The sequence below is a fragment of the Rhinolophus ferrumequinum genome, chromosome X (assembly GCF_004115265.2).
Source record: "Rhinolophus ferrumequinum isolate MPI-CBG mRhiFer1 chromosome X, mRhiFer1_v1.p, whole genome shotgun sequence".
NCBI classification, from domain to species: domain Eukaryota; kingdom Metazoa; phylum Chordata; class Mammalia; order Chiroptera; family Rhinolophidae; genus Rhinolophus; species Rhinolophus ferrumequinum.
In genome coordinates, this window is record NC_046284.1 from 29,323,442 (window position 1) to 29,395,530 (window position 72,089).

The 72,089-nt window shown below is 37.3% G+C and overlaps 1 pseudogene; it reads left to right on the top strand.

Moving 5' to 3' along the window:
- Nucleotides 1-1,693: 1,693 nt before the first annotated feature.
- Nucleotides 1,694-47,111, top strand: LOC117034533 (elongation factor 1-alpha 1-like; annotated as a pseudogene).
- The last annotated feature ends 24,978 nt before the right edge of the window (nt 47,112-72,089 follow it).

Here is a 72,089-nt window from a genome sequence, read left to right on the forward strand (position 1 = left end):
CTGTGAGCCGCTGTTGTTCCAGCACGGTACCCTGAGAGGCCCTGGCTGAGTCCAGGAAGTCTGGCTGTGCCCAGAGAGAGTGGCAGTGCCCTGAGAGCCCTGGCTGTGTCCAGGAAGTCTGGCTGAGCCCAGAGAGAGTGGCAGTGCCCTGAGAGCCTTGGCTGTGTCCAGGAAGTCTGGCTGTGCCCAGAGAGAGTGGCAGTGCCCTGAGAGGCCCTCGCTGTGTCCGGGGAGACTAGTGGTACCCTAAGAAGTCCAGGAAGTCTGACTGTGCCCAGAAGTACTGGTGGTGCCCTGAGAAACCCTCGTGTGCCCGGGGAGACTGGTGGTACCCTAAGAAGTCCAGGAAGTCTGGCTGTGCCCAGAAGGGCTGGTGGTGCCCTGAGAAACCCTGGCTGTGACCAGAGAGCTTGGCTGTGTCCAGGAAATAGCATTCACCTCCAGGCTCCTCGCACAGGGCCCCTCGCGGAAGACGCTTGTCACGTAGATTGTGAGGCGAGAGCCTGTAGGGGTGGAGTGTGGGGACAGAGCCCCAAAAAGCAGTTTCCAGGCTCTCGGCCTCACATAGAAAGGTGCTGGCTCAGGTAGTAAATGGCCGCCGACTGTGATCAAATGGCCATCAACTGTGGCTAGTTGGCCGTCAGCTGTAACCAGTGAGCCATTGGCCATGAATATAACTGCTGTGGCTACGCTAGCAGAAAGGGGGGGAGCTAGCAAGAAGATGGTGGCTGAGCCTGCAAGCGGCGCAGTGAGGGTTGAGAATTGTGTTGCTCCTGTTTCCTGTTTCTCCAACCCAGCCGCCAGCGAGAGTATAGAGATATGACTCCCCTACCTATGGCTCCGTGGGTGTTCCTTTTTGGCCCAGCCATATCCTGCGTTCTTGTGTGGGGAGCAGGACCAGAGACCCTGCCTGACACCCCGCATGACACTTGGCATAGTCGGCAGGATCCCCTGCACTACAGCATGTCAGTGGGTTGGATTGACTCTCAGGCTGATTGGCTGTGGTGTTTGACCACATACATAGCTTATGGGCTGCTGTGCAGGGGGCTTACCTCACTGAATGGGATTTTCCCAAGCAAGCTCTGGTTGAGACCACCCTTTGTGTATGACACCCTTGGGGCTAATTGGACAGCACTCTGCTGTGATCTGAAGCCAACTTCCAAGTATGTTGGTTTTTGGGTGTGATGGTAGGGGCTCTGGTGCAGGTCCAGTTCACACACTGCCTGAGACTGGCTGGGGAATACCTGGTAGGAGCTACAAAGCATTCTTCAACTGTTTGCTGGCTGTGCTAAAGCTGGAGTCATGTGGGAGATACCACACTATGAATTGAGGATGTCGGTCTCCAGTACTCAGCCTGGCATAGCTCCACAAAAAGCCAGGGCACCACAAGACCTGCTGCCATCTGCTGGCTGCCTTAAGTTTCAGCCACTGATACAGCCTTGTGCAGAACAAGTTGGGTGAGGCAGGGTCTCAGGGAATCATTAGAGTGGGAAGAGTTGTGGTCACCAAGTTAATGTAAATTCTGGTTTGGTGCCAGTGCTGAGCCTGGAGCTATTCAGCAAAAGTCTCAGAGCACACCAAGGACAGTAGCCACCTGCCTGGGGCCTGCTGGATTCTGATAGTTTTCTAAGGAAGAGTGCAATACAGGAGGGGCTGGCTGCTCAAAAAGAAATTACCTCCCTTGTACGCGGAGATGGGTGGGGCCGAGTCCCAGGCAGTAAGCAGGGTGGGACAATGTAGCTCTCCAGAACATTGGTGCCCACTTGCTGGATGCATGGGAGAAAGATACCTCTCTGTGTAATTGGTATCTGTCCTCCAGCCCTCACTTTAAAGCCACAGACCTCAGTCTGTCCCCCATATGCCTCTGACACCCCCTGAGTCACCGTCCCTCCACCAGAGCCCAGGGTGAGTGCCTGTGAGCGAGTAATTCTGTGTGTGGGCCTTTTAAGCAGATGTCTGCGTTTTCCACAGCCTCCCCCCCCACTTGTATGGTTGGAATTCTCACTGTTTTTCACAGCCAGATGTTGTTGGGGCTCCTCTTTCAAGCACCAATACTCTGGGCTGGGGAGCCTGGTGTGGGGCTATTGTTCCTCACTCCTCTGGAGGGAACCTCCATGGCAGATTCTGAACTGCCACAGGGAGTTTGGGGGCCTGTTCCACATCTTTGCTCCTCCTACCAGTCTGGACATGGCTTCTTCTTTATATTTTCAGTTATAAGACTTCTGTTCAGATAGACTTCAGATGGTTTTCCAGGTTGATTGTACCATAATTCAATTGGGATTTTAATGTGTTCCTGGAAGGATGCGGTCACAGCATTTATCTACTCTGCCATCTTGGATCCTCTCTCCAAAGTCAGTAAGGACATTTTAACAATGTTAGTTTCTCCTATTCATGAGTAACACATATGCTTTCATTTATTTATGTCTTCTTAAATTCCTTTCTTCAGTGTCTTATAGTTTTTTGAGTATAGGTCGTTTACCTCCTCGGTTAAATTTATGCCTTGGTGTTTTACTTCTTGATACAATTGTAAATGAGATTGTTTTCTTAATTTCTCTTTCTGAAGGTTTGTGATTGGTGTATAAAAATGCAACTTACTTCTGAGTACTAACTTTGAATCCTGTTACTTTACTGAACTCATTTATCAGTTATAATAGTTTTTTTGAAGGAATCTTTCAGATTTTCTATGTATAGTATCATGTCATCTGCTTATAATGACAGTTTTACTTCTTCATTTCCAATGTGGAAGCCTTTTATTTATTTTACTTGTCTGATTGCCGTGGCTAGGACTTTCTATATTATGTTGAATAATAAGTTGAAAGTGGGCATTCTTCAACTGTCCATTTTTAAGAAACAGCAGATGTTTACAACGCTTTTTCTGGTTACTACTCATAAGTGACTACCCCCAATCCCCGACATCTTTTGTCTTTATCTGGATATGTTATTTAAGATGATGGCTTGGGCTATTTTGGGGATTTGCTTGGTTTTCTTGGGTATCTCCCATGTATACAGGAGGTATATTTGTTATTAAACTTCTGTTTGTTTTTCTCCTATTAATCTGTCTTTCATTACAGGGTGGGGTCAGCCAAGAACTTACAAGGGTAGAGGGAAATTTAATTTTCTTCCCCCCTGGTAGTAAATCTCCATTCTTTGTAGCTACTAGAAGGACTCATCTGAATTGCTCTAGTTATGAATTATGGAATATTTTTAGAGGAATAGTTTTTAAACTTTCAAGGTTATAAGACTTTCATATATACTGTTAGTAGCCAAATTTTAAAAATGCTTTTATAAAATGTTAGTCTTTAATTGCTCTTACTCTCATATAAATTAGGTAATGTAATATACTTATTTATTTTTAAATATAAACTCTTAAAATCTCAGAGAAACTAATAACTTCCTGAAGATCTCAAAGGCAAATCATGGAAAAACAAGACCTGGAGTGATTTTATTCACTCCAAACTCCTTTTATTTTTCATTGCACAAGCTTTTTCTGAAAATAATGTTCTAGCTATTGCTTGACAGTAGAACATTTTGAGTTAAGGATTATTTTCATTTTTGTTTGTTGTTGCTAAAATAGTGAGGATGTTTATTGCAGCTTTACTTATGGTGGTCAAGACATGGAAACAACCAAAGTGTCCTTCAATAGATGATTGGATAAAGAAGATGTGCTATATATACACAATGGAATACTATTATGCAATATGAAAAGATGAAATAGTGCTATTTGTGACAACACGGATGGATCTTGAGATTATTATGCTAAGTGAAATAAGTCAGACAGAAAAAGTAGAGAACCATAAGATTTTACTGATATGTGGTAAATAAAGCTGAAAACTACAAAGGAAGAACACAAACAAGTGGAGAAACAAAAACACATAGAAACAAACAATAGTTTAGTGGTTACCAGAGGGTAAGATGGGAGGGGGGTCGTAGATGAGAGTAAAAGGGATCAAATATATGGTGACGGAAGGAGAACTGACTCTGGGTGTTGAACACGCAATGGATATATAGATGATGTATTACAGAACTGTACACCTGAAACCTATGTAACTTTACTAACAATTGTCTCCACAATAACTTTAATTTAAAAAAATAAAAAATACAAACATGCACACACACAATACACATACACACACACAAAGTAATGAGGATGATGAAACTGCATACTGCTTTGCTGATTGTACGTGACACAACTCCTACTCATATGGACTATGATATAAATGATGCCTCTTTGAACTAGAGGTGTGCAGTGAGGGCACAGATTATCCACATTTATGTAATCACCCATTCACGTTTTCAAGACAACTAAAACATCAAGGTTAAAAATGAGTTTAGAGGCCATCTAGTCCAAGCACTTCACTTTACAGATGAAGAAACAAGTTCACAGATTTTATTTCATATTTATAAGATCAGAAATCAATCTTTTAAATCCCCAATATGTTGCTCTTTACACAATATACACGTTTTAGATAAAGTTTTTAGTAATGGTGGAAACTAATCTACCAAGAAATAAAATGCTTAATAACCTAGGTATTAGTCAAATGGTTAATATAATACTGTAATATAGTACAGTGATATAATATATAATCATTATTTCTGTCTTGGAGAGGAAAACTTCCCCTTACCTCTCTTGATTTCTTGTGGTTGGAGTAATAATAAAATTGACACAAGACAGATTAACAGGAAGGAAAAAAAATTAATTTTGTGCACATGGGAGATCATAAAATTCATGCTCAGAGAATGACCCAAAAGCAGGCAATTTTTATATCTTTTCACACACACAAAAAAAAACAAAATGAATTTGTGAGGATTTTACAGGAAAACAAAAGTTAGGTTTTGGTGCTCATTAGTAAGAAATTTAAGCAAAGTTTGGGCTTGAATAATAAATTTGCAAAAAAAGTAACAAGGTTTCTTTATACAGGCTCCTTTGTGTGGCGTGCCAGCTGCCACAAATCGAACAGTACCTGAATGGGGGAGTGGGAATGAAAAAAGACACTCACACAAAATGATGATGCGGCCGGTCTTCAGTGATCCTGAAGCGCGGAGTTTACTTTCCTTTACCAACATAAACCACCTGTGTACGTGCAGCTTAACAATCACGAGTGAGCATTTCCTCATTGAAAGTAAAATTTGCAACTTTTACATATGAACTACAGACTCACTGAAACTTTCCCAAAGTCATCATCTCAATGACAAAGCCCACCAATTACCCTGATAATCATCAGTGATCTGTGTCCTGGAACTGGCAGTTCCCACCTCATTCCTTAGCAGCTTGCAAGCACCCTCCAGGTGTAAGCAGAGACAATGCCTTAAGAGCTAAAACAAGTTAACCATAAACTGAGCCAGTCTGCAAGGCTACAGAATAACAAGAAATTATGGCTCCCCACATCTCCCCCTTTTTTATTTTATAGGAGCAAAACCCATCCGGCTAGGATGGCGAGGTGACAGCGCCTGACTTAGGTGTCTCAGGACGCCAACTTCAACTTACCCATCCTTGGAACTTATATTTTATAATACAAGCCCTGTCTTAGGTGTTGAAGCGGTGCCTAAGTACAACCCGTCTTTGACTATCCTGTCCCTCTGAATGTTCGGGGAGGAAGGCTCAGGGCATTGTCTTAAGTTTAAGCTGATGGATGTCAGCTCGCAAGTCTAACATCCTGCTGATGAAACATTTGATAAGAATGGGGAGAAGGCACAGAACCAAACAGACACAGATGCCCAATGTAAGAAAAATCATAACAGAATGGGTAATATGAGGCATAGATGGCATAGCATTCCTAAGAACATCAATAAACTCAGAAGCAGCCTGGGCTGCATCAAATTTCAAGGGTTCAGCTTCTCTCATATTTTGAATTTCATCATGAAGCCGAAACATATCTAAAGACACATTAGCATCATGCCAAATTCCTTGAAGATGTAAACGAACCCGATTCCAATCATATTGACTATTATTATACCTTTTAGAAGTAACACATATCCAATGATATTCTGAATGACATTCTAAATAAGATTTAACTTTTATACTCTGAATCACATCTCCCATATACTGAACCGTATCATAGAGGGCATTCACCTTTTGTTCTAATTTCTCATTAATAGCTTCTTGGGTCCCTAAAGCCAAAGTAACATTTTTTGAAAGAGTATTAACATATTGAGCATTTTGAATAGTCTGAGAAAGGGCCACAGCTCCTGCTATGAGAAGTCCAACGAACCGTTTCTGTCTACTCAAAGCAGACTTAATTTCTTTGAAAATCTGCAAACTTCTTTCAGCATACCAAGGTCCAGAGATATTAACAGGAAGCATAACAACAGATGGCTGTTTAAGTATCATAACATTAGTTCCTAACGGTACCCAAGAAATACAATTTGCTAAAGAACAATTACTACAGGATACACTAAATTGATTTCCTGCAAAATGTACATTAATATTTCCAATCAAAAATGCATAAGGGGAAGGAACACAAGCAGATACATTAACAGTCTTAACGACAGTGGTCCAATCTCTAGTCCCATCTTGTAAATCAGTCACCTGGCTGCAGGGAGTGCCTGATTTACAAAACTCAACCATTTGAACAACCTCATCCATTGCTCCCATAAGTCTCCATAAGGAATTTTGCTGATATTGTGTATCAGAGCTCCAAAATCCAGAAATTAATTCTCGGGCCCATCCTGACCGGTTACTCCTCGACCAGTCAACAATATATCTGTCTGTTTCAGGGATGTCATAGCGAACAGGATTATTGCCAGGACAATCTTTCCATGGAACAGTCTCAATGTCCAATTTCAGTTTTTTATTACAAGATGGACGTGATGGAGGGATGGGCAGATTTATTTTGCGTCCTCCGGACCAATACAAATAGGCAAACCTATTCCTATACCATTATAAGTGAAATTCTTTTCCAAATGTTGTTTCATGTGTCCATCAGAAGGCAATCCTAATGCGTGAGTGTCATTGACATAGACTGGAATCTCAGGACCATCCCATAGAGCAGGGTGGAGGATTGGTGGATCAGGAACATAGGCCCAATACGTCTGGTCTTCTTCTGCATTGCTGAGGGTCATCAATGTCATCAGCAGGTAGAGGGTCCACATGTCGCACCAATCATTCTGGCAGCCACCGAGGGCCCTCTGCATCCTGTGGAAAAACACAAACATGCCCTCGGCCCCATATGAGGACTGGATCTGGGCCTTGCCAAGAGCCTGTAAGTGGGTCTTTCCATTTGACCAAAGCCTGAGGGGCAGCATACGGATGCCAAAAGCGCTCTGCAGCACTCTTACCATGGGCATCCAAGGTCAAAAAATTTTGAGTAAAGAGAGAATGAGACAGGTAATTATGGGGCATCAGGGGATACAACTCTCCCTTTTTTATTTTTTGTAAATTGACTTTTAATGTGTCATGAGTGCGTTCAACAATCCCTTGAAAACTATTTTCATTTATTTTAAGCTGTAAAACTGGCTGGCCTATCTCTATTTATTTTCTGAACCCAATAAGCATCAGAAGAACCAAATCCTTGGTCTCCACGTTTCTGATTTTGTCTATTTTTTTCTATTTTTATACGAGGCAAAATGATTAGCTGAGCAATGCGAGTCCCAGCAGGTATGGCTGAAATGTTTAAAGGTGAATGAGTCATAATTTTAATTTCTCCAGTAAAGTCCTCATCAATAACTCCCGGGGAAACATGAATCCCCTTCACAGTAGTGCTACTTCTTCCTAATAATAAACCTACAGTTTTTGGTGGTAATGGCCCAAAGATCCCTGTGGGCAACGCTTGCATTCCCATCTCGGGAGTTAATACGATGTCGGTGGTGGAACACAAGTCCAATCCTGCGCTGCCTGAGGTTGCCCTGAATAAATCTGTGATGTATTTCCTCTCAGGGACTCGTTCCCTTTTTGTCCCTGTATCTGCTCCGGAATTTGTAGTGCCCCATAACATTGTTGATTTGGGGCCTGGGGCTGGCCCCTCACCCAGTTTCCCTGGATGGGTTTTCCATCTTTATCTGTCTTAGACTTGCATTCATTAGTCCAATACTTTCCTCTCCTACATTTAGGGCATATATCTGGCGGCTTTTTTGTGGGAGCTGCTGAATTCTCGGGCTCGGCTTTGCGAGGGCATTGAGCCGCTCGATGTCCCAATTTTCCACAAGTAAAACAAGCCCCAGAACGACTCCCTGCATGGAGTTTTGCCTGTTGATACATTACTTCTTTTATAGATTTTCCTTGTAAAGCTGCAGCTAGGGCTATACCTTGAGAAAAAGATGGTCCCACATCTGAGCACAAACGGATAAAATCAGATAAAGTTCCTTTCTTTCTAAAGGGTCTAATAACCGCTTGACAAGCAGAATTAGCATTTTCATAGGCAAGCTGCGTTATGAAAGACTGAGTAGCAACTGACGGACCGAAAGTCCGTCCTGCAGCTCTGCTGAGGCGAGACACAAATTCCTGGAAAGGCTCATCTGCGCCTTGTCTTATTTGTGAAACATGTTCTTCCTTACGGGAAGTACCAGGCAGCATTCGCCAAGCATCTTTAGCTGCTGTGGCAGTTTGGCCATAAGCGCCTGGTGCAAATCCCATTTGATTTCTTAGGTCAGCATACATGCCTTCTCCTGCTAGCATATCAAAAGTAATAGGGATCTGTCTTAAGGCATTCTCATTGGCCTTCTTTTTACAATTTTCACAAAATTCTGATTTCCATAAGAGATAATCGCCTCCGGAAAGGCAAGCATGCGAAATGTGCTTCCAGTCCTCAGGAGGAATAGCTTCACTGGACAAAGCATCTAAAATTGCCATGGTAAAAGGGGCAATAGGACCGTACTGTGCGCAAGCTTCTTTTAATTCCTTTACGTGCTTCCACTGAAAAGGTCTCCATTCTCTAAACACATTTCCTGCCTGATCAGTTCTTTCAATAAGAGGATATACTCCAAATTTTTCCCTAGACTCCCCCTGCTTGCGAGCCTCCTCACAGGCCATTTGAAGAGGGGAGCGCACAACAGAATCTGAACCTGGCTTAACATAACCTGGCGGAGACTTAGTAAACATGTCCCAAATTGGTGGCTGCGGTGGTGGCAGCGGACGGTCCCACATATGAGGTCCCTCTGGAGGTGGTGTAGAAGGACTAATTATGGGGGGGTCTTTACCCCGAGGATCCCACTGATTTCTTAAAGAAATCTGGGGATCCAGAGGACAATTTTTTTCACCCACAGCAACTTTGAGCTCGACTAATTGTCCCTGGCTAACAGGTTCTTTATTATGCATAGGAGCTTCTTAGGCATAGTCAACCCCCTCCCTTTTTCCCAGCTCTTTATTATGCTTAGCAAGTCCCTCTGCATATCTGACTTCCTCTGCCTCCTCCTTCTCCTCTGGAGAGGCGGCAGATGGAAGAATTTTTTCATTTCCAGCCTGTTTCACTTTTTCTAGTCCACAGCTCTCACGCTTAAAATTTAAGCAATCTCTGATCAGAGTCCATAACCCGAATGTTTCTATAGGGACCCGTGGAGGTCCTTGGATAGTATAATAGCTTTGTAATTGTTCTCCAACCTTTTTTTTAGTTTCCAAGCTGACGATACCTTTATTTGGAAACTTAGGGCAAACTTCCTTTACAAATTCTAAAAATTTATCTAATTGCTCTTTGCTCACCCTGCTGCCACGGGCGGCAAGTAGTTTCTTAAGTCCTCTAACATACAGGTCCTTGCTGCTAGCGTGACCCATTTCCCTTTTCCCTGACTCGGCCCTTCTTTCAAACAAAGAAAAGCAAGCAGATGCCTGTCTGGCCGTGCCCCTCGTGGGACCAAATCTGTCTTAACAAAGGCGTTTATGACAGAACCGGAACCTCAGATTAGGGCCCAAACAAGCTCCGTAACACGAAGTCGTGGAGCTACCATTCACTCACACATTCATTCGACCTAGGGGACGGTGCCTTACTCACCGCGCATCCATGAAATAAGCTCCTCAATATGAGCCGGGCCCTAACCACGCGGTGTTCCTCACTGTTTCCACCCGTATTCAGTCCCTGTTCGGGCGCCAAGTGTGACGTGCCAGCCGCCACAAATCGAACAGTACCTGAATGGGGGAGTGGGAATGAAAAAAGACACTCACACAAAATGATGATGCGGCCGGTCTTCAGTGATCCTGAAGCGTGGAGTTTACTTTCCTATACCAATTTAAACCACCTGTGTACGTGCAGCTTAATAATCACGAGTGAGCATTTCCTCATTGAAAGTAAAATTTGCAACTTTTACATATGAACTACAGACTCACTGAAACTTTCCCAAAGTCATTATCTCAATGACAAAGCCCACCAATTACCCTGATAATCATCAGCGATCTGTGTCCAGGAACTGGCAGTTCCCACCTCATTCCTTAGCAGCTTGTAAGCACCCTCCAGGTGTAAGCAGAGACAATGCCTTAAGATCTAAAACAAGTTAACCATAAACTGAGCCAGTCTGCAAGGCTACAGAATAGACAAGAAATCATGGCTCCCCACACATTGGCCCTGAATCCTGTAACTATAGTGATAAGGGTATCTCTTTCAATCCCCAGATGTAGGGAGGGCACTTTTCACAGGGGATATTTATTTCATGCATTCAGGAAGACAAAGTAGGGTTAAGGTGTTGTTCTTGCATTGGCTGCTTTTCAAGTAACTATGCAAAATAACTAATATGTTAAAGTAATATGCTAATATTTTGGGGTGTTTGCTCTGAACCCCAACATTACTATTATTTATGTCAATGGTTCTTAAACTTTAGCATGTGTCAGAATCACACAGAGGACTTTTTAAAAACATGTGGCTGGACTCTACCCCCCCAAATTTCTGGTATAGCAGGTCTGTAATAGGGACTGGACATTTGTATCAGCAGCCAATGCTGCTGGGTCAGGGGCTACACTTTGAAATCTATTATTGGTTTAAATCAAAGGCTTCAAAGCCAACTTATCTGCCACTTAAAGTTGTGTGATCTGTGGCAGATTAATCTTTGAATCTTACTTTTATTATCTGTAAGTTAATAACATGCACTTTATATGGATTTTATGATAACATGAAGCAATATATGTAAAGAACTATATGGTTGGTGTCTAAGGTACATGATACATGGTTGCTATATTTTTTATCATTATAATAAATATTGATTTTCTAAACATTCAGATTCACCATACACAGATAACTAAGTTCATCAAATATGGCCTACTAAGGCTCCTTTGGGACTATAATAAATGGGAAGAATATTTTTCCCATACAAATACTTGAAATTTTGAGCTAGTGAAAGCATTTGAAATAGTTTCTTTTTTTTTTTTTTTTTTTTTTTTTTTAGTAAAGTATAACGTTTGGCTACCACTCTTTCCCCCATTGAGCTTAATACACTGTCAATTTATTATATGTGATAGAACCTTTCTTTATTTTCAGAAGGTAACTGGTTTGAACTGTCATCAATTTGAGTTACTGAGATCTGCATTAATGTGGTGTTACTGTGTATAATATGTTAAAGTCTGGGTGTCTTTGTTTAGAAAATACAGTTTTTATGGTGGTCAAATATCCTTATTGTTTGACAAAATATCTAAAAATGCAAATGCTTTCTGTCTGGAGGTAAATAATCTCCAAGACATTTCAGGAACACACACACACACACACACACACACAACAACAACAACAACAACAAAAAGAAAACAAAACAAAATTCTTTTCAACACCAAACCCCAAATGTCAGGTGGGTTGTAAAAAAAATTATTTTAAATGTATTCATAGAAGAAAGTAAATTTTTTTCCTTAGCTCTCCTTGCTACTGTGCCACTCTATATTCTCGGGCTTACCTCCTGGCAGATTGTTTCATTATCCAGCGATATCATTAATCTTTTTTATTAGCACCTTAAAAATAAACAAACAATGATTTTGTTATGTTTAACACAAGTAGTGCATTTTAATTTTGTAGGCTTGTATTATTGAATTGAAAAAAAAAAAAACACTGCAGTAATTCACATTAAAATACCACACACAATTCTTAACATATGAAAACACCATTCAATGGCTAGAAATATAATGAAGTCTGTTATGCATATTGAATGAAACAAGCTATTTTTGCATCATCCACATGGTGCTTTGAATTAACTAGAAAAGTTAGTATTAATTACCACTGAAAAATAAAAATGTATCATTCAATTTTGTACTCTCCATGAAAACTCTACGTGAAATGGAGTCAATACATGATGAAATACTCAGAATCGTTTGATGAAGACTACACAAAAGAATGCATATGGATCAGTTAAATGATAAAATGAATTTCAAAGTTAGTATATAAAAATTAGAGATATTTGTTGCCATCACACGATTTTTTTCCAATTTCTTAAGCCTAGATTTTCTTAATATATACACTAGGCATAACTAAAATTCATTAATTGTAACAAAAAAGGTATCACTAAGTAAAGCAAAAACTACCATTAGTTAGATGGCATATTTGCTTTTATTCAAGGTATTCATATCTTTTATCTTACAGATTTATAAGTTACAGATTTATCTGTTTACTCTGATGTAGTGTTTCCTAAATTTGTGTACATATGAGAATCTTCTCAGAGATTTTTTGTGAGTGATTTTTGAGGCTACACTCTAAATCTATTAAATCTCAATCTTCAGGGTTGATGTCCAAGAACCTATATATTTTTTCTTTCCCCACTAGTGGTTCTATTGCAATTAGCAGGTCATCAGGCATTTGAAAAACATTGTTATAATGTACGTTTTTGAGTGTTCTCAAATGACAAAACTAAAACAATTTAATAATGGATTTGATGCCCTTTATTCAAGGAAACACGATCCATGGATTGGGGGGTGAGGTGGTGGAGTACAGTGTCTCACAAGCAGTGGCACACTCTTCCTGAGGGATTTAGGGCAAGAGCAAGTTTTATAGAGTGTTGGAAGAAGCTACACAGAAACATGGCATAATTGGTTAGGAGGTTGGGGATTTTCTTATGGGGCATGCACATTCTATTTTCAGGGAAATGTAACCTAGCTAAAGCTGAGGATTGTGATTAGTGTATGTGAGGTTACCTCAACAAATGTTTGCCCTAAGTGCAAGCTGACTTAGGTTTAGATTTGTGATGTGGGCTGGCCCACTGGGGTGGCCTTCATTTTGTGTGTCCCAATATATAAGCTAACATTATCAGTGTTTTTATTCTAAAGTCTTTATATAGGTATTAAATGTGGATTTTAGCGTTTCAGGAAAATAGAAGAGCAGAAATGCCAGAGACGTGACCTTATTTTTTTCTAGAAATTATAAAAATAAAATCAGCAGCAGTACCTAAAATAAATGACCAAAATCAGATATACTATGCATTCCTATAGAGTATCTTTCATAGTCCAACATTAGCTGACAGACTATCAAAACTTGACTGCAAAAGAATACTTGTTTAGAAGCCAAGTGTCTGGAATGCACACAGAAATACATCTTGGATTCTCCTCCAACTTTGAACAAATTTGTGCCTTAATAAAAGCACACATGTAACCAAACACTAAGTGAGAATAAGAATAAATTCATAAAGTAGTCTGTTAGCAGCCCTCATTTTATAGCAACATTTCACTGACAACAGTATTACTTCCTTCAGTTCTAGGGCTCCTCCCACTTTAGAGCATACCACCCCAAAATATTTATACTAATTTAGGATTCAGATATGAAACTGGGAGGTAAAGCATTTTTCTATAAACCTGGTCTGTAAGGATTAAAAGTCAATTTTAAGTGCACAGGAAAAATTGCTTTAAGTAAAATATTATGAAAAAAAGTTCAGAAAAAACGCAATTAACATGGTACTACAAATTTGTGGTAAATACATTGTTTCATAAATGGTTTTAGAAAAATTGGTTTTCTATATGAAGAAAAACAAATCTATTTATATTATATCCAAAAATAAGCATAAGTAGATTAAAGACCTAAATGAAAAGGTAGAAGAATGAACTAAAAGATTAAATGAGGAGAATAACTTTGTGATCTTGGAGTAAGGAAAGACCTATCAAGCAATGGCAAAGAGGATACACCACTAGACAGAAAAAGATAGATATGAATATATAAAATATCAGGTCCGACAATTAAGTTTGCAAACTTGTTGCAACAATATTGCTAACCTTTTTTGATATCAGAGGGACTGTTCATTATGAATTTGTACCAACGGGACAAATAGTTAACCAAGTTTACTATTTGGCAGTGCTGAAAAGGGGAATGAAAAAGTTAAATGACCTGAAATTTTCACCAACAAGTCATGGCTCTTGTACCATGACAATGCACCAGCTCACATAGTGAGGGAATTTTTAGCCAGTAAACAAAAAAACTGTATTGGAACACCCTCCCTACTCACCTGGTCTGGCCCCCAATGACTTCTTTCTTTACCCAAAGAAAAGAAAATATTGAAAAGAAGGCATTTTGATGACATTAAGGACATCAAATATAATACAACAGTTGTGATAGCCATTCAATGAAAAGGAGTTCGAAAATTGCTCTGAAGGGTGGACTAGGCACTGGCATTGGTACATAGCTTCCCAAGGGGAGTACTTTGAAGGTGACTGTAGTGATATTCAGCAATGAGGTATGTAGCACCCCAACTCGCATGAGTTCACAACTTAATTGTCTGAACTTGCATTATGAATACCAATTATGTATAAACTCTAACTTCCTTAGTTTAGCAAAACAGCCTAATTTTGTCATTTTAGTTTTTAGCTAAACTTCTCTCAGGTGCACCCCTAATTAGGCTTGGATGGAGAAGAAGATAGCATAACTATTCTGCCTAAATGATGAAGTTGAATGCTGGAGTCAGAATGAATGAGCTAGTGATTAGATGGAGGAGATGAACATGGAGAGAGGGAAAGAGAAGAAGAAGAATGAGAAGTTGAAGGAGAAGAAGGAAGAAGGTAGAAGACGAAGAAAAAGAAGAAGGAGAAGGAGAGAATTTTCATATATATGTATATATACATATATATGTGTGTGCATATATATATATATATATATATATATATATATATATATAACTTTCACTTTTAGATTTCCTTCTGCTTGTTACTGATATGCAACAGCCCCATTCACTCCCATCCCCTGTCCCATTACCCTTAAAACATCTGTTTTATAACAATACTACTACATACAATGACTATGTGTAAATACACAAAATCAAGGAAGGAAGCTGATGTTTCACATTTGGGTTTATGCCAGACGGAGAAAGGAAACAGCCCCAATAGCCCAGTAGGATAGAAATCAAATATGCAACAAAAAAAGATATGAGGCTAGATTGACCAAGAGTATCTTAAGTACATTATGACAAGAATATTTGGAAAGATGCAGGGATCGTCACTATATGTGGGATACAGTTTTTTGTTTTTGTTTTTGTTTTTCCTTTCCCTTAACTTTTTTTAAAACTTTTTTTAAAAATTTATTGGGGTGACAATTGTTAGTGAAATTACATAGATTTCAGGTGTACAATTCTGTATTACATCATCTATAAATACCATTGTGTGTTCACCACCAAGAGACAGTTCTCCTTCGATCACCATATATTTGATCCCCCTTACACTCATCTCCCACCCTCCAGCCCCCATACCCTCTGGTAACCACTAAACTATTGTCTGTGTCTATGAGTTCTTGTTTCTCATTTGTTTGTCTTGTTCTTTTGTTGTTTTTGGTTTATATACCACACATCAGTGAAATCATATGGTTCTCTGCTTTTTCTGTCTGACTTATTTCACTTAGCATTATACTCTCAAGATCCATCCATGTTGTAACAAATGTTCCTATATCATCTTTTCTCACTGCCGAATAGTATTCCATTGTGTACATATACCAAAATTTCTTTATCCATTCATCTATCGAAGGACAGTTTGGTTGTTTCCATGTCTTAGCCACCAAAACAAAGCTGCAATGAATATTGGAGAACACGTGTCTTTATGTATAAATGTTTTCCGATTTTTTGGGTAGATACCCAGGAGAGGGATTGTTGGGTCATATGGTAAATCTATTTGTAAATTTTTGAGGAATCTCAACACTACCTTCCTTAACGGCTGCACCAGTCTGCATTCCCACCAACAGTGTATGAGGGTTCCTTTTTCTCTACAGTCTCTCCAACACTTGTTACTATTTGTCTTGTTGATGATAGCCATTCTGATGGGGGTGAGGTGATATCTCATTGTGGTTTTTATTTGCATATCTCTGATGATTAGTGATGTTCAGCATTTTTTCATATATGTATTTGCCATTTGTATATCCTCTTTGAAGAAATATCTCCCCACGTCCTCTGCCCATTTTTCAATTGGGTTGTTTGTTTTTTTTGTAGTTGAGTTTAATGAGTTCCTTGTATATTTTGAATATTAGCCCCTTATCAGAGGCACTGTTTGCAAAAATCGTCTCCCATTCAGTTGGTTGTCTCTTTATTTTGTCGATGGTTTCCTTTGCTGTGCAGAAGCTTTTAAGTTTCATATAGTCCCATTCATTTATTTTAACTTTTATTTCCATTGCCTTTGGAGTCAAATTCATAAAATGCTCCTTGAACCCAAGGTCCATAAGATTAGTACCTACGTTTTCTTCTATGCAGTTTATTGTGTCAGGTTTTATGCTTAAGTCTTTGATCCATTTTGAATTAATTTTGTTACATGGTGACAGATAACAGTCCAGTTTCATTCTTTTGCACGTGGCTATCCAATTCTCCCAGCACCATTTATTGTCTTTCCTCCATTGTATGTTTTTAGCTTCTTTGTTGAAAATTACCTGTCCATATCTATGTGATTTTATTTCTGGGTTCTCAATTCTATTCCATTGGTCTATGTGTCTGTTTTTCTGCCAATACCATGCTGTTTTGATTATTGTAGCCCTGTAGTACAAGCTAAAGTCAGGGAGTGTGATACCTCCAGTATTGTTTTTTTTTCTTAAGATTGCTTTGGCTATTCGGGGTCTTTCGTGGTTCCATACAAATCGGATGATTTTTTGTTCTATTTCTTTAAAAAATGCCATTGGGATTTTGATGGTGATTGCATTAAATCTGTATATTATTTTGGGTAGTATGGCGATTTTAACTATGTTGATACTTCCAATCCATGAGCATGGAATGTCTTTCCATTTATTTGTGTCTTCTTCAATTTCTTCAAAAATGTATTATAGTTTTCAGCATATAGGTCCTTGACATCCTTGGTTAACTTTATTCCTAGGTATTTTATTCTTTTTGCTACAACTTCAAAAGGAAATGTTTTTTGTATTTCCTCTTCTGAGATTTTATTGTTAGCATATAGGAATGCAATAGACTTTTGTACGTTGATTTTGTAGCCAGCAACTTTACTGTATGTTTCTAAGAGCTTTTTGGTGGTGTCTTTAGGGTTTTCTATATATACCATCATGTCATCTACAAAGAGTGATAATTTAACTTCTTCATTCCCAATTTGGATGCCTTTTATTTATTTCTCTTGCCTGATTGCTCTGGCAAGGACTTCCAACACTATGTTGAAAAGCAGAAGTGATAGGGGAGAGCCCTGTCGTGTTCCTGAACGTAGAGCAAAGGGCTTCAGTTTTTCACCATTAATTATGAGATTAGCTGAGGGCTTGTCATATATGGCCTTGATTATGCTAAGGTTTTTTCCTTCTATAACTACTTTAATAAGTGTTTTAATCATAAATGGATGTTGTATCTTGTCAAATGCTTTTACTGCATCAATTGATGTAATTGTATGATTTTTATCCTTTACTTTGTTTATGTGATGTATCACATTGATGGATTTGCGGATGTTGTAACATACTTGTGCCCCAGGGATGAACCCCACTTGGTCGTGATGAATGATCTTTTTAATGCATTGTTGTATTAGATTTGCTAGAATTTTGTTGAGGATTTTTGCATCTGTATTCATCAGAGATATTGGTCTGTAGTATTCTTTCTTTGTGTTGTCCTTACCAGGTTTTGGAATCAGGGTAATGTTGGCCTCATAAAATGAGTTAGGGAGTACTGTCTATACTTCAATATTTTGGAAGAGTTTGAGCAGGATTGGTATTTGATCCTCTTTGAAGGTTGGGTAGAATTCACTCGTAAAGCCATCTGGTCCTGAACTTTTGCTTTTGGAAGATTTTGGATGACTGATTCAATGTAGATATTGGGGATCTGTCTGTTCAGATTTTCCAGTTCTTCTTGGTTCAGCTTTGGAAGGCTATATGTTTCTAAGAACTTGTCCATTTCTCCTAGGTTATTGAATTTGGTGGCATATAGTCCTTCATAGTATTCTTGGATGATCCTTTGTATTTCTGTGGTGTCCGTGATAACTTCTCCTTTTTCATTTCTGATTTTGTTAATTAGTGTCTTCTCTCTTTTTATCTTAGTGAGTCTAGCCAAGGGTTTGTCAATTTTGTTAATCTTTTCAAAGAACCAGCTCTTTGTCACATAATTTTTTCGATTGTCTTTTTGTCTCTATTTCATTTAGTTCTGCTCTGATTTTTGTTATTTCCTTTCTTCTGCTGACCTTGGGTTTCATACGTTCTTCTTTTTCCAGTTCTTTAAGGTGTTACATGAGGTTATTTATTTTGGATTTTTTCTTGTTTCTTGAGATAGGCCTGTAATGATATAAATTTCCCTCTTAAAACTGCTTTCACTGCATCCCAGAAATTTGGTAGGATGTATTTTCATTGTCATTTGTTTCTATGTATCTTTTGATCTCTCCTCTAATTTCTTCTTTGACCCAGTCGTTCTTTAAAAGTATGCTGTTTAATCTCCAAGTATTTGTGTTTTTTCCTGCTTTCTTTTTGCAGTTCATATCCAATTTCAAAGCTTTGTGATCAGAGAATATGCTTGGTATGATTGCAATCTTCTTAAATTTGCTGAGGCTGAATTTATGTCCCTATGTATGGCCTATCCTTAAGAATGTTCCATGTACACTAGAAAAGATTGTATAGTCTGATGTTTTAGGATGAAGTGGTCTATATATGTCAATTATGTCCATTTCATCTAATGTGTCATTTAGGGCTTCTATTTCGTTATTTATTTTCTGTTTGGATGATCTATCCATAGCTGTCAGTGATGTATTTAGTTCCCCTAGTATAATTGTGTTTTGGTCAGTTTCTCCCTTTAGTTCTGTTAGAAGTTGCTTGGTATATTTCGGTGCTCCCTGATTGGGGGCATAAATATTGATGACTGTTATGTCTTCTTGTTGTATAGTCCCCTTTACCATTACAAAATGTCCATCTTTGTCTCTTATTATCTTTTTCACCCTGAAGTCTGTTTCATCAGATATCATTATGGCTACACCTGATTTTCTCTGGGTACCAATTGTTTAGTGTGTCAATTTCCACCCTTTTACTTTGAGTTTATGCTTGTACTTGCAGCTGAGATATGTTTCTTGGAGACAGAATATGGTTGGTTTTAGTTTTTGATCCAGTCTCCTTCTCTGTGCGTTTTTATTGGTGAGTTCAGTCCATTTATATTTAGGATGACTATTGATATGTGAGGATTTCCTGTCATTCTATCTTAGTTGTCTGGTTAAGGCTGTGTCTCCATTGTTTTTCTGTCTTTTTGTTGTTGTCTATTATTTCTGTGTGGTGGTATTCTGTGATGTTTCCCTCTGTTTCTTCTTTTATTACAGTATATATTTCGGTTCTGGAATTTTTTTGAGTGGTTTCCCTTAAGTTTATGTAAAAAAAAAGTTTGATATTTACAGTGTTCCATTTTCTTCAGCAGGCTTATTTTCTCCATTTCCATATTCCGGTTCAGGCCTTACTCTCCTTCTTTTTATGTTTTGGTTGCCACAAATTGTTCCTGTTGATGGTGGTCGAATAGCCTCCTTTAGTATTTCTTGTAGTGCAGGTCGTGTATTAGAAAATTCCCTCACCTTCTGTGTGTCTGGAAAGGTCTTTATTCCTCCTTCATATCTAAAGGATATCTTTGCTGGATACATTATTCTTGGTTCATAATTTCTCTTTTGATCGTTTGAATATTTGTTTCCACTCCCTCCTGGCTTGTAGAGTTTCTGTTGAAAAATCTGATGAGAATCTAATGGGCTTTCCTTTGTAGGTTACCAGATTCTTTTTCCTGGCTGCCTTGAGGATTCTTTCTTTGTTGTTTATTTTAGACAGCTTCAATAAAATGTGCCTTGGAGAAGGCCAGTTGGGATTAAGGTAGTTAGGTGTTCTATTTGCTTCTTGGATTCGAGGATCCAATTCTGTCTAGAAGTTTGGGAAGTTCTCATCAACATTTTGTTTGAATATATTCTCTGTTCCCTTCTCTCTTTATGCTCCTTCTGGTATGCCCATTATTCTTATATTGCTCTTTGTGATGGAGTCAGAAAGTTCTTGTAGAGTTCTTTCATTTCTTTTAAGTCTCAAGTCTCTTTCTTCTTCCATCTGTGTAATTTCCAGGTTTCTATCTTTGATGTCACTGATTCTTTTCTTCATCTGGTGAACTCTACTACCTAAGCTGGTTATTTCATTCTTAATTTCTTCTATTCAGTTCTTAATCTCCAGAAATTCTATTTCGTTCTTTTTTAAAATTTCAATCTCTTTCGTAAAATGCTCATGTTTTTCTTTGATTGTGTTTCTGAGTTCATTAAACTGTCTTTCTGTGTTTTCTTGCTTCTCGTTTTATTTTTTCAGAACTGCAATCTTGAATTCTCTGTCATTTAAGTCACATATTTCCAATTTTTTTAAGTTCCTTTTCTGGAGACTTTTCACTTTCTTTCTGAGCTCTCTTGTTGCCTTGGTTATTCATTGCAATTACTGATTTATTATTTCTCTTCGTAGACATCTACAGGAGTGGCTTCTGCAACAGGTTGATAGGAAGAGGTGTTTCTTTTGTTTCCTGTACTTGTTAGTAGAATGTTTTATTTTCTGTCAGACTGCAGCGGTTTTTTTCTCTTTCCCACGGTAGTGCTATGTTTTCTCTGCACTATTCCAGCTTCTCACACAATGGGGGGATTTCCTGGGAGACGGGTTCTCCTCTTTTAATAGTTCGCCTGGGTCACAGGGCGCAGTGTCGGTGTGGGTATGTGGAGAGCTTTTGAAGTTCCAAAGCTCTTACTGCACCCAATTCAGAGCCCGTATGTTCAGCAGTTCTGTTTACTCCTTCAGGGATACACCCAGATAGCTGGGGTCAGGGGCAGGGTGAGTTTTGAGGGGTTGCCCAGAGCAATGGCGGTGACCACCACCACAGCTGGTCCCTGTTTCCACATCTCCCTCCCATTTGCCAGAACCAGTTGGGCTGCAAATCTGTGTCTGTAGTCCACAGTTCTCAGAACAACAAATATTCTGTTCTTTTGATCTGACACTGCTACTCTTCTGCTTCTAGCACCAGGCAGCTGGGGGCGGGGCGAGCTCTGGAAGGGTAGGGAGGGGGCTGCTAGTCTCAGTGCCTAAGGCTTCTGTTCTCTGCTCGGCAGTGAGGGCTTAAACCATCGTTTTCAGCCTTCTTCCCTCAGTCTTTTCTCCGAGGTCTCTGCCGTGAGCGTTGTGTTCAGCCGTGTTTTATGCTGCCCCCTCAGCCCTGTGAGCCGTAAGCGGAGCCCTAGCAGTGCGAGTTCTTCCCTCTCCAGCATTTGCGGTAGTTACGGGATGCAGTGAGCTCAGAGCACTGAGGTAGGTCTGCGTCCTGTGCCCCGTGCGGCTCCGTCTCCCACTTCTCCCTTCCCTCCTCCCCTGGCTCACGCGATTCGCCCACCTTTAGGTGAATTCAGTAGTGGGCCTCTTCGTCTTGTCTGTTTGCTGTGCAGGGAGTCCTTTGTGGAGTTATTGTTGGTCGATTAGTTGTAAATTGCAAGGAGCTGTATAGAGGCTCACCTCACTCCGCCATTTTGATGACATCTGGGATAAGGTTTTAAGCAAATATAGGTGAATCTTAAATGGACAGGGTCATCCTCAGCTGACAAACTGATATATGTGACACACATTATGCTGATTAAATCCTTTCTCCCTGGATTTGAACCTTGAGAGTGCAGTAACACAAATGTAAATAGTGATTGGTAATTATTAATCTCAACAATTGTTTCTTGATCAAGCTGTCCATTAAATCCTATTCCTTAAATCTCCACATTTACCTCAGTCCTTTTATTTTCCAAGTTTATATTGCAATCAAAAATTTTAATTAATACACCTGTAAAAGCTGCATGACCCATGTACCACAAGATTGTGAGCTGAGAACTACATAATTGTTATTAAAAATATTCCGTTGAAACTGTCACCTCTGTATTCTCACGTGAAAGCATTATTCTGATGTCTGTCATCCAGTTGTATATCTTTTATTTCTCATTGTCTGTGACTTTTCAACAACTTCTGATCACTACTTAATATTCATTAAACATCTTGGTACCTTCTCACACTTCTCTTCTCTACCTCAAGCCCTGCTATCATACTCAGTAAATTCTGTTCATATGTTCTTTAATTACCATTTTTATTTTTCAGGTCGCTTCTGTGATTTACGCCCACATCATGAATCCTGCTATCATTCTTAATGGTTCCATTTAGATATAATCTCCTTTTAATAACTGCTTTTAATTCCTGTTTTCTGTCCCTCTTCCCCACTACATATGCTCCATGTCCTCATTGAGTTTGCTAGTCCCTTGGTACTTCATTTCCTCTCATTTTATTAACCCCTCATTAACTTATTTCCTTTTCCAGCTGATGTGTTCCTCCATGACTTACCATTACATTTTCTTACTATTCACCGTAATTCTTTTGAGCTGTTGTCCTGTTTTTGCACCTGTCCTTCAAAAACTCCAGCCCTGGATTAGTTGAACTTTCTGTTATATTCACTGTTACACCTGAATAGTTGAAAATTGAAAGAAATCTCTGTGGATTAGTACCACAATGAGTTGATGGTATTAAAGCTCACCTTTATTATTATCTTTGATCACTGTACTTGTCTTTGAACTATTCCCAATTATATTTCCCTTTCCTTCACAACTCAAACTCCCACCCAAACCTAACTACCAGGACAGGAGCATACCCAGTTCTTCAGCTTTTCTCTCTATCTCTTTATCTTTAGCCTATAAGTATGGTTGTCTTTTCTCTTACAGAGACCCTCTATATATCCATCTTTCATCTGCTTTTGGCTAAAACTATCTCTCTCTTGTCCACTCCCATAAACTCATATTATTCCCTTATGTTCTTCTTTCTCCAATTCAAAAAAGGCAATCACACATTCTTGCCCATAATGCCTAAAATTGTAATATAACATCTTTGTGTCACAGGAGATCACAATTATTTTAGTTTGCTTTTTCTTTTACTCTCAGGAATCAGTTGAAACCAATTCACCTCTTTTTTTTTTTTTTCTTATTTAGCTTAGTGTGCGTGGTACTGATTTTTTATAAGACAGTGGTTCTTGAGGAAGAATACTGAATCAAAACTTCTGGTGATGATTCCCAAATGTGTGTGTTTTTATAATGTATCACAGGCAATACTGATATGCACCACTGGTTAAGAAGGAACAACTATTTCTTCATTTGTTTGTCTTGTTATTTTGTTGTTTTCAGTTTTTTATATCACGTGTCAGTGAAATCATATGGTTCTCGACTTTTTCCGTCTGGCATATTTCGCTTAGGTAGATGAGAGTAAAAGGGATCAAGTATATGGTTTTGGAAAGAGAACTGACTCTGGGCAGTGAACACACAATATGATATATACGTCATGTATCGCAGAATTTTACACCTGAAACCTATGTAACTTTACTACCAATTGTCACCCCAATAAATTTTAATTCAAAAAAAAAATAAATGTCGTCTTTGGGAATTAAAAAGAAAAAGAAAGAACAAGTATTTTAGATACTCTAAACACAAAGAGTGTGCGTTTTTAAGTTACTAAGCATTTTACAAGAAAACACAAAATTAAACAACTTTTTATTTTGGTAAATCACCCTGGGAGAGAGTAAATAATTGAGTTATGGTTGCTTGTAGTTTGCTTAGCAAAAATGAAGATATCTGAGAAGCACTGAAAGTACCTTATGTCTTGGTATCACCCATTCACTTAAGGTCAAGGGAGGGTGGTATGATCTTTGGATTCAAATGGACCTTGAACACATCGCACTCTAGCAATTTATCTTTGAAAAGGTTACTCAAACAACCTGAGCTGCAGTTTTCTCATTTGTAAAATGAGATAGTAATAACACCTACCTCATTGTGTTATAAAAATTAAATGAAGTAATGTATGCCAAGCACAAAGACCCTAGCACATTGTAAATAGGTATCTATTGTATTGCTCATCATACAAGTCATCTGAAATCTTCATGTTTCTCATATTTGCATTTAGAAAAAAAATACCATTTTTGTAGCAATTTACAGTTTAGTGTTTTAACTTATGTTGTTACATTTCATCCTTACAAAACTCCATAAATTAGTCATATAATACATATTCCACAAGCTAGAAAGAAAAATTAGCCACAATTGGGCAGTTTAGTTTACAAAGGAAACCTAGATATGAGAAAGTATAATGTGTTCAGGGGACTTACAGAGATTAGGAGGAAAGAGTGCAAAAAGATGAGGACTGAAAAATAATTGACTTGTGGTCATAAAAATGGTCGTGTGAGGTGAACCTCTTGAAATCTCCCCTAAAATTTACAACAAATTGAACACTATAATGTCACAAAGAACCCCCTGCACAGCAGACAGGCAAGATTAAGACGCATGAAACTGAAATCACCTAGGGGGACAAATTGGGCAAGTGGGGCAGGAGGGAAGCAGGAAGTGTGGAGATGAGCAAGCCGCACCAGCACAGGACACAGACCAGAGCTCACAGCTCTGAGCTTGCTGCATTCCAGAACTATGGCAGCCATGGGAGAGGGAAGAACTTGGACTGCTAGTGCTCTGCTTATGGCCAACAATCCCACCTGAGGGATCAACATATAACACAGTTGAATCCAACACTCACGGAAGAGACCTTGGAGTGAAGACTCAGGGAAGAAGGGTGAAAACAGTGGTTTAAGCCCTCACTGTCAAGTAGAGAACAGAAGGCCTAGGCACTGAGCCTAGCCACCACTCTCCACCCCAATGCTAGAAGCAGAATTGTAGCAGTATCAGATCAAAATAACAGAACTTGCAGTTCTGAGAACTGTGGCCCACAGCCAAAGACTCACAGCCCAAATAGTTCTGATGAAGGGGAGGGAGCCTTGGGTGCAGGACTGGCTGTCCTGAGGTCTCCACCATTGCTCGGGGCCACCCCTCATAACGAACCTGGCCCCTGTCCCCACCTATCTGGGCAGATCCCTGCAGGATTAAACAGAGCCACTAAAACACAGGCTCTGAATCTGATGCAGGAAGAGCTTTGGAACTTCAGAAGCTCTCCACATCTCCCCACAGAGGTAGTGCCCTGTGACCCAGGAAAACTGTTCACAGAGGAGAAGGCTACCTTCCAGGGAATCCCCACATTGTGTGAGAAGCCAGAACAGTGCAGAAAAAATATAACACTACAGCATGAGAGAGAATAAAAGGCTGCAGTCAGACAGAAAATAAATCATTCTGGAAACGCAGGCCATATCTGTGGCTGTGGAAACACGGTTGCACCTGTGGCTGTGGAAACGCAGCCCGCATCTGTGGCGGTGGAAACGTGGTTGGCATCCGCAGCTGCAGAGATGCAGGGGATCCAAAGACGGAACAGAGAACACAGAACTCCCAAGGATCAGCAGTAAGCTGCAGACGCAGCTCTGGGCTTTCAGCAGCTCAGAAATCTCCCGGCCGCCACACACACACACACACACACACACACACACACACACACCCGGAAGAAGTGCCCTAAGACTCAGGAGAACAGGACACAGGGCTGGTGGTGCTACTCTCACTGCCCATATGTGCAGGCAAGAGCAGAAACTGCACTGACTTTGTAGAAACTACCATCCAGACCCCTCAGCCCCACGCATCTAAATCTGCATTTCCAACATCACTCTGGGCACCAGGTGACCGGCTCTGCCTGCACAATACGCAGAGGACTCCTTCGTACAGCAGAGGACAACCTAGAGCTTACTTGGTAGGCTAAAGCCAAGACTAGCGCTGCTTTTTGTTTTGTTTTGTTTTGTTTTGTTTTGTTTTGTCTTTATATCTTTGATAATTTTGCCTGTGTTGAGTGGGGTTTTCGGTTGTTTTTACATGTGAATGTATTTAATTTTTTCTTTGATGTTGTTGTTGTGCTTGGTGATTTCCATTGTTCTGAAATTGCCCTACCAGGGCCCAGCTTAAGAGGCACAAGATTCAACATACCCAAAGGCCAATTCCAGACCAAACAAGAGTACTACCGGGTTTGACCTACAATTGACACACCCAGAGGGAATTCTCTACAGGCAAAAGAGCCCAAGGAGGCCAAACCACATTTAAGCAGTCAAACCTCATGCAGCAGAACACCCTGCGGTGGGCAGAGGCAAGTCTCACAACTAGTCAGCCTAGGAGTTAACCCCACCAACTCAAAAGTGAAAAGCAATTAAAGATCTTCTTTAACATTACGATATACACAACACAAGAGTCACCTTTGGAGCACACGAAGAGGAGAAGAACGACGTAGTGCAAGTCAAATATAAAGGACACATAGTACATAAGATAACCCAGCAAGAACTAAGAACTCTAGGGGATCTACCTAATACATCGAAGTAAACACAGAGAGTCAGCCACAGTGGTGTAACAAAGAAACATGTCCAAAATAACAGAACAGAAGAAACCTCCAGAAATGGAACCAAATGAAATAGAGGTAACCAAATTTTCAGAGACAGAGTTCAGAACACTGATGGTAAGAATGTTTAAGGAGCTTAGAGACAACATAAAGAAGGATGCAGAAATCATAATGAACAACCAGTTAGAAATAAAACACATTTACCGAAATTAAGAACTCACTTGAAGGAATTACCAGCAGGTTAGATGAAGCAGAGGATCGAATCAGCTACTTAGAAGTGAAGTTAGCAGAGATCACCCAAACAGAACAACAGAAAGAAAAAAAAAATAAAAAACAATTAAGATTGTTTAAGAGACATCTGGGATAACCTCAAGTGCAACAGCATGTGCATCATAGGAATACCAGAAGGTGAAGAGGGAAGCAAGGGATTGAGAACATATCTGAAGTAATAATGTCTGAAAACTTCCCTCACCAGATGAAGGAAACCAACATACAAGCCCAGGAAGTGCAGAGAGTTCCAACCAGGATAAACCCAAACAGGTCCACACCAAGACACATTATAGTTAAAATGGGAAATGTTAAAGACAAAGAGAGAATCCTAAATGCAGCAAGAGAAAGACAGAGGATTACATACAAGGGAACCCCCATAAGACTATCAAATGGCTTTTCTACAGAAACATTGAAGGCCAGGAGGGAGTGGCAGGAGATACTCAAAGTGATGGAAAACAGGCCTACAACCTAGATTGCTTTATCCAGCAATGCTATCATTTAAAGTTGATGGAGAGATAAAGAGCTTCCCAGAAAAGAATAAGCTAAAGGAATTTATTACCACCAAGCCAGCATTGCAAGAAATACTAAAAGGACTTCTCTAAATAGAAGATGAAAACAATCTAACTACAAATTTAAAAGAGGCAATAACTACGTACTTATCAATAATCACTTAAAATGTAAATGAACTAAATGCTCCAATCAAGAGACATAGGGTGACTGAGTGGTTAAGAAAGCAAGAACCATGTATATGCTGTATACAAGAGACTCACCTCAGATCAAAAGACACACACACAGGCTGAAAGTGAAGAGTTGGATTAAGACATTTCATGCAAATGGAAATGAGAAGAAAGCTGGAGTTGCGAAACTTATATCTGAGAAAATAGACTTTAAAAATGAAGAACATATTAAAAGACAAAGATGGGCACTATATAATAATAAAGGGATGGATCCGACAAGAGGACATAACCCTAGTAAACATCTCTGCACCCAAAATAGGAGCACCTAAATGTATAAAACAGATAATGACTGACATAAATACAGAGATCAACAGTACCACTATCATAGTAGGGGACTTCAACACACCTCTGACAACAAGGGACAGGTCTTCCAGACAGAAAATCAATGTGGAAACAACAGCCTTAAATGACACATTGGACCACTTGGATTTAATGAATATTTTCACAGCATTTCACCCCAAAGCTGAAGAAAACACATTCTTCTCAAGCGCACATGGAACATTTTCCAAAATAGACCATATGTTAGGCCGCAAAACAAGTCTTGATAAATTTAAGAAAATTGAAATCATACCAGTTGTCTTCTCTGACCACAGTGCTATGAAATTAGAAATGAACCACAGGAAAAAAACCAGAAGACACACCAATTCATGGATGCTGAATAACATGTTACTAAATAATGAATGCGTCAACCATGATATCAAGGAAGAAAAAAAAGATATCTCAAGACAAACGAAAATGAAAACTTGACGACCCAAAATCTAAGGGATACCACGAAAGCAGTCCTAAGAGGGAAATTCATAGCATTGCAGGCCTACCTAAAGAAACAAGAAAGATCACTAACCAACAGTTTATCTTCATATTTAAGGGATCTGGGGAAAGAACAGCAAAATAAGCCCAAAGGGAGTACAAGGAAGGAGATAATAAAGATCAGAGCGGAAATAAATGAAATAGAAACCAGAAAAACAATACAAAAGATCAATGAATCCAAGAGTCGGTTCTTAGAGAAGATAAACAAAATTGACAAACATTTAACCAGACTCATTAAAAAGAAAGAGAGAGAGGACCCAAATTAATAAAATCAGAAATGAAAGAGGAGAAGTGAAAACAGACACCACAGAAATAGAAAAAAAAAATTAAGAAATTACTATGAGCAACTATATGCCAACAAATTTGACAATCTGGAAGAAATGGACAATTTTCTAGAAGCATACAACCTTCCAAGGCTAACTCAAGAAGAAACAGAAAACCTGAATAGACTGATTACCACCAGGGAAACTGAATCAGTAATCAACAATCTCCCAACAAACAAAAGCCCTGGACCAGATGGCTTTAGAGGTGAATTTTACAAAACATTCAAAAAAGAATTATTACCTATTCTCCTCAAGCTCTTCCAAAAAAATCCAGAAGGAGGGAAGACTCCCAAACACTTTTCACGAAGCCACTATCACCCTGATCCCAAAATCAGACAAAGATACCACAAAAAAAGAAAACTACAGGCCGATATTGCTAATGAACATAGATAGAAAAATCCTCAACAAAATATTAGCGAACAGAATTCAGCAATACATTAAAAAGATCATACACCATGATCAAGTGGGATTCATCCCTGGTATGCAAGGGTAGTTCAACAATCGCAAATCAATTAATGTGATTAACAAAATGAAAAATAAAAATCACATGATCATATCAATAGATGCAGAAAAAGCATTTGATAAAATCCAGCAGCCATTTATGATAAAAATCCTTAAAAAAGTGGTTATGGAGGGATCATATCTCAACATAATAAAGGCCATATATGATAAACCCACAGCTAGCATCATACCCAAAGGGGAAAAGCTAAAACCATTCCCCCTAAGATCAAGAACAAGGCAAGTTTGCCCACTTTGTCCACTTCTATTCAATATAGTGCTGGAAGTTCTAGCCACAGCAATCAGTCAAGAAAAAGAAATAAAAGCATCCAAATCGGTAAGGAGGAAGTAAAATTGTCATTATTTGCAGATGACATGATACTATATATAGAGAACCCTAAAGACTCCACCAAGAAACTATGACAGTTGATAGATGAACTTAGTAAAATTACAAAGGATAGAAAATTAACTTTCAGAAATCACTTGCATTTGTATACCAATAATAAAACATCAGAAGGAGAAACTAAAAAAATAATTCTGTTTACAATTGCTTCAGAGACTATAAAATACCTGGGAATAAAGTTAACCAAAGAAGTAAAAGATCTGTACTCAGAAAATTATAAGACAATGAAGAAAGAAATGAAAGAAGATACAAATAGATGGAAACACATTCCATGTTCATGGATAGGACGAATTAATATAGTTATAATGTCCATACTGCCTAAGGCAATATACAGATTCAACGCAATTCCTATCAAACTACCAACAACATTTTTCACAGAAATAGAATATATAATCCTAAAATTTACGTGCAACCATAAAGGATCCCGGATAGCCTCAGCAATCTTGAGAAATAAGAACAAAGTGGGAGGTATGACAATATCTGACATCAAATTATGCTACAAGGCTACAGTAATCAAAACAGCATGGTATTGGCATAAAAACAGACACATAGATCATTCGAACAGAATAGAGAGTCCAGAAATAAATCCATGCCTATATGGCCATTTAATCTATGAAAATGGAAGCAAGAATATACAGTGGGGTAAAGACAGTCTATTCAATAAATGGTGCTGGGAAACCTGGACAGACAAATGTAAAAAAATGAAGCTGGACCACCTCCTTACACCATATACAAAAATAAATTCAAAATGACTTAAAGACTTAAATGTAAGATCTGAAAGCATAAAGTTCCCAGAAGAAAATATAGGAAGAAACTTCACAGACATTACCTGGAGTAAGATTTTTACTGATATATCCCCTTGCGTGAGGGAAGTAAGAGAAAAAATAAGCACATGGGATTACATCAAACTAAAAAGTTTTTTCACAACAAAGGAAACCATCAATAAAACAAAAAGGGATCCTACTGAATGGGAAGATACTTGCCAATGATGTATCTGATAAGTGGTTAATATCACAAATTTATAAAAAAACTCACTCAACTCAACTCCAAAAAAACAAACGACACAATTAAAAAATGGGCAGAGGACATGAAGAGACATTTTTCTGAAAACGACATACAGATGGTAAACAGTCATATGAAAAATTGCTCAACCTCACTAACCATCAGAAAAATGCAAATAAAAACCACAATGAGATAACACCTCACCCCAGTCAAAATGGCTATCATCAATAAATCAACAAACAAGTGCTGGCATGGATGTGGAGAAAAGGGAGCCCTTGTGCACTGTTGGTGGGATTGCAGATTGGGTCAGCCACTATGGAAAGCAGTGTGAGGGTATCTCAAAAATCTGGAAATGGAACTACATTATGATCCAGCAATTCCACTCTTAGGTATCTATCCAGGGTAATCCAAAACTTTAATCAAAAAACTTTATGCACTCCTATTTTTATTGCAGCACTATACACAATAGCCAAGACATGGAAACAACTGAAATGCCCATCGGTAGATGACTGGATTAAGAAACTGTGGTACATTTATACAATGGAGTATTACACAGCCATAAAGAAGAAAGAAATCTTACCATTTGCAACAACATGGATGGACCTAGAGAACATTATGTTAAGTGAAATAAGTCAGACAGAGAAAGACAAATACCATATGATCTCACTTATATGTGGAATCTAAAGAAAAAAATAAGTGAATGAACTAATCAGAAACAGTTTTGGAGACATAGAGGAAAAACTGAGGGTTGCTAGATGGGCGGGTGTGTGGGGATAAGGCGGAAGGTGAGAGGATTAGAAAACAGTCGGTAACCACAAGATGGCCACGGGGTTTTCAAAATTAATTTGGGGAATATAATCAATAATGTTGTCAAGATTTTATAGGGTATCCGATGGACACTTGTCCCTTTTGGGAGACCACCTCAGGGATGATGTAGATGCCCGATCACTGCACTGTACACCTGAAGCTGAACAATAATTAATGTCTGTTATAATTATATATGTATGTATATATATATATATATATATATATATATATATATATATATATATATATATATATTTACAAGAAGCGGAGTACAGCATTAGAAATAGAGATAGAGGAAATGTAATGGCTCTGTGCGATGTCAGAGGGATAGTGGATGGGGGAGGGGGTTCACACAGTGTGAGGGATATAAACGATAAATGTCTAAGTATTACTTTGTCTCGTGTAACTGAAACTAATAAAACAAGGTTACATAACGTTTTGCTAAACATAAAAGAAAACATTATACGAACACCTATAGGAAAAGAAAAGAAAGACCTCTTCCTATCAACCTGTTGCAGAACCCACTGCTATAGATACCTAGGAAAAGAAATAATAATTCATTAATTTCCATGGATGTCACAAGACAGCCAAGAAAGAAAATGAAAAGTATCCAGAAAAAGATGTAAAAGCATGGAAATATATGATGTAAATGACAGAGAATTCTAGATTGCAGTTCTTAAAAAACTCAATGAGATGCAAGAAAATGCAGACAGTAAGTTTAACAAACTCAGAAACACAATCGGAGAACAAAATGAACATTTTAACAAAGAGATTGAAATTAAAAAACACACACACACCAAATAGAAATTCTGAAGATTAAGGATGTGATAAAAAAAAAAAAAAGAAGAAGAAGAATGAAATAGCCAGCTTAGGTAGTAGAGTTGACCAGATAGAGGAAAGATTCAGTGACATTGAAGGTACAAATCTGGAAATAACACAGACAGAAGAAGAGAGAGACTTGTGACTTAAAAGAAATGAAAGAATTCTACAAGAACTTTCTGACTCCATAAGAAAGAGCAATATAAAAATAATGGGCATACCAGAGTGAGAAGAAAAGGAGAAGGGAACAGAGAGTATGTTCAAACAAATAGTCAATGAGAAATTCCCAAACTTGTGCAAAGAACTGGATCCTCGAATCCAAGAAGCAGATAGAACACCTAATTACCTCAATCCCAACAGGCCTTCTCCAAGGCACATGATATTGAAGGTGCCAAAATTAATGACAAAAAAAGAATCCTCAAGGCAGTCAGGGAAAAGAAGACTAAACTACAATGGGAAACCCATTATATTACTATCAGGTTTTTCAGCAGAAACTCCAGAAGCCAGGAGGGAGTGGAAGCAACTGTTAAAAGTATTGAAAGAGAAAAATGGTGAGCCAAGTATAATATATCCAGCAAACATATTATTTAGATATGAGGGAGGCATAAAGACCTTTCCAGACATACAAAAGCTGAGGGAATTTTCTTACACATGATGTTCGCTACAATAAATACTGAAGTAGGCTGTTTGATCAGCATAAACACAGATAATTTGTGACCAAAAAATCATAAAACAAGGGAGAGTAAATCCCTGATCTGGAATATGGGAATTGAGAAAGTAAGCATGGTGAAGAAAATGTGATACTCTATATTTGCAACTTTCTTTTACATAAACTTAATGGTAACCACTAAAAAAAAAAAAAAAATCCAGAACTGAAATATACAGCATAATAAAATCAGAAACAAAGGGAAAAATCATAGAATACCACCTCACTGAAATCATAGACAACAGAAAAAAGACAAAGAAACAAAGGCGACACAGTCTTGCCAGAAAAGCAAAGATAGAATGACAGGAAATCCTCACATATCAATACTCTCCCTAAACGTAAATGGACTGAAATTACCAATAAAAATATACAGAGTAGCAGATTGGATCAAAAACTAAACCCAACCATATGCTTCTTCCAAGAGACATATCTCAGCTACAAAGACAAATATAGACTCAAAGTGAAAGGGAGGAAATTGACACTCCAGAGAAATTCACTTGTGTTATCCAGAGAAAACCAGGTGTGGCCATGCTGATATTATAGGAAACAGACTTCAAGATAAAAAAGGTAACAAGAAATTGATGGGCATTTCAAAATAATACAGGGGACTATGCATAGTAGTAATCAATATTTAGGCCCCCAATCATGGAGCACTGAAATATGCCAAGCAACTACTAACAGAACTAAAGGGAGATATTGACCAAAACACAATTATACTAGGGGACCTAGATACATCGTTGACAGCTATGGATAGATCATCCAAACAGAAAATAAATAACGAAATATGAGCCCTCAATGACACATTAAATGAAATGGACATGATTGACATTTATAGAGCACTTCATCCTAGAACATCAGACTATACATTGAACATTCTCAAGGGTAGATCATATATTGGGACATAAAACTAACCTCAGCAAATTTATGAACTTTGAAACCATACCAAGCATATTCTCTGATCATAAAGCTTTGAAATTGCACACCAACTGCAAAAAGAAAGCATGAAAAACCACAAGTATGTGGAGATAAACAACATACTTTTTCCCCCCTTCTTCTGACTCCCCCCTTCCGGTTCAAGGCCTTGTTTCAAAGTCTAGTTTTGTAGGACAAAGCTCCCTGGCCCATGTTGGTATGATGCACCTTGCACTCCCACCAGCTGAAGCACTTGGTCTCTAGTCATACTTCGGCAGCTCAACGCAGCTCATGGCAGCTCTGCCAGTTGCTAGCTGCTCATGATGGTTGCTGGCCACTCACAGTGGCCACAGGGACTCCTGGCAGCACACGGTGGTGCACTGCAGCACAGCAGCACAGCAGCCCATGGCAGCCCAGAGAAGCTCACACCTACCCCCCGGCTGTTCTTGTCAGCTCAGCTCCAGGGAGAGCCATTGTTCACAATCTTAGCTTTAGAGGGCATAGCTCACTGGCCCATGTGGGAATCAAACTGGCAGCCTCAGCGTTAGGAGCATGGCACTCCAACCACCTGAGCCACCAGGCCCACCCATAAATAACATACATTTAAAGAATGTCGGTGTCAAAAAAGAAACAAGAGGAGAGATCAAAAGATACATAGAAACAAACGAGAATAAAAATACATCCTACCAACATTTTTAGAATGCAGCAAAAGCAGTATTAAGAGGGATATTTATATCATTACAGGCCTATCTCAAGAAACAAGAAAAATCCAAAATAAATAACCTAACATTACACTTAAAGAACTAGAAAAAAAAAAAGAACAAATGAAACCCAAGCTCAGCAGAACAAAGGAAATAATAAAAATCAGAGCAGAACTGAATGAAATAGAGAACAAAAAGACAATAGAAAAAATTAATGTGACAAAGAGTTGGTTCTTTGAAAAGATTAACAAAATTGAACAACCCTTGGCTAGGCTCTCTAAGATAAAAAGAGAAAAAACACAAATAAACAAAATGAGAAATAATAGTGGGGAAATAATCACAGATGCCACAAAAATACAAAGGATCACCCAAGAATACTATGAAGGACTATATGCCACCAAATTAAATAACCCAGAAGAAATGGTGAAGTTCTTAGAAAAATACACCTTCCTAGGCTGAATCACGAAGAACTGGAAAATCTAAATAGACCAATAACAAGTAAGGAAATCCAATCAGTCATCCCCAAACTTTGGAAAAGAAAAGTCCTGGACAAGATGGCTTCACTAGTGAATTCTACCAAACATTCAAAGAGGTTCTAACACCTAACCTACTGAAACTCTTCCACATAATTGAAGAAGAGACAATACTCCCTAACTCATTTTAGGAGGCCAACATTACCCCGATACAAAAACCTGGTAAAGATAACACACACAAAAAAAGAAAATTACAGACCGATATCTCTGATGAACACATATACAAAAATCCTAAACAAAATTCTAGCCAATCGAATGCAACAATGCATTTAAAAGATTACACATCACAACCAAGTGGGGCTCAGCCCAGGGGTGTGAGGATGGCTCAACATATGAAAATCCATCAATGTGGTACACAACATAAACAAAATAAAGGACAAAAGTCATATGATTATATCAATAGATGCAGAAAAAGCATTTGACAAGATACAACATCCATTTATAATTAAAACACTTAATAAAATAGGTATAGAAGGAAACTACCTGAACATAATAAAGCCCATATCTGATGAAACCTCATCTAATGTCATAATTAAATGTAAAGGACTAAAGCCGTTTGCTCTACATTCAGGAACACAACAGGCTGTCCCCTATCACCTCTGCTTTTCAACATAGTATTGGAAGTCCTAGCCAGAGGATTCAGGAAAGAGAAAGAAATAAAAGTCATCCAAATTGGTAATGAAGAAGTTAAATTTTCACTCTTTACAAATCAACCAAAAAGCTATAAAAAACAAGAAACGAATACAGTAAATTTGGCAGCTATAATATCAACGTACAAAAGTCCTATATGCTAGCGATGAAATCTCAGAAAAACAAATAAGTAAACAATTCCTTTTGCAATTGCAACAAAAGCAATAAAATATCAAGGAAGAAATTTAACCAAGGATGTAAAACACCTGTGTACAGAAAACTATAAGACATTTTTAAAAGAAATTGAAGAAGACACAGAAATGGAAAGTTGTTCCATGTTCATGGATTGGATGAATCGCCATAGTTAAAATGGTCATATTACTCAAAGCAATATAGAGATTTAATGCAAACCCCATCAAAATACCAATGACTTTTTGTTTCTTTTTATTTATTTATTTTTTCAATTAAAATTTATTGGGGTGACAATTTTTAGTAAAAATCTTGAGATTATAATGTTAAACGAAATAAGTCAGACAGAAAAAGCAGAGAACCATATGATTTCACTGATATGTGGTATAAAAACCAAAAACAACAAAAGAACAGAGAAACAAATGAGAAACAAAAACTCATAGACACAGACAATAGTTTAGTGGTTACCAGAGAGTAAGGGGGGAGGGGGGTGGTAGATGAGGGTAAAGGGGATCAAATATATGGTGTTGGAAGGAGAACTGACTCTGGGTGGTGAACACACAATGGGATTTATAGATGATGTAATACAGAATTGTACACCTGAAATATATATATATATATATATATATATATATATATATATATATATATATATGTATATATAGTTTGATATTCATCTATATTATGCAATCATTTCATTTCACTGTTGTCTCCAGTTCCATAACCAGACTGTACAAAGTAATATAGATGAATATCAAAGTACTCTGCATCCTTAGGTTTATATTAGGTTTATTTCTGAGATGCATAAATATTTCTGGTACTTCCTCATAACACCATCTATCTAATGACACAATAGTACCTTTATTAACAGAATCAATGTCATGATATATGGAGATTGATAAATGAGCATCTTACATACATCTTTCTTTTTCTTTTATTTCAGACTGGAGTTGATATTGCTTATTTCATAAAAGTCCTACTTTTAGTTCATTTGATCAGTATGAGTTTTGTTTAGTTAGTTAGTTTTACTTTTTAACCAACTGCTGTTTGTTTCTTTCTACCCGGCTTAGGCAAAATTACTATGGAATGCTGCTGGACACTGTGCTTCTACAGGCTTTGTATTTTCTTCCTCTCCCTTGGGATTCATCCAAAGGTAAGTTTGTTTAGTCTGCCTGCTGCTGCTGTAGAAGTGACATCTGTTCAAATTTATGCTCTTTATCATGGCAGACATATTGTTTGTTTGACTGTTTACTTCCAGCCTAGTTCCAACTGCATCTTGCTGATAATTTGTGATTTCTTCCTTCAGTCTATCATAGGTTGTTAGGCATTGTTTGTTTTTGCAGCCTGACTCATATCCCTTATTTTCTGTCCCTTGCATTACCTGCAACTATGCTTTGAAGAAAGCTCGAACTTACATACCTGGAAAAAAGTAGGTTAGTTAATTGAATGGGAACCAAAGTAATTTTCCTGCTTGCTCACCTTCAGGTACCAATAAAATATTCTTCAGTAATTAGTCAACAAACCTTCACAAAACCCAGAAAACACATATCAAGGAACTTACTACATACTGCCTTTCCAACGTGTATAAGGATAAATATGTAGGGAAAGAATGCTTAATTCCAGTTCTTCTTTTTAGAAGAGTTCCTGGCAAAGGTTGAGAGTGAACAGAATAAAAATGTATCCCCATGGTAAATATGTAAAACTGTAATTTTAGCCACTGAATTCACTGCATTTGGATCTAAGCCAATTAATTTTAAGGAAATCCTTTTAAAATTGAATCTAAAAATAAAGGTGAGATGAGAGTAGACATCATTATCCCCTATATATTACAGTAGTGAAAATAGATTAAGATAAGAATCTGTATCTTAAGGAAGGGAAGTTATTTAAATTCTGCAAGGTGAATTAATTTTGAATACTACTTTTAGGAATTTGTAAGATCACATGTAAGAACAATTAATAGCTATTAATGCAGAAACACATGAAAAAAAATACAATAGAAATGAAGAGTAAGTGCAAATAGCAGAGGGAGCATATCTGAGTAATAGAGTAGCAGAGCCATGCAGATCAGTGAAGAATAGTATGAATGAAAAACCAGCATGGTCGGAAAAAAACCTGAATGATTATTGAGTACTTCTTATATTTCCTTTTTAATAGGTCTAGAAAATATTCTGAGATTTCATTGACTACCATAACATTTCCCATGGAAGATAACCAGCCAAAGGAAGATGAGTGAACAATTTTTTATTTACAGTAAAATAGTTCCAGTTGTCTACACAAGAAACATTTACATTCTCTATCCATTTTCTACCCAGGATTCATATGCTGATATCTATTTCTTTGGTTGTCTATATAAAATGTAAGAAGAGACATCTTTTTTAACTACATCATGATTGTAAATGCATGAGAGGCATTGTTCTTTAACTGTGGGAATCACAAGAATTAGAGGAGAAAAATGTGCCTTTCAGTTCCCAAACTGTACTACTTCCTTCTTTTCAGTGACTTATCCATGCTATATAGTCTATCTAATTTATTTTCCCAGTTTTGCAGTTGGGCCTATTTACTGATCATATGACAAAACTTTCAGCAATGACAATGAACATTCATGACACTTGGAATAATTTCACTGGTGGTAGGAACACCATTATGGTATTTTTTTTTTCCTTTTCAGGTATCACATTAGTTAAATTTTCATTTATTGAAGAACTGTGGCAGATAAGGGATTTCAAAACCTGATCCTCTCCAATTACTTGAAAAGTATACAGATTTTCAGCAGAGAGGTATAAATTCTATCACCTCAAAGACAGGTAGTTCAATGGAAAAGTAACCAGATTTTAACAGTGTAATGTTTAAGTCAAGTACAGGTTGAGGGGAGATTAACGTCTAAGGCAGATACTTATTTAGGAACAAAAGCAAAGGATCTGATTGATTTCCATAAATTATCAGAAAATGTCTTAATTTTTATATGTTCGAAACATGAATTTCATAATACCGGCTACAGTAATTCAGCCACTACCTCAGAATGGATGGGGGGGAGCTACTACACTTGAAATAGTTGGTGAAGGCATTTTTAATGCTATTTTGACAACAAAAATTGCTGAATTACTAGGGAATTTAGCAAGTGAAACCCTTGCTAAAGATCTGAGATTCTTCTTATTATGGATGATTAATTAATGCATAGAAAATGGTATTGTCCACATACCATATGTAAGATGCTTAGGGTGAATACCCAAATGATTACAGAGTCAAAGACTTTCCTAATTTTTAAATTCTCACTAAGTAAGTATATATTGTAAAAAGAAGTGTACAATCTCAGACAATGATCTCCCTAGTTCAATGTTCTGTCTGGCCAGTGGTCTCCAGGAGAGGCTTTTTATTTTCATTTTGTTTCTTTTATTTTTTAGACAACATAATTATTATACACAATATCAACCTCAAAGGTTAAAGTGTATTTGAAATGCCCTGTTATTCTCATTAATAAACTGTTATGTATTTTCATTCAAATATTTAAAACATATTTGAAATTACTTATTTTTTTTGTTGTTTTGCCAAAATTTAAGTGTGTTTTCATTTTTTTTTCATTTTTTTCTTTTTTTTTATTAGTTGCAGGTGCACAAGACAAAGTAATACTTAGACGTTTATCATTTATATCCCTCACACTGCGTGAAACCCCCTCCCCCCATCCACTATCCCTCTGACATCACACAGAGCCATTACTTTTCCACTGTCTCTATTCCTAATACTGTATTCGGCTTCTTGTAAGTATATACATACATATATATACATATATGTATATTTGTGTATATATGTATATATATACACAAACATATATATATATATATATATATATATATATATATATATATATAATTATAGTTGGCATTCATTATTGTTCAGCTTCAGGTGTACAGTGCAGTGATCAGGCATCTACATCATCCCTGAGGTGGTCTCCCAAATGGGACATGTGACCATCGGATACCCTACAAACTCTTTACAACAGTATTGATTACGTTCCCCAAATTAATTTTCAAACCCCCGCCGCCATCTTGTGGTTACCAACATTTTTCTAATCCCCTCTCCTTCCTCCTTATCCCCACCCGACCCCGCTCATCTAGCAACCCTCAGTTTTTCCTCTAAGTCTCTAAAACTGTTTCTGATTAGTTCATTCACTTATTCTTTTCTTTAGATTCCACATATAAGTCAGATCATATGGTATTTGTCTTTCTCTGTCTGGCTTATTTCACTTAACATAATGTTCTCTAGGTCCATCAATGTTGTTGCAAATGGTAAGATTTCTTTCTTGTTTATGGCTGCGTAATACTCCATTGTATAAATGTACCACAGTTTCTTAATCCAGTCACCTACCGATGGGCATTTCGGTTGTTTCCATGTCTTGGCTATTGTGTATGGTGCTTCAATAAACATAGGAGTGCATAAAGATTATTGAATTGGAGTTTTGGATTTCTCCAGATAGATACCTAGGAGTGGAATTGCTGGATCATAAGGTAGTTCCATTTTCAGATTTTTGAGATACCTCCATACTATTTTCCATAGTGGCTGCACCAATCTGCAATCCCACCGACAGTGTACAAACATTCCCTTTTCTCCATATCTGCTCCAGCACTTGTTGTTTGTTGATATGTTGATGATAGCCATTTTGACCTGGGAGAGGTGGTATCTCATTGTGGTTTTTATTTGCATTTCTCTGATGGTTAGTGAGATTGAACATTTCTTCATATGTCTGTTTGTCATCTGTATGTCCTTTTTAGAAAAATTTCTCTTCATGGCCTCTGCCCATTTTTTAATTGGGTTGTTTGTTTTTTTGGAGTTGAGTTGCGTGAGTTTTTTATAAATTTGTGATATTAACCCCTTATCAGATATATCATTGGCAAATATCTTTTCCCATTCAGTAGGATCCCTTTTTGTTTTATTGATGGTTTCCTTTGCTGTGAAAAAAATTTTTAGTTTGATATAATCCCATATGTTTATTTTTTCTTCTAGGTATTTTATGGTTTCAGATCTTATATTTAAGTCTTTAAGCCATTTTGAATTTATTTTTGTATATGGTGTAAGGAGGTTGTCCAGCTTCATTTTTTTACATTTGTCTGTCCAGGTTTCCCAGCACCATTTATTGAATAGACTGTCTTTACCCCACTGTACATTCTTGCTCCCATTGTCGTAGATTAAATGGCCATACAGGAATGGATATATTTCTGGACTCTCTATTCTGTTCCATTGATCTATGTGTCTGTTTATATGCCAGTACCATGCTGTTTTGATTACTGTAGCTTTGTAGTATAATTTGATGTCAGGTATTGTTATAACTCCCACTTTGTTCTTATTTCTCAAGATTGCTGAGGCTATCCAGGGTCTTTTATGGTCCCATATAAATTTTAGGATTATATGTTCTGTTTCTGTGAAAAATGTCACAGGTAGTTTGATAGGAATTGCGTTGAATCTGTATATTGCCTTAGGCAGTATGGACATTTTAACTATATTAATTCTTCTATCCATGAACATGGTATGTGTTTCCATCTATTTGTATCTTCTTTCATTTCTTTCTTCATTGTCTTATAATTTTCTGAGTACTGATCTTTTACTTCTTTGGTTAAATTTGTTCCTAGGTATTGTATAGTCTTTGGAGCAATTGTAAATGGGATTCCTTTTTAATTTCTCCTGATGTTTTATTATTGGTATATACAAATGCAACTGATTTCTGAATATTAATTTTGTATCCTGCTACTTTACTAAATTCATCCATCAGCTCTAATAGTTTCTTGGTGGAGTCTTTAGGGTTCTTTATATATAGTATCATGTCATCTGCATATAATGACAGTTTTACTTCCTCCTTACCAATTTGGATGCCTTTTATTTCTTTTTCTTCTCTGATTGCTGTGGCTAGAGCTTCCAGCACTATGTTGAATAGAAGTGGACAAAGTGGGCAACCTTGCCTTGTTCTTAATCTTAGGGGGAATGGTTTTCGCTTTTCCCCATTGACTATGGTGTTAGCTGTGGGTTTATCATAAATGGCCTTTATTATGTTGAGATATGATCCCTCTATTCCCACTTTCATAAGGGTTTTTATCATAAATGGCTGTTGGATTTTATCAAATGCTTTTTTCTGCATCTATTGATATGATCATGTGATTTTTATTTTTCATTTTGTTACTGTGGTGTATCGCATTAATTGATTTGCGGATGTTGAACTACCCTTGCATACCAGGGATGAATCCCACTTGATCATGGTGTATGATGTTTTAATGTATTTCTGAATTCTGTTCGCTAATATTTTGTTGAGGATTTTTGCATCTATGTTCATTAGAGATATCGGCCTGTAGTTTTATTTCTTTGTGGTATCTTTGTCTGATTTTGGGATCAGGGTGATAGTGGCTTCGTAAAAAGTGTTTGGGAGTCTTCCTCCTTCTGGATTTTTTGGAAGAGCTTGAGGAGAATAGCTGATAATTCTTTTTGGAACATTTTGTAAAATTCGCCAGTAAAGCCATCTGGTCCAGGGCTTTTGTTTGTTGGGAGTTTGTTGATTACTGATTCAGTTTCCCTGGTGGTAATCAGTCTATTCAGGTTTTCTGTTTCTTCTTGAGTTAGCCTTGGAAGGTTGAACGCCTCTAGGAAATTGTCCATTTCTTCCAGATTGTCAAATTTGTTAGCATATAGTTTGCTAATAGTAATTTCTTAAAATGTTTTGTATTTCTGCGGTGTCTGGTGTCACTTCTCCTCTTTCATTTCTGATTCTATTAATTTGGGTCCTCTCTCTCTCTTTTTTTTAATGAGTCTGGCTAAATGTTTGTCAATTTTGTTTATCTTCCCTAAGAACCAACTCTTGGATTCATTGATCTTTTGTATTGTTTTTCTGGTTTCTATTTCATTTATTTCCGCTCTGATCTTTATTATCTCCTTCCTTGTACTCCCTTTGGGCTTATTTTGCTGTTCTTTTTCCAGATTCCGTAAGTGTGAAGATAAACTGTTGATTAGTGATGTTTCTTGTTTCTTTAAGTAGGCCTGCACTGCTATGAATTTCCCTCTTAGGACTGCTTTCGCGGCATCCCATAGATTTTGGATCATCGTGTTTTCTTTTCCGTTTGTCTGGAGATGTCTTTTCATTTCTTCCTTGATCTCCTGCTTGACCCATTAATTATTTAGTAACATGTTATTCAGCCTCCATGAATTGGTGTGTCTTCCTTTTTTTTTCTTTTTTTTTTTTTTTCCTGTAGTTCATTTCTAATTCCATAGCACTGTGGTCAGAGAAGACAACTGGTATGATTTCAATTTTCTTAAATTTATCAAGACTTGTTTTGTGGCCTAACATATCGTCTATCTTGGAAAATGTTCTATGTGCGCTTGAGAACGTGTATTTTGCAGCATTGGGGTGAAATGCTCTGAAAATATCGATTAAATCCAAGTGGTGCAATGTATCATTTAAGGCTGTTGTTTCCATATTGATTTTCTGTCTGGAAGACCTGTCCCTTGTTGTCAGAGGTGTGTTGAAGTCCCCTACTATGACAGTGGTACTGTTGATCTCTGTCTTTATGTCAGTCAGTACCTGTTTTATATATTTAGGTGCTCCTATGTTGGGTGCATTGATGTTTACTAGGGTTATGTCCTCTTGTCGGATGGATCCCTTTATTATTATATAGTGCCCATCTTTGTCTTTTAGTATGTTCTTCATTTTAAAGTCTATTTTGTCAGATGTTAGTATTGCAACTCCAGTTTCTCATTTCCATTTGCATAAAATATCCTATTCCAACCCTTCACTTTCAGCCTGTTTGTGTCTTTTGATCTGATGTGAGTCACTTTTATAGAGCATACACAAGGGTCTTACTTTCTTATACACTCAGCCATCCTATGTCTCTTGATTGGAACATTTAATCCGTTTACATTTTAAGTGATTATTGATATGCACATAGTTATTGCCATTTTTAAATTTGTAGTTAGATTGTTTTCATCTTTCTTTTATTTACAGAAGTCCTTTTAGTATTTATTGCAATGCTGGCTTGGTGGTAATAAATTCCTTTACCTTATTCTTTTCGGGGAGCTATTTATCTCTCCATCAACTTTAAATGATAGCCTTGCTGGATAAAGCAATCTAGGTTGTAGGCGTTTGTTTTCCATCACTTTGAGTATCTCCTGCCACTCCCTCCTGGCCTTCAATGTTTCTGTAGAAAAGTCATTTGATAGTCTTATGGGGGCTCTCTTATATGTAACCCCCTGTCTTTCTCTTGCTGCTTTTAGGATTCTCTCTTTGTCTTTAAGCTTTGCCATTTTAACTATAATGTGTCTTGGTGTGGACCTGTTTGGGTTTATCCTTGTTGGAACTCTCTGCACTTCCTGGGCTTGTATGTTGGTTTCCTTCATCAGGTTGGGGAAGTTTTCAGACATTATTACTTCAAATATGTTCTCAATCCCTTGCTTCCTCTCTTCACCTTCTGGTGTTCCTATGATGTGCATGTTGTTGTGCTTGATGTTATCCTAGATGTCTCTTAAACCATCTTCATTGTTTTTTATTCTTTTTCTTTCTGTTGTTCTGTTTAGGTGTCTCTGCTAACTTGTCTTCTAAATCGCTGATTCGATCCTCTGCTTCATCTAACCTGCTGTTAATTCCTTCAAGTGAGTTCTTTATTTTGGTAATTGTGTTCTTATTTCTAACTGGTTGTTCCATATAATTTCTATATCCCTCTTTATGTCGTATCTAAGCTCCTTAAACATTCTTACCATCAGTGTTTGAACTCTGTCTCTGATAGTTTGGTTACTTCTATTTCATTTGGTTCAAATTGTGGAGGTTTCTTCTTTTCTTTTATTTGGGACGTGTTTCTTTGTTTCACCATTCTGGCTGACACTCTGTGTTTGCTTTGATGTATTAGGTAGATCCCCTAGAGTTCTTAGCTCTTGCTAAGAACTTGCTATTTTCTGTTGTATGTGTCCTTTGTTTTTGACTTGCACTACTTCGTTCTTGTCGTCTGTGTGTGCTCCAAAGGTGACTCTTGTGTTGTGTATATTGTCCTCCTGGCTTCTGTGCTCTCTCTTCCGTCCAAGGATCCCCTGCATCTCTGCAGCTGTGGATACCAGCCCCATTTCCACCGCCACAGATGCGGGCTGCGTTTCCACCATCGCAGATGCGAACCGCGTCCCCACAGCCGCAGATGCGGGCCGCGTCTCCACTCTGTTCCCTTGCCTTTTCCCCTGCTCGCCCAATTTTGAAACTACTTATTTTTTAGCATTTAGCTATATTAAGGAAATGGTTTAATAGAAAACAAGTCCTACTATTAAACAAATAAACTGTTATAATAATTATACTAAATGTTAGGAATCACATTAATGGTGTCTATGGTAAATTGAGAACTTGTTCATACAATATATTTCAAATGAAATTTTCTATGTAGGTGTCATTTTAAACATTAAAATAAAATTGGTATGAGTTTTTTGGTTGTATCAATTACTCATAAAGACTATTTCACAAATTCATGGAAATATTAGGTTAATTTGGATTTATCTAGATTCTAGAGCACTTTATTTTTCCATGATATTAGATTTGGTTTTTATTTTTCTCTTGAGATGATTTGGTGATGAGTGGTCTTGTTTATATGTGGCTTCAGTTCTTCCTCATGAATAAAATATTTGTATAGTGTGTTTATAACTTGATTTCTTAGGCACAAGCTGTTGTGCAGGATAAACGGCCTTTTGATGTAAAAATGCAGTCTCTTTAATTTTCTGTGATAGTAATAATTATAGATATACTTATGTCATTTTGCTTTTTTAAGCATTACTTCTTTCATCAATTGAAATAATGAGACACATTTTGCATACTGCCAACCATAACATTCAAAGTCAAAATAATTCCATTATATCTTCTCTCAAAAGAGTAGCAAAAGAGATTAAACAAACTGGAAGTGTTATCTTTTTTAGGATTTGTTCTCTGGCAAGGGAAGTAAGAGAAAAAATAAACATGTTGGATTACATCAAACTAAAAAGTTTGTTCACAGCAAAAGAAACCATCAATAAAACAAAAAGGGATCCTATTAAATGGGAGAAGATATTTGCCAATGATTTATCCAATAGGGGGTTAATATCCAAAATTTATTAAAAAGACTCACTCAGTTCAACTCAGAAAAAAAAAATAAATAAAAAATGGGCAGAGGACATGAGGAGCCTTTTTTCTAAAACGTGAAATAAGTCAGACAGAGAAAGACAAATACCATATGATCTCACTTATATGTGGAATCTAAAGAAAAGAATAAATGAATGAACTAATCAGAAACAGTCTCAGAGACATAGAGGAAAAACTAAGGGTTACTAGATGGGAGGAGGGGTGGGGGAATGTGAGGGGATTAGAAAGCACTATCTGTAACTTCAAGACTACCATTGGGATATGAAAGTCAATTTGGGGAATATAATCAATAATGTTGTAAAGATTTTGTAGGGTATCTGATGGACACTTGTCTCACCAGGGAGACCACCTCAGGGATGATGTAGATGCCTGATCACTGCACTGTACACCTGAAGCTGAAGCTGAACAATAATGAATGTCAACATCAATTTTATATATATATATATATATATATATATATATATATATATATATATATACATATATATATATATATATATATATATATATATATATATATATATTTACAAGAAGTGGAGTACAGCATTAGGAATAGAGACAGTGGAAATGTAATGGCTGTTTGGTGTGTCAGAGGGATAGTGGATGGGGGAAGGGGGGTTGTCACTGTGCGAGGGATATGAATGATAAATGTTTAACTATTATGTTGTTTCATACAACTGAAATTAATTAAAAAAAGTTTTTTTTAAAAAAAGAATGTGTCTGTCAAAGATGTTCATAGTGGCAATGTGGCTGATGACAGCAAAAGTGACCCACCAATAGAGGCAGCTGGGTTCGTGGCTCAGGTGATTATCCTGACCATCCAGGCCAGTTCAGTGACAGATATGCACCTGTGCTTGATTGTCATACAGTTCACATTGCTTGCAAATTTGCTGAACTGAAGGAGAAGACTGATCATCATTCAGGGAAAAAGCTGGAAGATGACCCAAAGTTTATGAAGTCTGGTGATGCTGTCATCATTGTCATGGTTCCTGGCAAGCCCATGTGTGTTGAGAGCTTCTCTGGGATGTTTGCTGTTCGTGACATGAGACAGACAGTTGCTGTGGGTGTCATCAAAGCAGTGGACAAGAAGGCAGCTGGAGCTTGACAAAGTCACCAGGTCTGCCCAGAAAGCTCAGAAGGCTAAATTAATATTATCCCCAATACCTGCCACCCCAGTCTTAATCAGTGGTGGAAGAACGATCTCAGAACTCTTTGTCTCAATTGGCCATTTAAGTTTAATAGCAAAAGACTGGTTAATGATTATAATGCAGTGTAAAAACTTCAAAAGGAAAGGATAATGTTTTGTGGACCATTTTGTGTGTGTAAGTGTGTGTGTGTGTGTGTGTGTGTGTGTCAGTTTTTAAGTTATTAGTTTTTAAAATCAGTACATTTTAAAGGAAACAACTTCACCAAAATTCTGTCACAGAATTTTGAGACCCATTAAAACAAAGTTCATCACATATTTTTAAATATTAAAATGAATCTATCATCTACTATGTTGATTAAACATTGATCAGAATGTAGCACTTGAACTCTAAATAGTTACAAAATAGCATTGTGGCTCCAGTATATGGGAAATACAAGTTATGGTTCCTAATGATCCAAGAGTGCTGGTGCTGGGTGGACTCTGAGACTTTTGTTTTTGTATTCTCTTATCTGACACAGTCAAGGCACATTGTCAACTCAATACTTTGTCATTGTTGTTTTTCTTAATGTAAATGAATGATTTACAGTAAAGTATAGAAATGTCAATCACAAAATGTAACTATGTTAACACACCACATGTTGTTATTTAACTTGTCAGACAACCAGGGCTACATTTTTTTAAAAGGTGAATAGAATATTAAAAATGTTATGATATGCATATTTATTCATATTTTTGTAAACTAAAATGTTATTTACATATGATAAGGACAATTACCATTTAATAATAACCTACATTTTTCCCTCTTGTAAGATTTTTTCTACTTTGAGTTTGGTGTTCACAGTAATAATATATAGATCTCTAAAATGTTTGAGTGCAGGTTATTTTGAAATCTTTTTATTTTCTGAAAGGGGCCAGACATATAGGTATGAGTGATCTGAGGAGCACAACAGAGGAAATCAGGGAGAAGTTAGGGCATCACTAAAGAAAGGTTATTTTAGTACATTTTTACCATGGGCAGACCTTAACAGACTTACAGATTTATTTGTAAAAGTGTCTTAATTTCTGTCTCAGGTTTTTTTTGTTGTTTGGTTTTGTTTTTAATTTTGTAGTGTGTGTGTGTGTGTGTTTGTGTGTGTATTTTTTAAATTTAGAACAGTTTTAGATTTACAGAATTATTATGAAGCAGTATAGACAGTTCCATATATTCCAAACCAACTTTCATTTATTATTAATATATTAAATTATTATCATATGTTTTTCACAATTGATAAACCAATACTGACACATTATCATTAATTAAGCTCATACTTCAGTCATATTTTCTTCAATTTTCTCCACTGTCCTTTTTCTGTTCCAGAATTCCATCAAGGATATCACATTACCACAGTTGATACTTATGTTTCCTGAGGATCCTATTCCCTGTGACAATTTCTCAGACTTTTCATGTTTTTATGATCTTAACAGTTCTAAGGATTACTGGTCAGATACTTTATAGAATGTCCCAAATCTTGTATTTGTCTATTTTTTCCCTCACAATTATACTGGGGTTCTGGGTTCTGGGGAGGAAGACCAGTTAAGTATAGTGTCATTTTCATCATATTACATCAAAAAATATGTACTATCAATTTGACTTACCACTGTTGATACTGATTTTCGTCATCTGGCTTAGATAATGTTTATCTGCTTTTTCCACTGTAAATTAACTCTCTTTTATTTCTCCCTTTCTATTTTGTAATCTTGAAAAGGAATTCATTAGACTCAGCCAACAATTAAGTATGGAAAAGATATGTTCCACCTAAATGTAGAGTTTCTATATAAATTATTTAAAATTCTTCTATGTGAGAGATTTGACAATTCTCCTCCAATCATATATTTATTCAATCATCTATTCGTATAAATATGGACTCGTGTCCATTCTCTTATACACTGAGTTAAATTCCGGTACTATTTATTTGTTTTATTGCTCAAATTACTCCAGCTTTGGGCATTGGGAATTCTTTTAGTTGGATTCTGTATTTCCTGGACAAACATCCATATATTTGTTTGCTTATTTATTTAGGACTTTTTCCCCAAATTATTCCTATACTTATAGTCCCAAACCCAAAATAGACAAACACACACACACACACACACACACACACACACACACACACACACAAGTGTGCACGCGCCCCCGCATATCACATAATTAATTTGGAAACTTCTTGCAATGTTGTTGCTAACCTTTATTGACATCAGAGGGAGTATTTATTATTAGTTTATATCAACTGGACAAACAGTTAACCAAGTTTATTGTTTGGAAGTGCTGAAAAGGCTGCGTGAAAAAGTTAGACGACCCGAACTTTTTGCCAACAATTCATGCCTCTTGCATCACAACAATGCACCAGCTCTCACAGCACTGTCTGTGAGGGAGATTTTAGCCAATCAACAAATAACTGCATTGGAACTCCCTCCCTACTCACCTGATCTGGGCCCCCACGACTTCTTTCTTTACCCAAAGATAAAGGAAATATTGAAAGGAAGATACTTTGATGATATTCAGGACATCAAGGGTAATACCATGAGAGCTCCGATGGCAATTCCAGAAAAAGTATTCCAAGATTGCTTTGAAGGGTGGACTAGGTGCTCAAGTCGTTGTATAGCTTCTGAAAGGGAGTACTTCAAAAGGTACTCTAGTGATATTCAACGATGAGATATGTAGCATTTTGTCTAGAATCAGTTCGCGAACTTAATTGTCGAAACTTGTATTTGACCTTTTGTGCCCTCTTTAATCTCCCCCCACTTCTCTTTTCTTATAATAAACCACCATACTGTTGTCTCTGAGAATAAGTTTTTTGCTTGTTGCTTTGTTTTAGATCCTACTTGAGTGAAATCATATGTTTCTTGTCCTTTTTCATCTGATGTACTTTTCTTAGCATTATACTCTCAAGATCCATCGTGTTGCTGCAAATGGCAGTATTTCACCCTTTCTTATGGCTGAGTAACATTCCATTGTATATATGCATCACATCATTTTTGACCATTCATCCATTGAACGATGCTGAGGTTTGTTTCCATGTCTTGGCCACTGTGAATAATGCTGCAATGAACACATGGGTACATATATCTTTACAAAGAAATGTTTTCAAATTTTTCAGGTAGATACGCACACCAGGGATTTCTGGGTCATATGGTAGCTCTATTCTAATTTTTTTGAGTAAATAAATTCCATACTATTTTTCATAGTGGCTGCCATATATAAGGAGAATGTTTATTTGGGCTGACTTCTTTTTTAAGATTTTTATTAAAAAATAACAGGGATCAAATATATAGTAATGGAAGGAGAACTGACTCAGTGTGGTAAACACACAACATAATACATGGATAATGTATTGCAGAATTGTACACTTGAAACCTATGTAACTTGACAAACAATTGTCACCCCAATAAACTTTAATTTGAAAAAAAAAGATAACTAACATATAATATTATATTAGTTTCAAGTGTACATCATAGTTATGCAACAATAACCCCTTGACACTATACATATTTATTACTATATTATTGATTATATTATTTATGCTAAAGAAGTGATCACCATGACAAATCCAGCAGCCATCTGACACTGTATCACACTATCAAATATTATTGACTATATTTCCTATGCTGTATATTATATCCTGAAGACTTATTTGTTTTATATGTGGAACTTTGAACCTCTTATAATCCCTTTACCTTTTAGTCCCTTTTTAAATTTAAAAATTGTTCAATTACAGTTGACGTACAATATTATTTCATATTAATTTCAGGTTTACAGAATAGTCATTAGACATTTATATAATTTCTGAAGTGATCCCTCTGAGTAGTACCCACCAGGCACTATACATAGTTATTACCATATTCTTGATTATATTCCTTATGCTTTACTTTACATTTCCATGACTGTTTTGTAACTACTAATTTATATTTCTTAATCCCTTCACCTTTTTCACCCTGCCCAGAACCCCCTCCCATCTATCATCATGATAGATGTAGTACCTATCTGACACAATACATAGTTATTACAATATTATTCACTGTATTCCTTATGCTATACCCTGCATCCCCATGACTACTGTGTAACAAATTTGTACTTCTTAATCCCTTCCCCTTTTAACCCACCTCAGCCCCCTCACATCTGGCAACCATCAAAATGTTCTCTGTATCTATGAGTTTGTTTCTGTTTTCTTTTTTTATTTTGTTCTTTAAATTCCATTTATAAGTGAAATCATATGACATTTGTCTTTTGATGTCTGACTTACTACACTCAGCATAATACCCTATAGCTCCATCCATGTTACTGCAGAGAGGAAGGTTTCCTTCTATTTAACAGCTGAGTAATATTCTATTGTATATACATAGCTTCTCTTCTTTATCCCTTCATCCATTCAGTGACACCCAGCTTGTCTTCATATCTTGGCTACTGTAAATAATGCTGCAATGAACATATGGTTGAGCATGTCCCCTCGAAGTAGCATTTTGGTTTTCTTCAGATAAACACCCAGAAGTGGAATTACGGGGCTTTTCCTTGTCTCTTATTATAGTGTTTATTTTAAAGTCTATTTTGTCTGGTATAAGTATTGCTACCCCAGGTTTTGTTTGTTTGTTATTTGTTTCCATTTTCATGAAACATCTTTTCCCATCGCTTTATATTCAGTCTGTGTGTGTCTTTTGATCTGAAAAGAGTCTGTTGTAGGCAGCATATGTAAGGATCTTGTTTTTTAAATCCATTCAGCTCCTCTAAATTTTGATTTGAACGTTTAATCCATTTACATTCAAAATGATTGCTGATAAATATGTAGTTATTGCGATTTTATAATTTATATTTTTGATTTTTTTTCCACCTTAAAGAAGTCCCTCTAAGATTCTTTGTAGTACTGGTTTGGTGGTCATGAACTCCTTTAGCTTTTTCTTGTCTGGGAAGGTCTTTATCTGTCCTTTGATTCTTTATTATTATCATTATTATTATTATTATTACTATTATTATTATTATTATTATTGGGGTGATAATAGTTACTAGAATGATATAGGTTTGAAATGTACATTTCTATAATACATAATCTATATGTCACATTGTGTGTTCACCATCCAGAGAGAGTTCTTCCATCACCATATATTTGATCCCCATTTTCCCTCTTCTACTACCCCTCCCCCCTTACCCTCTGGTAACCACTAAACTGTTGTCTTTATCTATGAGTTTTTGTTTCTTTGTTTGTCTTGTTCCTTTGTTGCTTTCAGTTATATATCCCTTTGATTCTAAATGATAGCTTTGCTTGGTAGAGGAATCTTGGTTGTAGGTCCTTGATTTTCATCACTTTGAATATTTCCTGCCAATCCCTTTTGGACTGTAATATTTCTCTTGAAGAATCAGCTGACAGTCTTAGGGGAGCTCCCTTGTAGGTAACTAACTGCCTTTCTCTTGCTGCTTTTATGATTCTCTCTTTGTAACCTTCACCATTTTAATTATGAAGTGTCTTGGTGTTGGCCTCTTTGGGTTCGTCTTGTTTGGGACTCTCTGCACTACCTGGAGTAGTATATCTATTTCCTTCACCAGGTTACATAAGTTTTCTGTCATTAATTCTTCAGATAAGTTTGCAATTCCTTGCTCTCGGTCTTCTCCTTCCATTACCCCTATAATGTGAATGTTGATACACTTGATGTTGTCCCAGATGACCATTAAACTCTCCTCAGTTTTTGGATTCTTTTTTCTTTTTGCTGTTCTCATTGGATAATTTCTGCTACCATATTTTCCCCAAAATAAGACAGGGTCTTATTAAGTTTTTCTCCAAAAGATACATTAGGGCTTATGTCCAGTGGATGTCCTCCTGAAAAATCATGCTAGGGCTTATTTTTCTGTTAGGTCTTATTTTTGGGGAAACACAGTACCTTATCTTCTAAATTACTGATTCAGTCCTCTGTTACATCTAATCTACTGTTGATTCCCTCTAACGTATTCTGCATTTCAGTTATTGTAGTCTTTCTTTCGACTGGTTCTTTTTTGTTATGTTTTCTGTCTCCTTTTTTTAAATTTTATTTTTTTAATTACTTTCAGATGTACAAATCAATGTAATAGTTTGACATGTAAACACTTCATAAAATGGTAACCAACCCCTCAAGCTCCTACCCCCTTGACATCTTATACAGCTGTTACAATATCATTGACTATCCTTACTATGTTGTACTCCACATCCCTTGATTATATATACATATTTATTTGTTATAGTTGACCTTCAATATTATTCTACTTCGGCTTCAGATGTATAGCACATTGGCCAGGAATCTACAGAGTCTATAAAGTCCAGTGTCCATCTGGCACCTTACATGATTTTCACAACATTGTTCATTACGTTCCCCATATGTATTAACTACAAATATGTGTTTTTTAATACCTTTACCTTTTTCACCCTTTCCTCAACCCCATTCCCATCTATCACCTTGATAGATTTAGTACCTATCTGGCACCACACTTAGTTATTACAATTTTATTGACTATATTTTTTAGGCGATACCATGCATCCCCATGACTGCTGTTTAACAACAAATTTGTACTTTTTTTTTAACTTTTATTTATTTTAAGTGTGTTTTTTCCAGGATCCATCCACTGCAAATCAAGTAGTTGTTTCAATTGAGTTGTGGAGAGCAGAGCTCACAGTGGCCCGTGTGGGGATCGAAATGGCAAACTTGATGTTAAGACCACCAGGCTCTAACCAACTGAGCTAACCAGCCACCCCCAAATTTGTACCTCTTAATCCCTTACCCTTTCACCCATCCTTAACCCCTTCCCATCTTACAGATATCCATCTAAGATTTCTTATAATACTGGTTTAATGGTGATCAATTCCTTCAGCTTTTTCTTGTCTGGTAAGATCCTTATCCGTTTTTCAATTCTAAATGATAGCTTTGCTGGGTAGAATAATCTTGGTTGACATCATTACTTTTCATCAGTTAGAATATTTCCTACCACTCCCTTCTTGCCTGCAAAGTTTCTGTTGAGAAATCAGTTGACAGTCTTTGGGGGCTCCCTTGTAGGTAACTAACTGCTTTTCTCTTGCTACTTTTGATTCTTTCTTTGTATTTAACCTTTGGCATTTTAATTATGGTGTTGTCCTCTTTGGGTTTATCTTGTTTGAGACTCTCTGTACTTTCTGGGCTTATATATCTATTTCCTTCACCAGGTTAGGGAATTTTTCTGTCATTATTTCTTCAAATAGGTTTTCAATTTCTTGCTCTCTGTCTTCTCCTTCTGGTACCCCTATAATGTGAATGTAGATATGCAGATATGCTTGATATTGTCCCAGAGGCGTCTTAAGCTCTACTTATTTTTTATTTTTTATTTTTTTTTTAGATTCTCTTTTCTTTTTGCTGTTTTGGTTGGGTGTTTGCTGCTATCTTATATTCTACATCACTGGTTGTATCCTCTACTTCACCTAATCTACTGTTGATGCCCTACAACATATTATTCAATTCTGTTATTGTATCCTTCATTTCTGTCTGGTTCTTTTTCATGTTTTACATCTCCATTTTTATGCTTCCTATTTCTCTGTTGAAGTTCTCCCTGAGATCATTGAGCATCCTTATAACCAGCGTTTGGAGCTCTGCTTAGATTGCTTATATCTATTTTACTTAGTTATTTTTCTGGAGCTTTGTTCTGTTCTTTTATTTGGGGACATGTTTCTTTGTCTCCCTACTTTGGCTGCATCCCTGTGTTTGTTTCTGTGCATTAGGTAAGGCTGCTATGTCTTCCAATCTTAGTAGAGTGGCCTTATGCAGTAGGTGTTCTGTGGGGTTACGTGGCACAATCTTTCTGATCACCTGAGCCATGTGCTCCATGTGTGTCCCTTATGTGGGTTGTGTGTGCCCTCCTCTTGTAGTTGAGCATTGGTCAATAATTGTACATCAATGGGTGAGAATGACCCTTGGGCTCACTTGTTGTGAGGACTGGTAGTGACTATAGAGGAAGAGTTGTTGTGTAGGGGCTGGCCCTACAGAGTAGGATCTGCCTCAGCAGGACTCTGGTGTCTGCCCAATCCATTTCTTGGGTGTGTCATACTAGCAGGCAACAGGGTAATGCTCAAGCTCATTTTGAAGCTGGCCACTGGAGGCACCAGACACTGGACCACCTTGGAGGGGATATGCTGTAGGTCATATTTAGCCACAGCCCATACCCCACCCAGGGCTACCTGGCAGGACCCACAAAAATATCTGCAGATGGCTGCCACCCATGCTGTGCTTGGAAGTGCCTTGAGAGGCCAAGCTGAGAACTAAGGCCAACTGCCACTAGTGCCACATTTGGGGCTGCTCAGTTAGAGGTACAGGGCACACTCAAGCCAGATGCTGCTTTTCTGGGTTCCAAGAACTTTTAAGAGACCCTAAGAAAGTCTGAAGCATGAGCTAATGCAGGCAGTTTGTATGAAAAAGCCACTGGAAGCAGTTTGGGTGTGACTGTAAGTTGTGTGTGGGGGGGTGTCCAATCACCAGGGAGTGGTGAATGAATAGAAGAGTGTCCCGACCCACGGGACACTACACGAGGGACCCTGAAGTACCTAGAAGGAAGGAAAATGGGAGACACAAAGACCGGAGACAAGACAGGAGTTCTGATCAAGTCTCTCTTTATTGCAGCTCAATCATGGGTTATATACATTTTTTTCCTGGGTGGAGGGGCATTAACGTAAGCAGGGTTGCCGCAGGCTGATGGTCTTAAGCCATCTGGACATACCTTACAGAATGTGGGTGTTATCTAAAGACCCAAGTAACTTCCTCTATCTCATGCTTCTCAGTCATGTGATGGTGCCTTACAGGCACCCGCCCTCTACAGAAGAGACTCAGATATGACCGCTGCTCCTACCTGCATGCTGAAAAGCAGAAGGACTCAACAAACAAACAATGGCCTCCACCAGCTCCTTCATCCAGGAGAAAGCCACCTCTTCATCCCCCGTTCCACGCCAGACAATTCATTTGTCCCTGTCGCCTTTCCAGCTGCTGCCCATGCACTGGAGCTCAGAGTGAGTGATTCTGTTGGTGGGTAAGTCCATGCACAGTTCAAGTGATGGGCCTGAGAGTGCAGCTGCCCTCAACCTCACTCAGTCACAATCTCTGTTGGTTTTTCACAACCAGAAAGTATGGGGATTTCTCTCCCTGGCACTGGAACCCTGGGGTGGGGTGGGGCTAGGAATTCTTGCTCCTCTGGGGGATGGAGGAAACCCCACAGCCAAAATATCCCTCCTGATCTTTAATGGTCACATGCAAGTGGATCGATAATTATTATCGATTGCTGTGCACAGACTTATTTTCAAGGCCCAATACACAAGACATACCACCACAAGCTCGGATGGAGGGGTTAAAGAGTTTTATTACAGAGTGAAAGTAAGTAAGACAAGACAGAGATTAGGGGAGTATATTATCATATCACTAACAAGCAAGGAGGCAATTCATCATACCACCAGGGCCCAGTCAATTAGACTCGTAGAAACAGCAACGGCCTTTCATTAGCACGGGCAAAACATCATGCGCAGAAACAGCAACGGCCTTTCATCAGCACGGGCAAAACATCATGCGCAGAAACAGCACCGGTAGTTCATCAACACGGGCAAAACATCATGCGCAGAAACAGCACCGGCCCTTCATCAGCGTAGGCAAAACCTTAGTCAAGTGAAATCATCAACCCGGGCAGAATATCCTGCAGCAGCCCAGGCGGCTGGAGAACAACATCTACTGCTACGCCCTACTCGGCTTTCTGGGGTTTTGAGGACTTCACTAACAACAGCAGCAAGGAACCAATAGGCATACGTGTTAACAACACAAGGAACTGGTCTCGGATCTGGCTAGGAGCCGGGGCCATTCCTTGGTAGGAGATTAGATGTGTCGGAGCTCGGCCCACCTGCGCCAAGGCGAAGGCCAGGCTCCACATCCTGTAAATATTTTCTTGGTCCCTGGGAGGGTAGCCAATCCTTCCAAGGCCAAGCATGTACCCCCGCCACTGTGAGAGTTTCCATCCCCAAACGTTCCCATGCAGACCTTTATATTTTCTATTCCTTACAGCAAGTGTGGGACCAGACTGTCCCAGGTCTCTGCCCCTCCTATCAGTCTGGAGGTGGCTTCATCTGTGAGTCCTTAGTTGAATGGCTTCAGTTCAGCAAGATTTTAGATAATTCTCAATAATGGTAATTTTGAAGACTAGTGGTAAGTTTTATGTGGTTGTGAGAGCACAGCATTTACCTACTGCACCATCTTGATAAACCTCTATCTCCATTTTTTGGTTTCCTATCTCTTTGTTGAAGTTGTCCTTGAGATCATTGAGCATCCTTATAACCAGTGTTTTGAAGTCTGTGTCTGGTAGATTGCTTGTCTCTTTTTGTTTAGGTCTTTTTCTGGAGCTTTGTTCTGTTCTTTTATTTGGGACATATTTCTTTGTCTCCCCATTTTGGCTGTCCCCCTGTGTTTGTTTCTATGTATTATGTAGGGCTCCTTGTCTCTCGGTCTTAGTAGAGTGGCCTTATGTAGTAGGTGTGCTGTGCAGCTCAGTGGCACAGTCTTCTGGTCACTTGAGCCATGCACTCCATGTATGTTACTTGTGTGTGTTGTGTGTTCCCTCCTTTTGTAGTTGAGCCTTGGTTACTGTTTGCATATCAATAGGAGGGATTGGCCCTTGGATTCATTGGTTGTGAGGACTGGTTGTGAGTACATTGGAGGAGTTGTGGTGCAGGGGCTGACCCTACAGAGCAGGATCTGCCTCAGCAGGGTTCTGTTGCCTGTCTAATGTGCCGTTTGATTGTGTCATCATTGGAGGAGCTTGTTTTGAAACTGGCCATTGGGGGCAGCAGCCCCAGGGCCACCTGGAAAACGACCTGCTGCCAATCAATTTCAAGTTCATCCATAGCCTGTACCCCACCCAGGGACATCCAGCAGGAGCCAAAAGCAAATTTCAGATAGCTGCTGCCTGTGCTGTGTGTGGTAGTGTCTCATGAGACCACACCACAAAACAGGGCTACCTGCCACTCGTGCTGGTCTTAGGGCTGCTTAGCCAGTGGTACAGGACACGCTAAATACATATGGTGCTTTGCTGGGTTCTGCGTACCTTTAAGAGACCCTAGGAAAGCCTACAGCATGAGCCAAGCTTTGTATGAAAAAGCCACTGGAAGCATTTTGAAAGTTGGGTGGGGTGGGGTCTCAGAATCACCAGGGCATGGTGAGTGAACAGTTAGCCAGCTTGATGGAGACTCAGATAAGGTGGCTGCCTGCATCTGCAACCAGGAAGGTGTGTGTGGGGGGGAACAATGGCTTTCATCATCTCCTCCACCTGGCAGAAAGTTGCTCCTCCAGTACTTGTCCCACAGCCAGACAACTCAGTTCCCCCCATATGTCCCTACCACCTCTGGAGCTCAGAGCCAGTGATTCCATAGGTGAATAAGTCTGTTGCAGTCCCTTTAAGAGGAGCACCTGGGACTCCAGCCGCCCTCTGTTTCACTCAGCCACAATCTCTGCTGGTTTCAGAACCAGAAATTATGGGGCCTGGGACCCCTCACTTCTCTGGGGGGTAACTCCACATCTGAGATATCCCTTCTGTTTTTTTAATGGTCATTGGCTGATGTGGGACTGCTTGTTCTGTGTCTTTGCCCCCCACCCCCGTCTTCTGTATGTCCTTAGTGTAGGGCTTTGGTTCAGTAAGATTTCAGGCTATTCTCAATGATGGTTGTTTTGTAGTTTAGTTATAATTTTGATGTGGTCATGACAGAAGGTAAGCATAGCATTTACCTACTTCACCATCTTGACAGGAACTAGAATGTTCTCTGGCTGACTTCTTGATTCTGCCTTCTGTTCTCTGTTTGCTATCAATTATGGTGGTTATGTATTTTTCCTTTGAAATTACTTTTATTTAAATATAGTTAATATACAATGTAATATTAGTTTCAGATGTACACCACAGTTAGTCTACATTTATATACCAAATGAAGTGATCATCATGATAAGTCTAGTAACCATCTGACACTGTAAAGTGTTATTACAAAATTATTCACTATATTTCTATGCTGTACATTACATCTCCATTACTTACTTATTTTATACCTAGAAAGTTTAACTTCCTTTTTCCCTTCAATGTTCCCCCCTTTATAAAAATTTTCAATTTCAGTTGACATTCAATATCATTTTATATTTAGTTTCAAGTGTACAACATAATGGTTAGACATTTATATAATTTATGAAGTAGTCCCCTCAATTAGTTTAGTACCCACTTAGAACTATGCATAATCATTACAATATCATTGACTACATTCTCTGTGCTGTAATATACATAACTATGACTATAGTGCAACAACGAATTTATGCTTCTTAATACCTTTAACCTTTTCACCAAGCCCCCCAAACCCCAAACCCCCTCCCATCTGGCAAACATCAGTTTTTCTCTGTATATGACTCTGTTTCTGTTTTATTTTTTTCTTTAGATTCCACATATAAGTGAGGTCATGTGGTATTTGTTTTTCTCAGTTGACTTATCTCACTTAACATAATACCTTCCAGATCCTCTATGTTTTCATAAATAGTAAGATTTCATTCTTTTTATGACTGAGTAATATTCCATTGTACATATGTACCATTTTTTCTTTATCCAGCTGTCTATTGATGGGCACTTAGGTTGCTTCCATATCTTGGCTATTGTAAATTATGCTGCAATGAACATAGGGATGCATATATCTTTTTCTTTAATTATAGTTTATTGGGGTGACAATTGTTAGTAAAGTTACATAGGTTTCAAGTGTACAATTCTGTAATACATTATCTATATATCATGTTGTGTGCTCACCACCCAGAGTCAGTTCTCCTTCCATCATCATATATTTGATCCCTTTTACCCTCATCTACCACCCACCTTCCCCCTTACCCTCTGGTAACCACTAAACTATTGTCTATGTCCATGAGTGGAATACTATTCTGCATAAGAAAAGATGAAATACTGTATATATCTTTTTGAATTAGAATTTTTTTTTTATTTCTTTGAATAAATACTCAGAAGTGGAATTGCTAGGTCATTTTAAATTTTGAGGGATCTCCAAACTTTTCCATAGAATCTACACCAATTTGCAATTCCACCAACAGTGCATGACGGTTCCATTATCTCTGCATCCTCGGCAATACTTGTTTGTTGATTTATTGGTGATAGCCATTCTCACAGGTTTTAGGTGTTATTGTGTGGGTTTTTTTCATTTTTTTTCTCTTTATTTTAAAGTTTATTGGGGTGACAATTGTTAGCAAAGTTATATAGATTTCAGGTGTGCAATTCTGTCATTGTGGTATATATTTGCATTTCTCTGATGATTAGTGATGTAGAGTATCTTTTCGTATATCTATTTGCCATCTGTATGTCTTCTTTGGAGAAACATCCATTCAGGTCTTTGGCCTATTTTTAATTAAATTTTTTGTTCAGTATTGTTTATTTTCTTTCTTTTCTCTCTCTCTCTTCTTCTTTCTCTCTTTTTCGGAGAGGGGGAGGTTGGTGTTAAATTGTGCGGATTCTTTCTAAATTTTTGGGCATTAACCCTTTATCAGATGTATCATTGGCAAATATTTTCTCCCACTCAGTAGTTTGTGTTTTTGTTTTGTTGATAGTTTCCTTTGATGTGCAAAACATTTTTAGTTTGATGTAGTCCCATTTGTTTATTATTTCTTTTGTTTTCCATGCCTGAGGAGATAGATCAGGAAAAATAGTACTAAGAGCAGTGTCAGAGAGTTTATTGTTTATGTTTTCTATTAAGAGTGTTATAGTTTTGGGTCTTATATTTAAGTCTTTAAATCCATTTTGAGTTTATTCTTATATATGGTGTAAGAAGGCGGTCTAGTTATGTTTTTGCATATCTGTCTAGTTTTGCCAGCACCACTTATTGAATAGACTGTTTTTACCCTATTGTATATTTTTGACTACTTTGTCATACTGTGTTTCCCAGAAAATAAGACCTAGCCAGGTCTTATATTAATTTTTCTCCAAAAGATGCATTGGAGCTGATGGTCTGGCTAAGTCTGACCATATAAGCATGGGATTGTTTCCAGGCTCTCTATTGTGTTCCATTAATCTATCTGTCTGTTTTTATGCCACTACTGTGCTGTGTTGATTACTATAAACTTGTAGTATAATTTCATATCCGGAAACGTGATACTTCCAACTTTGTTCTTCTTTCTTAAGATTGCCATCACTATTCGGGGTCTTTTATGGCTCCATATAAATTCTAGGATTATATTCCAGTTCTGTGAAAAATGTCATTGCTATTTTGATAGGGATTGCATTGAATGTATAGATTGCTTTGGGTAGAATGGACATTTTAATGATGTTAATTATTCCTGTCCATGAGCATGTTATATGCTTCTTCCTATTTGTATCTTCTTCAATTTATTTCTTCAACGTTTTATAATTTTCCAAGTACTGGTTTTTATCTCCTTGGTAAAATTTATTACTAGGTAGTTTTTGTTTAACATAATTGTAAATGGGATTGTTTTCTTAATTTTTCTTTCTGATATTTCATGATTGATGTGTAAAATGCAACTTACTTCTGTATATTAATTTTCCATGTTGCTACTTTATTGAGTTCATTTATCAGTTCTAATAGTCTTTGTGTGTGTGTGTGTGTGTGTGTGTGTGTGTGTGTGTGTGTGTAGTCCTTACAGTTCTCTATATACAGTATCATCTCATTTGAAAATAATGACAGTTTTACTTCTTTTCCAATTTGGATGCTTTTTCTTTCTTTCTTTCTTTTTCTTCTCTGACTACTATAGCTAGGACTTCCAATAGTAGGTTGGACAAATATGATGAAAGTGGACTTCGTTGTCTTGTTCCTGATCTTAAGAAAAATGCCTTTAGCTTATCAACATTAAATATGATGTCAGCAGTGGGTTTGTCATATATGGCCTTTATTACGTTAAGTATGTTCCCTCTATTCCCACTTTGCTGAAGCTTTTGTCATAAATGGATGCTGAATATTGTCAAATACTTTTCCTGTTTCTATTGATATGATCATATAAATTTTATCCTTCATTTTGTTTATGTAGTGTATCACATTGATCAATTTGTGAATATTGAACGAAGCTTCCATCCCAAGAATAAATCCCACTTGATCACGGTGTACAAACTTTTTAATGTATTGCTGAATTCTATTTGCTAATATATTATTGTTTAGTATTTTTGCATCTATAATTTTCAAGAATATTGGTTTATAATTTTATTTTATGTTTTTGTAGTGTCTTTGCCTGTCTTTAGAATCAGGGTAATGGTGGCCTTGTAAAATGTGCTTGGGAGCCTTCCCTCCATGTTAATTTTTTTTTGGTAATAGTTTGAGAAGGATAAGTATTAATTTTTCTTTTAATGTTTGGTATATTTCACCTGTGAAGATTTTCGGTCCAAGAGTTTTGTCTGTTGGCAGTTTTTTGATTACTGATTTGATATTGTTAGTAGTAATTGGTCTGTTTAAATTTTCTATTTCTTCTTGATTCAGTCTTGGAAGATTGTATGTTTCTAGGAATTTATCCACTTCTTCTGTAGTATTGTCTGTAGTATTTTTCTCATAATCGTTTATATTTCTGTGGCGTCAGTTCTCAGTTCTCAACTTTCATTTCTTATTTTATTTATTTGGGTCCTCTCTTTTTTTTTTTTTTTTTTCTTCATGAGTCTGGTTAAGCATTTATCAAGTTTGTTCGTCCTTTCAAAGAACCAGGTCTTAGTTGTATTAATTTTTGTATTGTTATTTTACACTTTATTTCATTTACTTCTGCTCTGATCTTTCTTATTTCATTTCTTCTACTTATTTTTGGATATATTTGCTGTTTATTTTCTAGCTCCTTTAAGTGGAAGTTTAGATTGTTTATTTGAGATTTTTCTTGTTTTTTGAGATATACCTGTATTGCTATGAATTTCCCTTTTAGGAGTGCTTTATCTATGTTCCACATATTTTCTCTGTGTCCCACATTATGTTTTCATTTTCATTTGTCTCAAGGTGTCTTTTGATTTATTTCTTGATCTCATCGTTAGTCCATTTATTGTTTTGTAGCAGGTTATTTAGCTTCCATGTGTTTGTGTGTTTTTTATTTTTTTATTTTTTTTTTTTTTGGTATTTGAGTTCGACTTTCAGACCATTGTGGTTGGAAAGATGTTTTATATGGTTTAAATATTCTTAAATTTACTGAGACTTGTTTTGTGGCCTAATGTGGTCAGTCTTGGAAAATGTTCAATGTGGACTTCAAAAGAATGTTTATTCTGCTGCCTTGGGGTGAAATGCTCTAAAAATATTAATTAAATCCAACTGGTCTGGTGTTTCATTTAAGGCTGCTGTTTTCTTGTTAATATTGTGTTTGGAAGATCTGTCTATTGGTGTCAATGGGGTGTTAAATATATCCTACTATCAGTGTATTGCTGTCAATCTTCCCCTTTATGTCAGTCAATATTAGCTTTATATATTCAGGTGCTCCTATGATGGGTGCATAGATATTGACTAGGGTTATTTCCTCTTATTGGATTGATCCCTTTACGATTATGTATTGTAATTCTTTGTCTCTTATTATAGGCTTTGTTTAAAGTCTATTTTATTTGATATAAGTATATCTACCCCAGCTTTTATTTTTCTACCTTAGTAATATAAAATATCCTTTTCTATCTTTTTACTTTCACTCTGTGTGTGTCTTTTGATCTGAAGTGTGTCTCTTCTAGGCAGCATATGTGCAGGTCTTGTTTTCTTGTCCATTCAGCTACACTGTGCCTTTTGATTGGAGCATTTAATATACTTACATTTAAAGTGATTACTATTAGGCACATAGTTATTACCATTTATTATTGATATTTATGCTATTTCCCCGTCTTCTTCTTAAAGAAGTCCATTTACTCTTCCATTTTTAATTTGTTGAGCTTGTGTTTTTTTTTTTTTAATTATAAATAGTTTGGAATTTTTTCAAATGCTTTCTAAATCATCAATTATTAAAATTATATGATTAATCTTATTTAGTTTTTAATGTGGTAGATTATATTGATTTTTGAATTGTAAAAAGAGCTTTGTAGAACTGAATTAAATGTTATTTTCTCATGGTATATTATTCTTTTTATACATTTTTGTAATCTGTTATATTTTGTTGATAATTTTTGTATCTATGTTCATGAGAAGTATTGGTTTGTAGTTTGTTTTTTTTTTTTTCTAGTAATATCTTTTTCCTGTTGTTGGAAAATAAAATCCTTATACTACAGATTAGCAAGTATTGACATATGTACCACAAATCACTTTCCCGGAAATAAACAACCACCAAGGGTGAAGGACAAAGGGACATGTAATTTCCATCAATAGCAGACACCACACTTAATTTTATTCTTGGCTCAAATGCCTGGTCAATTTTAGAGAAACATATTAAATAGAAAGTATCCCCTGTCCTCCCAAAGAATATTATATATATATTAGAAATAAATGTTTTATAAAGTCTAATAACCTAGATTGTTTCTTGCTATTTCTATAATATTAAAGTACAATATTACTTGGTTTCTGGACTCCACAAAAACCCGTGTTGAAAATTCTTGTAATATCTTTATCAGGTTATCGAATTCAAAGAATGAGTTTAGAGTGTTCTGACAGCTTATGTTTTCCAGAAGAGGCTGTGGAGAATTCGTTTTTTTTTTTTTTTTTCCTTAGATGTTTCATAGAATTCAGAAGTTTTTAATTTTTTTTTTTAGGGGTTATGGTTTATTAGGTTATATATATTTTTAAAAATGTGTTCGGGTGACAATTGTTAGTAAAATTACATACATTTCAAGTGTAAAATTCTGTATTACATCATCTATAAATCCCATTGTGTGTTCACCACCCACAGTCAGTTTTCCTTCCATCACCATATATTACATCCCCCCTACCCGCATCTCCCATTCCCCTCCCCCCTTACCCTCTGGTAACCACTAAACTATTGTCTGTGTCTATGAGTTTTTGTTTCTCATTTGTTTGTCTTCTTCTTTTGTTGTTTTTGGTTTATATACCACATATCAGTAAAATCATATGGTTCTCTGCTTTTTCTGGCTGACTTATTTCGCTTAGCATTATAATCTCAAGATCCATCCATGTTGTCACAAATGTTCCTATACCATCTTTTCTTACTGCTGAATAGTATTCCATTATGTATATATACCACAACTTCTTTATCCATCCATCTACCAAAGGACATTTTGTTTGTTTCCATGTCTTGGCCACCGTAAACAAAGCTGCAATGAACATTGGAACACACGTGTCTTTATGTATAAATGTTTGCAGATTTTTGGGGTAGATCCCTAGGAGAGGGATTGCTAAGTCATATGGTAATTCTATTTGTAATTTTTTGAGGAAACTCCACACTGCCTTCCATAAAAACTACACCAGTCTGCATTCCCACCAACAGTGCATGAGGGTTCCTTTTTCTCCAAAGCCTCTCCAACACTTGTTACTATTTGTCTTGTTGATGACAGCCATTCTGACTGTGGCAAGATAATATCTCATTGTGGTTTTTATTTGCATTTCTCTGATGATTAGTGATGTTAAGAACATTTTCATATGGCTATATGCCATTTGTATGTCCTCTTTGGGGAAATGTCTCTTCAGGTCCTCTGCCCTTTTATCAATTTGGTTCTTTGTTTTTCTGTTGTTGAGTTTCATGACTTCCTTCGATATTTTGGATATTATACCCTTATCGGAGGAACTGTTTGCAAAAATTTTCTCCCAATCAGTTGGTTGCCATTTATTTTGTCGATGGTTTCTTTTGCTGTGCAGAAGCTTTTAAATTTCATATAGTCCCATTTGTTTATTTTAGGTTTTACTTCCATTGCCTTTGGAATCAAATTCATAAAATTCTCTTTGAACTCAAGGTCCATAAGTTTAGTACCTATGTTTTCTTCTATGCAGTTTACTGTGTCAGGTGTTATGCTTAAGTCTTTGATCCATTTTAAATTAATTTTGGTACATGGTTACAGATAGCAGTCCAGTTTCATTCTTTTGCACGTGGCTTTCCAATTCTCCCAGCACCATTTATTGAAGAGGTAGTCTTTCCCGCATTGTACATTTTTAGCTTCTTTGTCAACAATTATCTGTCCATATTTATGTGGTTTTATTTCTGGGTTCTCAATTCTATTCCATTAGTCTATGTGTCTGTTTTTCTGCCAATACCATGCTGTTTTGATTATTGTAGCGCTGTAGTACAAGCTAAAGTCAGGGAGTGTGTTACCTCCAGTATTGTTCTTTTTTCTTAAGATTGTTTTCGCTATTCGGGGTCTTTTTTGGTTCCAAACAAATCTGATGATTTTTTGTTCTATTTCTTTAAAAATTGCCATTGGGATTTTCATGGGAATTGCATTAAATCTGTATATTGCTTTGGGTAATACAGCCATTTTAACTATGCTGATTCTTCCAATCAATGAGCACGAATGTCTTTCCATTTCTTTGGGTCTTCTTCAATTTCTTTCAAAAATATTTTATACTTTTCAGCATATAGATCCTTCACATCCTTGGTTAAGTTTATTCCTAGGTATTTTATTCTTTTTGCTGCAATTGCAAAAGGAATTGTTTTCTGTATTTCTTTTTCTGAGATTTCATTGTTAGTATATAGGAATGCAATGGGCTTTTGTACGTTGATTTTGTAGCCAGCAACTTTACTGTATTCGTTGATTGTTTCTAACAGCTTTTTGGTGGAGTCTTTAGGGTATTCTATATATAGCATCATGTCATCTGCAAAGAGTGATAATTTAAGTTCTGCATTCCCAATTTGGATGCCTTTATTTCTTTCTCTTGCCTGAGTGCTCTGGCAAGGACTTCCAACACTATGTTGAATAGAAGAGGTGATAGGGGACAGCGCTGTCGCATTCCTGAACGTAGGGTAAATGGCTTCAGTTTTTCACCATTAATTATTAGATTAGCTGAGGGCTTGTCATACATGGCCTTGATTAAGGTATTTTCCTTCTATACCTATTTTATTAAGTGTTTTAATCATACATGGCTGATGTATCTTGTCAAATGCTTTTTCCGCATCAATAGATATAATCAAATGATTTTTCTCCTTTACTTTGTTTATGTGATGTATCACATTGATGGATTTGTGGATGTTGAACCACACTTGTGCCCCAAGGATGAACCCCACTTGGTCGTGATGAATAATCTTTTTAATGCATTGCTGTGTTCGATTTGCTAGAATTTTGTTTAGGATTTTTGCATCTGTATTCATCAGACATATTGGTCTGTAGTTTTCTTTTTTTGTGTTGTCCTTACCAGGTTTTGGTATCAGGGTAATGTTGGCCTCATAAAATGAGTTAGGGATTACTGTCTCTTCTTCACTTTTTTGGAAAAGTTTGAGCAGGATTGGTATTGGATCCTCTTTGAAGGTTTGGTATAATTCACTGGTGAAGCCATCAGGTGCAGTACTTTTGCTTTTGGGAAGGTTTTGGATGACTGACTCAGTTTTATTACTGGTGATCAGTCTGTTTAGATTTTCCAGTTCTTCATGGTTCAGCCATGGAAGACTATATGTTTCTAAGAACTTGTCCATTTCTTCTAGGTTGTTGAATTTCGTGGCATATAGTACTTCATAGTATTCTTGGATGATCCTTTGTATTTCTGTGGTGTCCGTGATATCATCCCCTTTTTCATTTCTGATTTTGTGAATTAGCGTCTTCTCTCTTTTTATCTTAGTGAGTCTAGCCAAGTGTTTGTCAATTTTGTTAATCTTTTCAAAGAACCAGCTCTTTGTCACATTAGTTTTTTCTATTATCTTTTTGTTCTCTATTTCATTTAGCTCTGCTCTGATTTTTGTTATTTCCTTTCTTCTGCTGCCTTTGGGTTTCATTTGTTCTTCTTTTTCTAGTTGTTTAGGATGTAACATGAGGTTATTTATTTGGGATTTGCTTGTTTCTTGAGATAGGCCTGTAATGATATAAATTTCCCTCTTAAATCTGCTTTCGCTGCATCCCAAAAATTTTGGTAGGATGTATTTTCACTGTCATTTGTTTCTATGTATCTTTTGATCTCCCCTCTGATTTCTTCTTTGACCCAGTCGTTCTTTGAAAGTATGCTATTTAATCTCCATTTATTTGTGTTTTTTCCTTCTTTCTTTCTGCAGTTGATATCCAGTTTCAAAGCCTTGTGATCAGAGAATATGCTTGGTATGATTTCAATTTTCTTAAATTTGCTGAGGCTGATTTTATGTCCCAATATATGGTCTATCATTGAGAATGTTCCACGTATACTGGAAAATATGAAAATAATGTATAGTCTAACGTTTTAGGATGAAGTACTCTATATATGTTAATTCTGTCCATTTCATCTAATGTGTCATTTAGGGCTGCTGTTCCATTATTTATTTTCTGTTTGGATGATCTATCCATAGCTGTCAGTGATGTATTTAGGTCCCCTAGTGCAATTGTGTTTTGGTCAATTTCTGCTTCAGTTCTATTAGTAGTTGCTTGCTATATTTTGGTGCTCCCTGATTGGGGTCATAAATATTGATGACTCTTATGTCTTCTTGTTGTATAGTCCCCTTTACCATTATGAAATGTCCATCTTTGTCTCTTGTTATCTTTTTCACCCTGAAGTCTGTTTCATCTGATTTCATTACGGGTACACCAGATTTTCTCTGGGTCCCATTTGCATGGAGTGTCAATTTCCACCCTTTCACTTTGACTCTATGCTTGTCCTTGTAGCTGACATGTGTCTTTTGGAAACAGGGTATGGTTGGGTTAAGTTTTTTTGATCCAATCTCCTACTCTGTGCCTTTTTATTGGTGAGTTTAGTCCATTTACATTTCAGGTGATTATTAATATGTGAGGATTTCCTGTCATTCTATCTTCAGTTTTCTGGTAAGGCTGTGTCTCCATTGTTTCTTTGCCTTTTTGTTGTTGTCTATTATTTCTGTATGGTGGTATTCTATGATGTTTCCTTCTGTTTCTTCTTTAATTACATTATATATTTCAGTTCTGGATTTTTTGATTGATTACCCTGAAGTTTATGTAAAAGAAAATGTGATATTTAGAGTATTCCATTTTCTTCAGCACTCTTACTTTCTCCATTTCCATATTCCGGTTCAGGCCTTTACTCTCCCCCTTTTTGTGTTTCGGTTGCCACAAATTGTCCCTGTTGATGGTGGCCGAATAGCCTCCTTTAGTATTTCTTGTAGTGCAGGTCGTGCATTAGAAAATTCCCTCAGCTTCTGTATGTCTGGAAAGGTCTTTATTCCTCCTTCATATCTAAAGGATATCTTTGCTGGATGCATTATTCTTGGCTCATAATTTCTCTCTTTCAATAGTTTGAATATTTGGTTCCACTTCCTCCTGGCTTGTAGAGTTTCTGCTAAAAAATCTGATGATAATCTAATGGGCTTTCCTTTGTACGTTACCGTCTTCTCTTCCCTGGCTGCCTTGAGGGTTCTTTCTTTGTCGTTGATTTTAAACAGCTTCAATACAATGTGCCTTGGAGAAGGCCTGTTGGGATTGAGGTAATTAGGCGTTCTGATTGCTTCTTGGATTCGAGGATCCAGTTCTGTCCATAAGCTTGGGAAGTTCTCATCAACAATTTGTTTGAATATATTCCCTGTTCCTTTCTCTCTTTCTTCTTCTGGTATGCCCATTATTATTTTATTGCTCTTTCTGATGGAGTCAGAAAGTTCTTGTAGAGTTCCTTCATTTTTTTTAAGTCTCATGTCTCTTTCTTCCTCCATCTGTGTAATTTCCAGGTTTCTATCTTTGATGTCACTGATTCTTTCTTCCATCTGGTCAACTCTACTACCTAAGCCGGTTGTTTCATTCTTCATTTCTTCTATTGAGTTTTTAATCTCCAGAAATTCTATTTGGTTCTTTTTTAAAATTTCAAACTCTTTTGTAAAATGCTCATGTTGTTCTTTGATTGCGTTTCTGAGTTCATTAAACTGCCTTTCTGTGTTTTCTTGCGTCTGGTTGAATTTTTTCAGAACTACAGTCTTGAATTCTCTGTTATTTAAGTCACATATTTCCCTATATAAGTTCCTTTTCTGGATACTTTTCACTTTCTTTCTGAGCTGTCTTATTGCCTTGATTATTCATGGCAATTACTGATTTATTATTTCTCTTTGTAGACATCTACGGGAGTGGCTTCTGCAACAGGTTGATAGGAAGAGGTCTTTCTTTTGTTTTCCAGTACTTGTTGGTAGAATGTTTTATTTTCTCTCTGACTGCACCCTTATTTTTTCTCTTTCACACAGTAGTGCTATGTTTTCTCTGCACTATTCCAGCTTCTCACACAATGGGAGGATTCCCTGGTAAACGGGCTTCTCCTCTGTTAATAGTTCACCTGGGTACTGGGCGCATTGGCCATGTGGGTATGCAGAGAGCTTTTGAAGTTCCAAAGCTCTTCGTGCACCCGATTCAGAGCCCGTATGTTTCAGCAGTTCTGTTTACTCTTGCAGGGATCCACTCAGATAGGTGGGGCCAGGGGTGGGGTGAGTTGTGAGATGTAGCCCAGAGCAATGGCGACGACCACCACCACAGCTGGTCCTTACTTCCACAGTTCCCTCCCCTTTGCCGGAACTAGTTGGGCTGCAAATCTATGTCTGCGGTCCACAGTTCTCAGAACAGCAAATATTCTGTTCCTTTGATCTGACACTGCTAGTGTTCTGCTTCTGGCACTGGGCAGGCTGTTGTGGGGCGAGCTCTGGGAGGGTAGGGATGCGTCGACTAGTCTCAGTGCCTAAGGCTTCCATTCTCTGCTTGGCAGTGAAGGCTTAAACCACCGTTTTTAGCCTTCTTCCCTCAGTCTTTGCTCCGAGGTCTCTGCCGTGAGCGTTGTGTTCAGCCGTGTTGTATGTTCCCCCTCAGCTCTGTGGGTCATAAGTGGAGTCCTAACAGTCCAAGTTCTTCCCTCTCCCGTAGCTGCGGTAGTTCAGGGATGCAGCGAGCTTGGAGCACTGAGCCAGTTATGCGTCCTGCGCCCGCATATCTCCGTCTCCGCACTTCTCCCTTCCCTCCTCTCCTGCTCGTGGGATTCGCCCACCTTTAGGTGAATTCAGGAGTGGGCCTCTTCGTCTTGCCTGTCTGCTGTGCAGGGAGTCCTTTGTGGAGTTATTGTTGTTCAATTAGTTGTAAATTACAGGCGAGTTTACAGAGGCTCACCTCACGCCGCTATTTTGATAAAACTTTTTTAATTTTTATGAAGTCCAATTTGTCCTGTTTTTGTTTTTGTTTCTTGTGGTTTTCATGTTATATCTAAGAATATATTGCCAAATTCCAAAGCATGAAAATGAACCCCTATGTTTTCTTCTATGATGTTTATTGTTTTAATTATGTTTAGATCATTGATCCATTTTTGTTATTTCTATGAAGCAGTAGTACTACTTAACTCTTTTATACGTGGGAATTCAGTTGTCCAAGCACATTTATTTATTGAAGAGACTGTTCTTTCTTCCTTGAATGAACTTCAGACTATGGTCAAAATTCAATTGGTTATTGATATATGGATTTATTTCTAGATACTCATATTTATGCTATTGGCCTCTATGCCTATCCTTATACTAGTAACACACTAGTTTGATTACTGTAGCTTTTTAATAAGATTTGAAATAAGGCAGTTTGAGTTCTTGAGTTAGCTTTTCTGTGTCTGCCCAAAGAATAAAAAGACTTGAAATTTTGACAGGGATTATTTTAAATTTGTAGATAATTTTTGGTAACACTGACATCTTAACAGTATTTATTAAGTCTTTTTACCCATGAACATGGGATGTCTTTATGTATTTATGTATTCTTTTTTTTTTTGATTAAAGTTTATTCTGGTGACAATTGTTAATAAAGTTACATAGATTGCAAGTGTACAATTCTGTCATACATCATCTATGTATCACATTGTGTATTCACCAGCCAGAGTCAGTTCTTTTTCCATCACCATATATTTGATCCCCTTTACCCTGTTCTACCACCACCTTCCCCCCTTG